The sequence below is a fragment of the Phlebotomus papatasi genome, chromosome 2, assembly GCF_024763615.1.
Source record: "Phlebotomus papatasi isolate M1 chromosome 2, Ppap_2.1, whole genome shotgun sequence".
NCBI lineage: Eukaryota > Metazoa > Arthropoda > Insecta > Diptera > Psychodidae > Phlebotomus > Phlebotomus papatasi.
The window spans coordinates 62855022-62915969 of NC_077223.1; the positions used below are offsets into that span (position 1 = coordinate 62855022).

Genomic DNA, 60948 nt, shown 5'->3' on the forward strand with positions numbered 1-60948 from the left:
GATTTTAAAATCTGTAAAATTGATCTTTTTACTACAAGAAAACAGAAAATAACACCTGATGAATTTATATTAAGGCACATTCACAAATTTTCAAAATCTACAAATCAAAACGAAAAACTGCTTTTAATTGAATAATTTGAGGTTATGTCGAAATACGTTCGAGGTTATCCTCATTTTCATTCAGGATACTATAAGAAAAATAAAGAGAGTCAAATTCTTGTATAGGGGTTCTAATAGAACCTAAAACAAACAGGATATAAGCCAGACAGCCCTGATGTGGCATTATAACTTTTATTGATAGTATCGATCGACTGTCGTTTCTGAAAAATTGAAATGATAGCTGCGTATTTTAAAGCTAATATAAATAAAAAATCTCATTATTTTATGAATAGTGCAATAAATGGTCTAATAGTGTTTAAAGTTAATAGTGTTTAATCTTAGGGCTTTGACAGACTTGAGGATTAGTCGAGAGACGGCTTAGCGTAATTATATCATACGAGCTTCAGACCTAAGGCTTAGCCATCTTACTCCTCTAATTCTTTATCAGGCATGATTTTTTGGGGAATTATTGTTTAGGATTAAATATTAAGGGCAAAAGATCCATTAGATTTTGATAGGTCAATAAAATTGCTTGTTATTTAGATTTTTGAGATGTTCGGGAATTGGGCTAAACCTCCAGTCTGAAGCCGGCATTAGAAATAATGTTTTAACCACATTTCTACCATTTTCTATTAGCCGTCTCTCGGTTTAAGTCCTAAGTGTGTCAAGGACCTTATACTAAAGACACTATCTTACATTATCCGTCAGCCACTCCTATATAATAGAAAAATTTATCTCTGAAATTTACGTTACTAATTTATGGCTGGTAAATCGCTGTTATACAAAGGCTTAAAAGTGTTATAAACTTTTGTTAAAGCTTCCATTACATTGGCATATTAAATTTTAACAGGAAAAAGTCTAAAAAAAAATATTTAGATCTCAAAAATAGCAATATTTTTGGCTTCAATGCACAATTTAAATTAGGGCAATTTTGTAAAAACAAAATTTCTTTCCTTCTCAAACATTTTGCATATGATTATCCTCTCTTTGGCACTCAAATTAAACTAAACTGTTTTTTTTTCACGTTCAAAAGAAGTAGAGTGCGAAAGATTGGGTATATGCAAAAAGTTTTAAGAAGGAAAGGGATGAGAATTTTTATTCCATGAAATTTTTCTGACCAGAAATGCTTTTTGGTTGCATTAGAATAAAATTTGGAATTACAGACAAATCAATTTCACAGTAGCTAGTAATTATGCTATTCTAGAGTTTTTTTAAGATTATTTAATAATTTTTCATTAACCTTTATGGCCTCTACGCACTAGAGAAATTTATGTCCATATTGAAGAGTTTCTCCTATACAAGCGTAGTTAGTATAGGTCCAAACTAGTAGTATAGATAGTTGTCCAAACTCTAAACCAGTTTGTATGGAATCCAAATCTAAAATCTCAAATCTAAGTTATGCGATTTCAGAAAAATCAAATTTTACCCTATAAATTTTTTAACAAAATTATTTGAGAGAGGATCTTATTAAAAAAGCAGATAAAGTATAGCTTTCTTTTAATTTTCACAGGTCCCTATCCCGAAACTAGTCAGTTTCTGTTTTTTCCTGGTTTCAGATGAGTTTGAAATTCGTTAATTCAATTAATAAATATAATGCAAATTGCATTTCAAATAGAAAAACTAAGCATCTGTTTAAACAATTTAAAGTGGTGCGAAAACGAAAACGAAGTTATAATATTGTAGATGGAATATTAACTGCATCTGATCCAAAAATCTAGGTATTCAAAAAAAAAGTTTCTAAATAGCTCACAATGGACTCAATCATTTTTCAAATACGAAAATAAATTAAAACAAACAAATAATCAAAAATGAATACTTCGGTATAAATAATAACACCGCTTTTGTGAGAAATTTCGGGTATTGCGTCCACCGCCATCTTATGTCCTCTGCACAAAAGAGAATTGTATGTATATATTGAAGCAATTTGCCTACGTTATGTATGAAAAACTGTCAAATATTGACATAAATTTTTCTATAAATTTATTTATAAAAGAGATTATTAGACGAGTTTCAAGCTGGTAGTTTAGCAATTACATTGATTTTTCAAAATTCAATTGATTTTAATAGACAATCTTTAATAGAATTTTTTTCAAACAACCTTTTTTCCTAAGAAAATTGAGAAGATAAACCACATACATAAATCTCACGTTTGCAGATAGTATACGCCAAAAGAAAGATCCAAAAGATTAAAACGAGTCGAGACTTTTTACCCTGAACTAAATACAGCATAGGGAAAATTTTGGCACCATAAAACACTACGATTTTTTAATCAGATATTCTACTTTAGAGGGCAATACTTATAGAAATTTATAGGCATTATAGGGAAGCTTTTGGACTGAAGAAATGGTGGAGATAGTCTAAGTAGTTTAGAAATAAAAATTAGTGTTTGGCGGTGCCCCAGTTTCCCGTAGTCCTTCAATTTCTGAATAATTTTGAGTTAATTTTCCGATTAAAATAGATTTTATCTTAGAGGTTCCATTTTCTTACAGCAACCCTTAAATGTTCCACTCAATAAACATTCTATAATGACATGTATGAATATGTTTTTATTGACTCAAAATATAATTAAAAGACTTTACTTCAGTGTAAATAATAATTATTTTTTAATTTTCATAATTAGTAGGAGAAGTTTTAGAAAATTTGCAGTCAGTATTTCTTTTCACTATTTTTTTGCGTAAATTATGAATGAATTTAACAGTCTGGTAAATAAACATCATTGCTTGAAACTCTCGAAAGAAAATAGCATAATCTTCTATTTTAAATAAGTGCAATGATTTATTCAAGACTTATCCTAATAGTCGGCAATAAAAGGTAGAACCAGGGGAGTGACATTAGCTTTGAAAAATGCGACCAGTTTTAGTGTAATTTTTTTCCTGTTTTCGTACACATTTCACGAGATATCTCCAAAACTACGTAGGTTGCCAATTTGGGGTTTTCGGTTGCCTTTTCGTTATAAAATTGGCTTTTATTTTGTATTTGTATTATTTCCTAATTCATTCTTCAATGACAGAAAATAGCTAATAAACTCAAAAGTTTTTTCGGCTCGCTAGAAACTTATGGGAAACATAGGAAATGTCATGCCCCTGGGTAGAACAGTTTCATGCATATGTTCAATTTTGCGATAAATCTGTGAGCCCTAATTTTTCCTCTTTTTAAACATGAAATTTTGAAATTGGTCTTTCACAGTTGAATCGTATTCTCCAATTAAGATTTTATTTTAAAGAGTAAAATTGATTTTAGTTTTTAAAGTAAAACGGAAGAAACTTCTCAAGATCTCAAATAAGAAATTTAGTCAATCTTTTTAAACTTTTTTTTTTATTTAAATCGGATCGCAAGAATCTACATAAAAATTAATAGTTAATGAAATACTCTATTTTAGTCAATAAATAATGTCAAATTGATAAGAAAATGGTTCAACTTTTAACTGTTTTTCTTTGTCAAGAATATTTGACTATTCTTTTCGTTAAAATTTAAAATTTTGGATTACAAAAATTGTTTCACTGAAATTTATACCAAAATACTGCCCAATTTGGTGTACCTGTATGACCAGATATTAGTAAATATACAATTTTAAAATTTTAACTTAAATCTTTAAGCGGTCTTAAACTTAAAATGAGCAAGAACGTCTTAGAAAATTAGAAGAAATAAATTATTTTTTCTGTTAAATCTGTCACGACTTTACTATCAAATATCGCCAAGGACTAGAGTTTGGTACGATTTTACAAAATATCGTCAGTTTTTAAAAAAAATCAAAAGATAATTATTAAGCAGATCATTAAAATACTAATGGAACTCCGAGATCCCAGAGGTATGAAGCATTTTGAAAAACAAATTTAATAATTTATTTTAACTTGGATAACCTATTTTAAGGAAGGTAAATAAAGCTTTACAAAAAATTTGATTTACTTTCGAAGCATTATTATAAATGTTAAACTCTAAATGCTTTGTTGAGTGAATTACTCATTTTTTCACAATATTAGAAGTCCATTGCAATTCATCTTGAGAGAAGGAGGAAAATATTTGTTTTATAATTTGCAAGACCAGTAATCAAATTAAATAACAATAATTTTTCTGTCAGTTTTAATGAGTCTGGAAAAGAAGGGTTCCTCCAAGCACGTTCTATGGGATGTTGCATGAAATTGTCATGTTTTTTACGAGTGTTACGATTTATGAATTATTTAATTCTGGGATAGAACATTTTGTGTAAACATCACGCGATACTGTTCTTATTTATTTCTTGCAAAAATTAAATCTCAGTGAGAGCAATATCGTGCACATGGAACTGTATTATAACTGCTTAGAACAAATTCTTAATTTCCGTTGAGTCTTAATTTTTTTTAAATAGCTTAAATCTTGGATTTTATAACATTAATATTTCTGGGAAAATCCTCAGAATCATCGAATCACTTTCATGTTCCACTTGGCAAATTTTCTTTCTCATTTTCTTCGCAATTTTTATGAGTCAGGAAAGACAAAAAGTTATCTTATCTCGGAGAGTGATTAAACTGTCTATATGAGTCTTTCAGAAGCACAAAGCAATTCACAAACTATTCGAGGCGATTTTCTTGAAAAAATTACTTTTTGTTAAATTCACAAATCACTCACCTTAGCTCCAATCTGATTTCCACACTGACCGGCCTGCAGATGCACAATTTCCCTCATATTGGCAGTTTTAAGCTTCGGACAAAATAAAAGCAAAGATCGAAGGCTGAAGATGGCAGGAAGATTTTTCCAGGAAAAAGCACTCAACACTTAACACAAATTCTGGGCAGATCACTGTTCCTCCAAGAAGATGGATCCCTTTGGTCTTCGAGACACGGCGGTGCAATTGCGACGACGCAACGGACTTAACTGAGCTGGTTCAGCCAGCCGCTCCAGCATTTTATATAGCGTGTACTGGGGCCACGAAGATGATGTTCGGAAGCCGGGAGGCACGAGAGAGAGGCCCGGTGTATTTTTAGACGCACGCACGATGCTCCAGTCCAGCAATTTTCACGCCACGACGACGCTCCGGGAAGGCGAGGATTTTCAGGAATGCCCATAGTGATGAGCATTGCATTAGGAAATGTTTGCATTTTCCTTTAAAAAAAATGACAACTAAGTTGTAAGTTAAAAAAAATTTTTTTTGATAGCTTATTAAGTTTTCCCAATATTTCGTAGACATAATTCTTACTTGTGTACTTTTGAGTAAAAAATTTGCAAAGGAAAAGCTCAGAAAAGAAGTTCAGTGTACCCAAATTGGTTTCCCATAGTATCCCAAGTAGCAAAATTTTACTATACAGTGTAAAAATTGAGATTTTAAAATTTTTGTATCCATTTTGTAAAAAATTAAGAGGATTTCAATACTCTCTCCCCTGAAATACAAAAATGCTTTTTTTTATACAGGATCTGTGAAGGACATATCAACAAAAATTCTTGCGAAAAATTGCAATAATATATTCTTAAAAGTTGCGAAACCAATTTAAATTACCCTAGATAATATTGACTTACGGAGGGGTCATCGAAGACCGGAAATTGATATATCTTACCGTTTGTCCACTAACCGTGTCACAAGTTGAAAAAAAGTGAATTATATAACTGCTATCTCTTTGAGTTCCGGCAGTAAAATTTAAAAGCCTAAAGAGAAAAAATTAGATCTTAAAGATTTATCACAGAATTGAACATATGCATGAAACTGTTATAGCCTTTATTGCTGACGGTAGGATACGCCTTTAATAAATCATTACATTTAAAGAAAAAAAATGTTACGCTTTTGCCAGAGTTTCAAGTTCAAGCAATGATGTTTATTTAACAGACTGTTAAATTCATTCATAAATTACGCAAAAAAATAGTAAAAACAAATACGGAATGCAATTTTTCTAAAACTTCTCCTACTAATTATGAAAATTAAAAAAATAATTTATTATTTATATTGAATGCTAAAATCTTGAAAAATATAATTATACTTTTAGTCATTAAATAATTTTTATTGAGTGGAAAATTTAACGGTTGCTGTAGGAAAATGTAAAACAATAAAACCTAGAAGAAAAAATCGATTTTAATCAGATAATTATCTCAAAAATCTTCAGAAATTAAAGGAAAATACTAATTATTTCTATTTTACATTTAGTTTGTTTAGAGTAAAAACATTTGACTCGTTTTAATCCTTTGGACCTTGGGAAAGCCTCTAGAGAGCGTAGTTTCGGTATTTTTCAACCGATTGGTATCATGCTTAGGCTCGTTTGAAAAGGTCTTCCTGAATCGATTCCAATCGGTTGTAAACCGATTCATAACCGATAACTAATTTTTAACCGAAAGTCGATTATATTACTCCCAAACTATTTTGGGCGAATTTTTGAGTGATTTATAAGCCGGTCCAAATCGGTTGTGAACGGCTAAACTTAAGAAAAAAATTGCTTAGTAGTCGGAAAAACTGTTAAATCCTTGGACTCGTAAACACTATTCTTTACCTCATGAATTAAACCAATAAAATTAATAACTTGATTAATAGGTAAATGATGCGAAACCTGAGACGTTTTGGCAGACCTTATTATTTTATTATTAGGGTAAGTGTACCAAATTCCGGCCAGCTTACAATTCTGGCCACCATTTTTGTTCCTCGAATTTCCATAAAATTTTAGGTTATGCATACTCTAGAGATTATACAAAGCAAAAACAAATAACAAAAAATGTAGCTTCGACAAACGAGATGATGTAATAAGACATTGGAAGAATTCCCGAAGAGCAAAGAACTATGAGAATGATGGTGGCCGAAATAGGCCACCAAAGCTAATTTGTACATTTTTATTCATTTTAAAATGTACTCCCTCTGTCCCGAAATAAGTCGTAAATTCTTTCATATAAAATGTACGTGAAATGGCTCGTCTCCAGACAGAATCTCAGAATGTTTTTTTTTCTCTTGCAATTTTTATTTTAAACGACGTTTCGGGAATCTATGTCCCCTTTATCAGGTCTACAAAACATTAATTAACAATTTTGGTTACACAGGATACTTTTTTTTCATTCAGCTGCAGAAACTTACATAAAATAATGGGGAAGAATCACGTAAGGTTTAAGTTCGTACACTAGGAAACACTAGGATACTAGAAAACGTACGACTTGTTTCGGGACAGAGGGAGTATTAAGAATGATTTTGGAGAAATGAAGGCAATAAACTGTCTAGAGCAGAGGTGTGCAAGAAACCGTTGAAACCGAATAAACGTCAAATGAAACATGTATGTCAATGGTCAAAACGCTACTATAACAAACTTATTTTGACGTTAATTCGGTTTCAACGGTTCTTGCACACCTCTGGTCTAGAGGGTCCCAAGAAACATTTCTTAAAATTGTTTGGCGCTTGCATGCAACTATGCCGAAATTTGGCACACTTACCCCATAAGGGAAGAGCACTAGCGATCGGCAGTGTTCCTCTGATCGTCAGGTTAATACCGTATCGTTGCTCCCAATAAAATTAATTTTTAAAAAAAATTATTAGCTACATTTTACCATTTAACTCTCATAAGAATGCACTGCATAACTCATTCAAATTTAATTTATAAATAAAACCGATTTTCAGTGAGACATCTGATTAAATTCGTGATGATCCGAGATACAGGGTGCAAGTTTGCAATAAAATCTATTTTTTATTACTTTATTGTAAATATTTAAATATGAAATGCACAGATATAAGGGAAAGTACTCTCCCTTCGAACGTTCGTATGAATTTTCTTTAAGTTTTCGTAAGAGAATTAAATATTTCTATTGAATCTCTCAGGAAAAGTAAAGGAAATTTAATTATTCGAAGCCATGAACGTTCGAAGGGAAAGTACTTTCCTCTAGTTAAATGGATAATTATTATACTAATTACCAAAAACAAAAATACCAAAATGTGTTTTGGGCCTTATATTTTCAACTAAATATGGAGCATGTCTCCTAACATTCTCATCCGTGTCCGTGATGCTCTTCCTTTATTAAGCAAAATTTTATTATTAAACTTAGTATTTAAATTTTTTAATAAGATGACATAAATCTAATTAGAAATGAGTTTTTTAAGTTTGCTCCAATTTTAAGAATTATATAACATGCTGTTACATTTCTATGTAGAAGTCTTTGAGTGGTCTCCTGCGTCAATTAAATATGTAGTTTTTCTGGTTTTCTGACACGTTAAACAATTAAAAAATGAATAAAGCTTTTTTTAAATAAAAAATGTTTATACACTATACAGTTTTATTAAATTTCAATTAAATAAAAAAAGCATGCTCTATCCTATAATAACTTTTAATTATTTTCGAGTGCCTGATTTTTTATTTTGCTTATTATTCTTCGAATGAAGTTAATTAAATAACTTCTCGATAAAATCAAGAGCTAGTTTTTCGAAAACAATAAAAATGTTAAGAATTGGGAGAAAAAAGTAAAGAGCATGAGCAGTAGGATTGATTGAGTTTGAATCGAAGCACTATTTAACTTGCACGATATTACCCAAATAGCAATTTGGAGTAAGATTACCGTTGGATGTATGTATTCTGGATTCCAAAAACGGGTCCTATGACGGTCATCAGAGAGTCGAATGACTGAAAGTGGGGAATAATATGACGGTAATTACGGAAGTCATTTGGCGTCATAATAACTCTGAAATTACGCACCTACGACTAAAATATGACGCCGACTTCCAGTGTACTAATAAAATTCTTCTCCTCACTGGATATATTTGAGGGGAAATTTCATTTGTCAAATGGCAAATAGAACTATTCAGAGCTGTGAATTCGCAAAGTAATTGATATTTTCGCGTGTTTTCTCATCAATATAATATTGTACATTAGGAAGAAAAGCTCCTTCAGTAGAGATGTGTGTTGTGATTCGAAAAAGTACAGTGCCGACAGAAGTTAAGTGAAAATTAGGCATTTTTTGGCATGATAAACACACAAACATTTTTTTTGCAAAATGAAATTTTGTGATTTAGGAGTTTGCTCCAGTCTCTGGAGTATCCTGTGATTAAAATTTTGTGTCGAAAAGACCTATTTAGTGAAAAATTTAAAAGAATTTTTTATGTTGTTGCCATCCAATGGGAAAATTTTCGACATGTCGGATGGCTCATTCAGCAATAGGCGAACGGCAAAAATCTTCGCAAATGTGTGTAGGGAAAAATTAGAGAAATTTACATAGAACGTAGTAGAAAACGATGGAAAATGTGAAGAATTGTTGAGAAAATATTGTCTACAGTCGTAATGCAATACAAAGTTGTGAAGTGCACTTAACGTTTTCATTCAAAGTGTGTACGTCGATTTCGTACCTATGCGCTAGAGAAGGACGCCAAATGCCTTGTTTTTGGCGCGTCATTTTTTGTACGGAAAAATACCGTCATTTGGAGTCGCTTTTGTTACTGCATGGTTAGGTAAATTTTAGAACCGTAAAATAACTGTTATATTACTAATTCAATCTTGAGTAATGCTGTGACCAAAATTCGACGCGAATATGACTAATTCTTAAGATTCCAATTAGGAGTAATTTTTTTGGCCATTTATTAACCAGTCATTTTTGAGTCAGAGTAATTTTTTGCGGATTGGGTAGGGTGAAAGAAACACTTACTAACACTTTAAGAACTCATGTCAAAACCTGTTGACACCTTATCCTATACCATTTAATAATAATAATGATGGTGACACAACATTCCATAGGGGAACTTAGGCCTTCCCACAAGAGAAATTCTGAACTTATACAGGGATAGGGTTGTTAATCCCACGCCCCGAGGAATCAAGTTCAGTCAAACGAAACTCACTTGACGCAATTGGAACACATTTAGTGCCAGAAAAATTCCTGACGACATAAATGGGATTCGAACACGGGACACTTGCATCATAAAGGTGCTCTATCACTTGACCCATTGATACCATTTGGGATATGAAGTTCCATAATCTTTCATAAAGAAAATAAATAAATTTCCATAAATTTGAACATTTCAGTAAAAGTGTTAATAGGGTTCCCGTGGAAGAGATGTTTCTTCGACCTCACAAAACCTTTCCATCAATCCAAATTGAACCAGTAATATTAGTGCTTTTTAATTTTATTTTCAATTTTCAGCTTTCTAAATAACCATAAACAAGTCTTCAATTCTTTAATAACTAAAATTATTGTTACACATTTTTATGGACTGTACTGTGCCAATGATAAAGTATAATTAAAAAGAGAACAAAACTTTGCTTTATCAATGAATTGCACATATTTTCCTTCGTGCTTTCAACTAGAAAGTATCAAAAGCAATCCATATAATTTAGCACCGACTAAGTATATAAAAATTAACCAACTTCTTGTATTTTATAAGTATTTACCTTTCTTTCTTTTCTTCAAATAATAAAACTAGAAGATATAGAGGTGTTTTATCAAAATAAAATCTAACAATTTAGATTTAAATCTCTGTTAAAATCACTGGCGTTTCAAATTGGAATAAGTAGAACAAACCCAGTCAAATTTTATTATCTCTACTGCCCCGTATTTTTCCAATAAAAAAAATTTTGATCTCTTGTATCTGTTTTTTTTAGCAAATGGCTGGATAGAAGACACTGGAATCCATACCAAACATTAAATTTTAAGTACATGAGAATCGCAAAATACAAATAAAAAGAACCTCCTTGAAATTGATGGTTCAAGAAACCCATCAATTGGCTGATTCATCTTAAATTAACAGAACAAGCATCAATTGCAGGTAATTTTACAATGTGTTAAGTAATTCAACGTGTTGCAATTTTTCCACACCATCAGAGAAAGACTTTCTTTGGCCACAATTAAAGCTGCTCTTCTATCAACCAAATCGCCCCAGAAGACGGCTCAAGATGATTTATTATCTTGCCTGAGAAATTATAAAACTTAACGGGATCAATTGATTTCTCATTGTTATTGCTTGAAGAAACAAAAACATTTGGTGGACTTACGTTGAGTTTCTATTTCCACCTTCCGATTATCTCTTCAGCAATTAATTACTGAAGATATTGAATTTAATTCATTTTGGCGCCAATTTCTGAGCTTTTCGTTAAGTTTGCAGAAGACTTTGTGAATGATTCAACTATTCAAGACACACTGAAATATTTAACGAAAAATCTTAACAATCCAACAATTCTCTTATAATAAGAGACTAAACTTTCAAAGTAGAGCTTTTCCCGAGAGAGTGAATTGAACTTCTGGATGAATGGATGGGAGTATCTTCCGGGAGAAAAAGCTCAACGGATCGATGCTAAGTACATTCAACAATTTTTCCTCCCTCCATCCCTCAGGGAATTGTGCCAAAAGACCCCCAAACACGGAACTCGTAAGTATTTTGCGTGTTCAGTGGTGACTCATTTTGCAGTGAAATAAAATTGTACATAACATCACCCCATTGGAGCCAAAGGGGTGTTCCTTTGGATAGAATTTTTGCTCTTTCTGAAATACTCATCAAGGCAAATTGAAATTTTGGAAGTTGTTGGATTTTAGAATTCAAAGAGATTTCCGTTTTAAGACTTATTTAATTGGAGATATTTTTGTGTTCTAAAAATACAGTAATTCATTTATTTATCATCACAATTTCTACCAGTTTTGCCTATATTTCTGAGTTCCGAAAGCTGACCCATTGAGAATAAGCTGTTAAATAATAATATTAGGAAAAATAAAGTAAAAGCTTTTTAAACCAAAAATATGTTTTTACAATAATTATAACAAAAAGTTTCGTAAAGAGCACCCATCTTTCCTTATTCACACACTTTATCAAAATCATTTTAAGGATTCCACAGATTATGATAAATTTAATTCAAAAGCTAGTGATAAGCCTAGATCAGTTTATTGTAGGTGAGATTCTCAACGTGAGCTAACTCGGAATGCATGCAAATTCGATTTAGAGCTGAAGTTGGGGGACGCCATTCAGTTATTTAAAATCAAATTCGTAAAATATATAATACTAATTTTATATTTAAACCAAAATATCAAGGATTTGGATGGAGTGACAGAAAAGTGATATACGGGTAAAATGTAGACCAGAATGTTCTCTATTATTTTGCTATAGAACTTGATCTCATTGATTAATCAGAAGCCGAGATAATTGAGGTTACTTGTTTCTGAACTCGTTTTTTCGCCCAGAGCACCCCAAGTGTTCATTTGATGAACTTCAACTATATGAAAGAATTGTTGTATTTTGTGAGACTTTTCATTTAAAACCCTTTTTTGAGTATCATGGTCGAGTAGAAGCAGTCAAATTGGCATCTGAGTGGTTTCAAAGCGTTATTATGCGAAAAATTAAGTTTTTCACACTTAAACGACAAATTGGGACAGATTGCATTGTCTGAACAAAAAATGAAGTTTGGACGAAATATAGATATAAATGTCCTCTACAATTATGCCGAAGTAATTATCAAGATCAGTTAAGCACGTGTCGAGATAATTGAGGTTATGTGTAATGAAAATTGTTCTTTCGACTGTGGCGCCCCTAGCGTTGGTCATATTGTAACCCTTCCGGAACTACTTACACTTACACTCAACAGGCGGTGACCCTCGTTTGGGACTCACAGGCTCAGCATCCGCACTCTGAGTGAGCCTTCCCATGACACACTGACTCCACCACTAATGGCGCCAGGGTGTCATACCACTCACTCTGAAGCAGGTCAGGGAGGAAACCCTGAGATTGCAGTAGGGGAAGGTTGCCAACGGCGAGGCGCTTAACGACACGATCGCTACTTTGCCGTTGAGTGGCAGAAAAATCTTCTACAATATATGAAGTGTAAATGTTCTAGAAAGTTATAGCGCTTTGCGAGGCCATTAATTTGTGCCCTTACTCATCAAATTCGGTCGAATAGAACCGGCGATATGATGTTTTGAATTTCGTGGAATTTGACCCCTCTTATTTCCGGTTCTATTATAACCACAGTGAATAAACTCCACTTTTTGTAAACTTGATAGTCTAGAATACAACATTCTAAAATTTGATTAACTTGCACAATGCATTTTTGAGGAAATTTAGTTTGAATTTTGACGTTATCGTAGTGCCACCTTTGGTGACTTTTTGAACTTTCATCTGAAAGTGCTCATCGAGACGAAACCAAAAACCCAAAATTTAGTTAAAAATGTTAATTAAAACCGGAGATAGAGGTCGGTCAATTTTCGAACTTTGGCCCCTTATAGCTCGGGTCAGGGGTTATCAATCAACTTAAGATTTTTTTTATTTGATAGGTATAATATGCAGCTACAAGATACTAAAATTTGAGCCCAATACACAATTGAGTTTGCGAGTTACTTAACTTAGAAATTTGAAAAATTTTCTTTTTAATAATGACGGCTCTATCGGTGGTTTTACGAACTTGCGATGTTAGAAGGGGAAGTGACATTTCACGAAAACTTTCCAAAATGCCCTCACTTTTTAAATTCTGACAATTAGAACCGGAGTTACAGCCATTTTAATATTTTTTGCACCCTTATAGGTCGAGTCAGGGGACCTTAAGTTTGGTACTGATCGAAAGCTCTAAAACATACTAAAAATTGGGGTATTCAAAATGGAATAAGGAGAGGTGGTGGCTCAATGCACCAAGTTGCAATTTTCATCCAATAACCTTTGCCGAAAACCACAAGTCGATATCTTTCTTAGTTCGGGAGCTGTTAAGCTTCAAAGAGCGGCCGGCCGGGAACGTAACTTAGGCACCCATACATTCGTGATCAGGAAGTGGCGAAACACATTTTGTCAAAGTTTGAGCCCGATCAGAGGACATGAAATTTTGGTAGGATTTTTAGTAGATGAGATTGTTAAGAATCTCACCTAATAAACATTTATCCCTATTCCTATAAGCTTTATGCCCAGGGCACAATAACTTTTGTTTTGTAAACATGTTCTTGACATTTCAATGAGAGTGAGTGAAATCTCGATCTAGTCATCTCGTTCACTCACATAGGCAATTTTAAAAACATATTTACAAAATAAAAGTTATTGTGCGTTGGGCATTAATCTCATTGTTTAATTAAATAACTTTTATGTATTGTGTATCTTGTTTTGTTTTGAATTAATGGCAGATAGGCACAGAGTATGTACGCATTTCTTCTTACAAATATTCAATTAAAATGATTTTTTTTTACATTATTCACACTGTCTTTGTATATTTGTAAAAGTATGTGAATATCGCTGAGAAATTGAAATATAACAATTTTGCTGTAAATTAAAAGTCAAATTAGTATGCTGAAGAAGTTATGGCAAATATTGTTAATTAAGGCCACTTACAATAATTAGTATTTAAAATATTTTTTTAGGATCATAAAATATCCCTTTTCTCAAACGAGCTTAATAAACAAAATTATACATATTTCACATATGTAAATATCTCAAAATCGCGAGAATTGCGTTACAACAAATCCTAATTTAACTAAAAATTTTCAGTCGAAAATTATGTTGATATCAACAACGCCTAATCATTTCTTTAGTTTTCTTCATTATAAAATAAATGTTGTCATCTTTTAAAACTATATCGTTAAGTTTATGACATTAAATTTAACGAAAGCTCAAATATCAATCTAAGGCTTCTGAAATTCAAGCATAAAGTTCATATTCTCCTGAAATGCATATCCTTTTGATGAAAAATCCACCCCAAAGCCGTAACAAAGGAAGTATATAAAGCCTCTGGAGAGTAAACGAGACAACCTTTGAATCATCCTGGATGAGTCATCGTCTGAGTCATGCCGTCAAGCTTTCCTTCCTGCCACAGTTTCGAGTTTCTGGCCTGGGGGGGAGGGAGGTTTGGGGGGTGAAAATTGCCACTGATTGATGAGATACAGCCTCAGGATAAATCACAAGAAATTGAATCTGATTCAGGAGAAGAACGAATTCAATCTAATTTCTTTTGGAGCCTTATGCCGCGGAAAATTATTTATTTACCTTTTTTGGAAAAGTTCTCTGCAATAACAATCGCGTGAAAGACATTCTTTTGTGTCACTTTTCAAGGAAATATCTTTTAAGTAATTCATGAAAATTGTCTTAATTGACTTTCCCGCAGGCAAGATTTTCTTTTAAGATAGTAAAACTTCATTTTAGCATGAAATTAGAGTGGTTTTTGTAATTTTTTTCCCAGCTTGTGCTCTTCGTCAAACAACACGGGGCCATTACATCCGTTGAAATTGTAAGCAAATGAGGTGATTAATGCGTGGGATGGAAAGTTATTTCAATTAGTTAAAGAGCGATTTGTACAGCAAGGCGTCGATTGAGATGAAAAATGAATAAAAATGCTACAATCGAAGAATAGAAACTAACAGGGTCAGTCATATCCAGGCCACACCCAGAAAATTGCTATTTCTTTCGTCCTGGCACTCTCTACAGGTGGATTTCCTCATTTCTAATTAATCATGAGACAATTGTGGAGTGGTTGCAGGGGCAAAAGATAATATTTTTTCAATGCCGCAAATCATTCAGGGCCATAAGGAAATTTATGAGGTTATTCGAACAGGGAAATAAGGCTAACATCTGCTTCAATTTCCATGGAAAATATAAAATATCAATAAGGCTATTGTCAACAATTCGTTCAATATGTCAATCTTGACAAATAATTGAACGAAAGTATTTGAATCTACCTCAAATTGTAATTTTTCTTTAACTCCAGGAAACTTGTGAAAATTGCCTCTTGAATATCACAACTTGTTTTCGTCAGTTACCACGGAGACCCCAAAAAAGACCTAAGATCTCTATCGCCGTAAATCAATTGCCAAGGGGCTCGATTAAGTCACGTGCCTGTGAGAGCAAAATCCACCCTCTCCGAAAAAAAAAAATTTGGGCAAGTGGGTGGATCGATAAGTTTGTCATTGAGGCCACCTTCATGTAAGCTTCTAACGTGTGACATCCGAAAAACGACGCCGCCGGTCGCCCTGGAGCCTTTTTCAGATAGATTTATGCACTAAATTTGAGCAAATTATTTGGACGCTTTTATAAAAGAGAGGAAATAAAATGAAAAGTAGTTTTTTGAACTTGCCATTTTTGGGTCAACAATCGCAAAGCCAATAAACACCTTCATAAAGTTCTTGTTTAGATTAATTGGCATAAAATTACGGAGCGTACGGAAACACCAATAAAAAAAAGATCTCAAAATGTGTTGGAAGAGAGAGAAAAATGGTTAGAAATTATCATTAGAGGTGGACGGCGCTTTTGGAATGCTTTTAACATTTGGGAAAAACTCATTTAGAATTTTTCATAATGTCACATATAAAAATTCTGAATTTATTGACACTTTTATGGATTCAAAATTTTCTAACAAATAAAAGTCTTTACTATTTTTTTTATCGATTTGTCATTCTCGCATTTTATATAATATTTTATAGATGAATTTTAAAATATCTTCCTTTTTTTGAAGATTCCCTTTCGCAAAGAAAGTAAATTATGTATGCACCTCACAGTTCACAAAAAAAACTACAGTAGACTCTCTCAAATTCGGGCATATGGGACCGAAATGTCAGCCGAATTAGACAGAAATTCGGGCGACAAAGTTTTTGAAATACAACGATTTTTTATTCATGTGCATATAGATATTGAGTTTACACACTCATTATAACGTAAATTGCATGAAAATCCCTCAATAATGCAAAATCACATCAAAACTAAGACAAACCATGCCAAATTTGAGCATATTTGATTCATTTGATAATCATAATCAAACCTGAAAAATAACAACAAACTTTTTTCAAATGTAACCGCTGCCCGAATTAAAAAGTAGCCCGGTCTTAAAAGAGCCGAATTTACGAGAGTCTACTGTAATACAGGAAACTTGAGTATACTTCCGATTTTACTTGACTTTCCAAATACAGTGCCAGCTCTCTAATCCGGATCGGTGCAATCGCGCAGGCCGGTTTAAATTTTGGGAGATCATTTTAGTCCAGCACTACCTTGTCGAGCAGCGTTTGTCTGGTTTTGTAAAGGCTGAGACAGTCTCATACATTATGTAGGACCACTTCCTCAACGTTGTTACAAACTCTATAGGTTGTGTTACACATGAGCACTACATCCAGGCTATTTTATGTGTTTGTTTAGAATTTAGACAGTGTCCGGTAAGCAGATAAGCAAACTGGACACACGATAGTGGCCTGTATTTTGAGAGAGACTTTTCGGTCTTCGCCAGTGAAAAAGGTCAGCCTAAGATGAAAACACTTTCTTCATTTTGCCCAGAGCTTTCGGTCCCGATGTGTTCAGTCTTCATTTATATACCATCGCGAGGCTGTCAGCTTCATATTCGTTTACCGCATTAAATATACCGCTTCTAACATTTTCCGAAACTCCAGCACCAGTGAAGAACGGTAGTTATTTCTTTACATCGTTTTCATCCCGGAGGTTGGAATCGACGCTAAGACGGCGATGGCCGCATGGGTGCGTGGGAAAAAAAGCAGAGATGACAATAAAATTCAATTCAATTCAATTCATTAAAAATAAAGAAACAGTGTTGTTACTGAATATGTTTATTTTCGTAATAGAAACACTGAGATAAAAACGGGGGTGAGATTAACTTTTTTTCCTCATACCTTTAACACTTTTTAGGTGTGAAAATATATCAACATTTTTTTAATGTTAATTTTACACCTTTTTAAGGGTAAAATTAACATGGAAAAGGGTAACTTTAACCCACAATACACCTAAAAAGGGTAATATTTACACCGATTTCGGATCAATACTGCAGGGTAAAATAAACATTTCCGGAATGTTATTTTAACTTTTTCGGATTTTTCTCAGTGAATGCCAGGCTCAGTCAAGCTCCGAACCCCAGTTAGGATTGTTCTGAAATCGGTCTGGAATACATTGGTATGGTGGCCGAATGGCACCGACCCGCCAAGTACAGCATCCGTACAGCAGTACCTGACCCCGGACCGGAGTAGCCCTCCACTTGTGAGCCGTCGTCGGTTAAGAGCGACACCGTATCGGGAAGAAGACTTTAGGTCCAATGGAATCTAACAGGAAATGGACGTAAACACTGAACCCCTCTTGATTATCACAACTTTATTCTCTAGGACGTTTCGAAGATGGATGTACTCTTCACCAGGTATTGAATATGGCAGGGAAAATCACGTACAGGCGAGAATTGTTACACTGCACTTGGACTTGGATCACAACTTTTGCCGTAATGTCCGCCATTCCACTGAGCAAACAGAGCTTTTGTATCCAAGTTCAGTGCAACGATTTCTGCCTGTAGATCATTTCTTTGCCACATTCGATAACTGACGAAGAGGACATCCATCCTCGAAGCGTCGTTATAGAGAATAAAAATTGTAAAAAACAAGAGTTTACCTAATCTTTTACTGCTAAGTTTTACAGATTAAATATTCTGAGGATCATCCTTAATATTTTTTGGTTCCTTTTGGGTATGGGTTAGACATCAAGACAAATTAGCATCAGCTGATTAGGATCATCTAGATCAGCTTATTGTAGGCGAAATTCGTAACGTAAACTAACTCGAATAGCGTTTGAAATCAATTCGGAGCTGAAGTTAAGAAATCTTATGCAATGATTTTGACTAAAATTTGATAAACTAGCAGAAGCATGAAATATGAATGAAATGTAGACCAGAATACCCTCTATCAATTGCTCTAGAACTCCTAGAACCGGGATAATTCCTTTGTTTTTAAGTCATTCTTTGGCAAAAGCGCCTCTTTTATCCACCTGAAGAATTTCAACTATGTCAGGTAATTGTTGAATTTTGTGAGACCTACAAAAGAAACGGGTAAAGGAAACGCCTATTGACACACTTTAAGAACTCGTGTCAGGACAGGACCTATTGACACCCTACTCTATACCATTTGGAATACGAAATTCGAACACTTATTCTACTCAAAAAACGTAAATTAATGAAAAAACGCCATACTAATTATATTTTGTTAGATACATTAAATAAATTTTAATATTTTGACAAAAGTGTCAATAGGGGTTCTCTGTCGAAGAGGTGTTCATTCGACCCTACGATGGGGCACTGGTGACCCAAAAACAAAAATTTTACTACGGTCATCTAAATTTATGTTTTACTCTAGTCACAAAAAAAAATTTTCTGACTTCCAATTTTTGGCCATCTCGTCCTTAAAAGGGTTAAGTACCGTATGTGTAGCTGACTTTGATAGCTCCCTTTTCGTAAGCTTGTCTTTATTTTTAGAACAAGGATGGTCTTTATTATCGATCGGACATGGTAGATCGGATCGGTAAAGACCGTTCTTAAGTTATAGAAAGAAAAGCTTACGAACAGGGGGGGGGCAGTCACCCGCATTTACGGTAACATGGTAGAGCAAAAGCGATCATATTCGTACTAGTTTACTTTCAGAACGTTCAAAATCTTACAGATGGAATAATCTGAGTAAAAAATATTTGGACGCAATTGTACATATAAATGTCCTCTGCAATTATGCCGAAGTCATCATCAAAATTGATTAAGTGGGTACCGAGATGATGGAGGTTATGTGTTATAGAAATTGATTTTTCAACTGTGGCGCCTCTAGGGTTAAACCTATATAGTTCAAATATTTTAGAAAGTTGTAATGTTTTGTGAGACCATCCATTTGCGCCTTTACTCATCAACATCGGTCAAATAGGACAAAAGATATGGCGTTTTGAGAAAAAAAGTATTTTGAATTTTTAACCATCGCAGCGCCACTAGTGGTGAATTTTCGAACTCTCATTTGAAAATGCTCGAGACGTAAATAAAAAAGTAGGTCAAAATGATAATCAGAACTGGAGATGTAGGGGAATGTAGGCATTGTCGCACACAATGAACTTTCAAACGATTTGCAAAGAACTGGGGTGACATAACTATTATAATCGTGTCGGAATACTTGTTACAATGTAATCATATTATATTGCTGTTGCATTCCGTGGTGGAAGAATCCGATAAGTCCATGCGTAGACCGCCCAGGAAGGAGCGCCTTCCCCGTGATGTGGATGCTTCTTCCATGCTCCCGGAGTTTTTGGGGCAGAGGCGGTGCATTTTTATTACGTTATATCACAGTGAAAATGTCTTAGCAACAGTCAAATTTTCTTAAGAATGTCACAATAAATGGCCTAACAATGCGTAAAAAGTCGTCATAAATCGATAGATTTATCGATACTATCGATTCGACAGTATCGAAAAGTTATACCACCCCTGGTTTATCATTTCTCATCTCGCCTCATTATGCTATGAAATGATGAACCAGTTCCTTGCGGAATAAATTTTGCAACGTTTGAAGGTTAACTGTGTGCGAACCATGCCTACATTTCCCTAGGCCGCCCAATTTTTCAATTTTGATCTCGTAATTGCTCGATATGATTTAATGATATTATATACAAAGTGCTTTCTACTTAATGCAATGGAGTCCTATTAATTTAAAAAATAGTATATGTAAATGTAAAATGATAAAGTTTTTAAATTAAATCTTACCGTGTTCTAAATGAAAGATCCAACATCTCTTTCTTCAAATCTCACCTTTTCTTTTGTAGATCATTCAAATTCTCAAATACAGAGTATTTTCGAAAATCATCTTTCCAAATTCAAGGATTAAATTGTAAACAACTCTCATTGTTGAGGTAGTTTTCCAACCAAGAAACCAAGATTCAAGAAGTCAAAAACGAACCATCTAACAGTTATTCCGAATCATTATTTTTAAAACAGAATTTCTGATAATTGCAAAACAGAAACCTGAGAATACTTCTAACCTTCTTTGTTGTACTTAAAGACCAATTCGTCAAGAGACTTGAAGAAGTCATCAATTGACTTGAATTCCACAACATTCCACACCCCAGAAACCCATAAATCAGAGCAGAAAGAAAACATTAATTTTGACTTTGAGACGTTTATTTTTCACATTCTGTTACATCAATTCGACTCGGAAGCGGTTCATCAGCTAAATGCCTTAAAATCTACATTTTGAAAGATTTGAAACAAACCAAATCCAGCCAAGGGGACTTCACGGGGGAGAGGATGGGATTGTAACAAAATTGAAATGGGAAAACTATCTCGAAGGGATGTAACAGAAAGCTCACGAATCTTTCACTTGGATGTGAGAGGGGGAACGTACAAAAAAGAAACAAATTCAAGTGAGGGAATGGGAAGTTTCAAAAGCTCTCTCTCTTTTTCTTCTTAATGCTAAAAATTTTCGTGGGCAGTGAAGTTGATTTTCTTTCCATTGATGGCTTTTACATTACTTTTTTTTATCTCTTTTAAGAAACAAAAACGAGAGACAAGTTTTATTTGCAAGGAATTATTTTGTTTTTCTTTTTTTTTTGAAAAAAAAAATGAATCTCTTACATTCCCACAAAAAAATTTAGTTCTCCTCAACTTCAGCCTCCTGCTCTTCATCGAATTCGGCATCTTCATCAGCTGTGGCCTCCTGGTATTGTTGGTACTCAGAAACCAAATCGTTCATGTTACTCTCAGCTTCAGTGAATTCCATCTCATCCATGCCTTCGCCAGTGTACCAATGCAAGAAAGCCTTACGCCTGAACATAGCTGTGAATTGTTCTGAGATACGCTTGAAGAGCTCCTGGATGGCCGTGGAGTTTCCAATGAATGTAGCCGACATCTTAAGTCCTCGTGGTGGAATATCACACACGGCTGTCTTTACGTTGTTGGGAATCCATTCAACGAAGTAGCTGCTGTTCTTGTTCTGGATGTTCAACATCTGCTCATCCACCTCCTTCATGGACATGCGTCCACGGAAGACGGCAGCAACTGTAAGGTAACGTCCGTGGCGTGGGTCGCAGGCTGCCATCATATTCTTAGCATCGAACATCTGCTGCGTGAGTTCGGGCACCGTGAGGGCACGGTACTGCTGTGAACCACGTGACGTGAGCGGAGCGAAACCGGGCATGAAGAAGTGGAGTCGCGGGAACGGCACCATGTTGACGGCCAGTTTGCGCAGATCAGCATTCAGCTGACCAGGGAAACGCAGGCACGTCGTCACTCCGCTCATTGTCAGGGACACGAGGTGGTTGAGGTCACCATATGTGGGGGTGGTAAGCTTAAGGGTACGGAAGCAGATGTCATAGAGGGCTTCATTGTCGATGCAGTAGGTCTCGTCGGTATTTTCGACAAGCTGGTGAACTGACAGGGTGGCATTGTAGGGTTCCACAACGGTGTCTGATACTTTGGGGGATGGGACAACTGAGTAGGTGTTCATGATTCTGTCTGGATATTCCTCCCTGAAACAGAGAACGCAAAGGATTCCTGAATTGGTCGTCCATCAAAACAAGGCGAGGCGGGACCATCAAACCGTTTACGAGAAGTCAGTTACCGATCTGGCACTAGATTTTCGCGTTCGCGTATTATCGGTCGCACGAATTGCAGGGAAATAAATCGATGAGATACAGAGGACGCATACTACTGTAGTTCACTTGATCGGTATCTTGTAGTCGAACGGCAACTACCTTCATCTTTTCTACTACACGGGGACCTCGGAAAAAAGATGAAAAAGCCAACAACTACTAAGAAAGTGAGATCAACCGATCCTTCCTTTTGATAAACCGATGGTATGACTCCTGTCTGTCTAGAAGGTGTCATATAGAGGGTCTATGAGATCTAAACCTGCTGCCCGTTCTCACCGTTGAATCACTTCAACGTGTCTACGTTGTTTTTGTTTCATCAATATTCAAAGACTAAACACTCCCTTGCATCACTTCGAATTTCTTCTTCCCTCATGATAACCGCATGAGTTCAAGAATGGGAAACCTTAATATGCGTAAGGTTTCCAAAAGGAAGGAATGTGGTGTTGTCGTGTACCCTGGGATAACCAATTAATCACTTCAAAGAGTCCAGAACACGGAGCTCCATGTTCCTGTTCGCTCGATCGAATAAAGACTTATTCCTCTGTCCACGAACATATTCTTTGTGGTCTCGTTCCAACGAGGGGAAATGATTCGCAGCTTTCAAATAATGACCGTTGTAATTTTAATAGAAGAACGAACTTCTACAGTAGTACCAAGATGTTATTCGATTACAATACAAAAGGATAGATCATATTCAAGGATGGGAATACTTCGTGTAATGTCAAAAGGGAAGGCACCTAGAAAAACCCATGTTCATCATATCCATTGGAATTGTCAAACTTCAGGATCCTAAAACTTATATAGGATTATTCTCCATCAAAGGCGCGAAGTAGGCGAATTTCACAGGGAGAGTTGACCAGAACCTTTATCCCTGAGATAGAACAAGTTTGATTTCGTCAGTCAACTGCGCCTATCAAGTTTACCAATTCCTGGTCCCTGCAAGTCATTTAGTAGGTATCTTCATCAAAACTCAATGAAGATTCCAACCAATACCGCAATTTTGAGGAACCACGAGTTGGATAATTCCACTTGATGAGTTGACATCTTCCATGAAATAAAACACTCCTATCTCAGGGATACTCAGATCCTAGAATTAAGACCAGGAGTTTTCGAAATTACAGGGGCACGACTTTTCAAAGGCAGGATCAGTATCTTCAAGATGAACAACTAAAGGCATCAAAATCAAATATTCAGAGAACAGTAAGTTATCAAATCGATCCGACATCCGATCCACGAAGTCACTTTCGAACGCAAAATTCACTTTCCTAATAAAACAGATCCCTGCTATCGTATAAAACAATGAAATCAAGAACTTACCTAATTTTTGAGATCAACAGTGTCCCCATACCAGACCCAGTACCACCTCCAAGAGAGTGGGTGAGCTGGAATCCCTGGAGACAGTCGCAGGATTCAGCCTCCTTTCGCACCACATCCAAAACTGAGTCTACTAACTCAGCACCCTCCGTATAATGTCCCTTGGCCCAGTTATTACCGGCACCAGATTGTCCAAAGACAAAATTGTCTGGCCTGAAGATTTGGCCAAAGGGACCTGAACGCACAGAATCCATCGTACCGGGCTCGAGATCAACGAGTACGGCACGTGGCACATATTTTCCACCAGAAGCCTCATTGTAGTACACATTAATGCGCTCAAGCTGAAGATCACTGTCTCCATGGTAAGCTCCGGTGGCATCAATTCCATGCTCATCTGAGATAATTTCCCAGAACTACAAATGCAAGAGAGAAAAAAATATTGCCAATAACGAAAAAGAAAAACTATCGCAGAATTGCGTGATAAAAATCTATTCATGTCTTTCTTTTTAAATATTAAACTCTCAGTTTTATACGGAAAATTATTAGCGTTTTCTTCCATAAATATGTAGAGTAGTTAGTCAATAAAACGTATTTCAGTCAGTTTTATCCTCAACCTTCAAACAAAATCCATGTTTGGTTTGATATAACCAATAGCGCGATTGATTTAAAATTCACCCTCGCAAAGTTTTGCATGACTCACACAACAGGGGTTCACCCTCCTCCCACAAGAAAGTAGAGGGAAAAAATCATACCACACGAATGTGAAATTTCAAACGTATCTTTTTTTTTTTGAACGATTGGTAGAAAGAAAACAAAAATTGTAATCACGACAAGTTGATTAATCAACTAAGTACTCAATAATTGTTGCCACACAATCATAAATCACAGACCGAAGCAAAAGTCTTCACTCTTTGAACTTGGCGCTAATAAAAATTGAAGAAATCGCCAAGAGAGAAATTAAACCTGACATTCACTCCTCACACATACCACGGCCCGCGCTCTTTACTTCTCTCACAAAGAAATTCATTGAGAAAACACTCGCCATCGTGGCAAGTACAACAACATTACAAGAAATATAATAAAACAGTGACTTCATAGACCAATTCCATTGAAAATCCCACCTGAGTTTTGAGAAGAGTTTTGAGAAGAGAAAAGAAATGATTGCTTATCTCATGAATATTCCTTCTTCTCCTCAACAGCAGCAGCTGCTCTCGACAACAAAAAAAACATCATCATCGCCCACACTCACTTAGAGATCGTCAAAAACTTTATGGAGCATAAGGTTGAAACGAAGGCTATATTAGGTTCAATAGAGCCCCCCCTATGTGTGTTAGTAAAAAATTTCTCTTTACCATCACGATTGTGACTTTTCTCTCTACCATCTTTTACTTGAAACCTCCATTCTAAAACCTATCTATTTTTATGTGAATTTCATGTTAGAGAATGTTCAGAGAAGCAAAATTGGATTGACGAAGATTTTCTGCAAAAGCTTCGGAAAGCAAGTATAACGCTATACGATGTGTTGTAAAAATGTTGAAAGACACTTAACATTGACTTGATATTTGGAGTATTTATTGACTGCTTATATCAAATGAGATAACAATCATTAAACCTCTGATTAATCACGGGAACTTCAACCCAAATTTAAAATCAAGATCTATATGAAATGAAGAAAAAGCATTATGCCGTCTTTATCATTTCAGTTGAAATCTTTTGCTTGGAACTTAAACGGTTCGGAAACGGTATATCCATATGGCTTAACCGAAGACCATTTTAGGATATCTAGATTTGCTGTGCGATAAAAACTTGTAGGGTTTATCTTTTCTTAGATTTTGAGACCTTGAAAACTCAAGTCGGGATATCATTCAACTAGATTTGGGTACGATTTAGAAAGAAGGCTCTATTAAGAAAACTACCCGGTACACCTGTTAGAATCCAGTTAGACTATCAAAAGGGTCCTTTATTCGCTCGTCTTTCGTCTTTGCCGTTTTAAATTAGACTGATTATCCGCTATCTAAATCAGGTATACGATACCAAGGATGAATACCAGAGCCACAGAACCCAGTGATTTCTAGTGATTCCGTAGATTCCGACCGTATGGAATAAGTATCAAGGCGGTAATTCCAGTAAGGTCACTATTCTTCAATTATTCTTGGTTGGTAGCCCTGAAGAAGGGCCCGTCTCTTACCAAAACGTTATGAAAAATAATTGAATAACAGAAATTAGACCGAGATTTACGTCTTGACTTTAATTATTATGATATACATTGACCTGAATAATGAAAGTACGATCAAGGACAACTTCAAGATTTGAATACAATAAAATCGTAAAAAAGCTATAACATTATATATTTATGACATTAATGGGCTATTTCCATTGAGAAAATTTTTAAATTTTTGTAATTCCCAATTCACATGAAAGCTCGCAAAAAAGACCAGTTTTGAATACGAATAACTCGTTGACATTTGTTTTGATTCAGTTCCTGGGTGAAAATGCATAAAAACCATCGAAACCTTCATGAAATCACTGCTAAAGGATATTTAATCCTTTGATACGTAAATTGAAGTAGGGAAAGAGATAATGAAAGGTAATTGAAACCATTACCACTTTAAAACAGCAAGGTTACTGTTTTTCAACGCAATTCTAACACTTTGCCCGCCTTTACCGTAAATCAGAGTTCTGGGCATACCGTATCCCCAATAAAGGGACATTTTCTCACTGCACGCACTAAATATCAGAAGAAAACGATCCATTGATGGCACTGTTCCCCATAGAAACAGTCTGGAAAACTGTTCCCAATTTTTATTTTTAAGCTTTCATGCGAAAAAGTTCAACCAGATTGAACTTTTTCTTATAAAAGCACTCCTTTTTCCACAGAAGAACCACAGTTTTTTTGAAAAATCTAGGGGAATTGCTCCGTTCTTCGTACAACCCCAAGCTTCGTAATGACTAGATTTTTCCTTTTCCTATGTTTCTGAAAAAATATGACTCCGCAATATACAATATATTAAAAACTTGTCACTTTCCTCTAGTTTTTAAACATAGAAAAAATATAGTCATTACGAAGCTCGGGGTCGTACGAAGCAAGGGCAATTTTCTCTATATCTCATACAAATATTTTAAGATTCTCGGAATTTGTTACTTTTCTCCCCATTTCGTGTACCTGTGATATATCACCATCTTCTTTTCGAATTATTTTATTACATGACTTGCTAAAAAGTACACCTAAACCGTGTTATTTGACGCAATTATCGATCAACGAAAGGTTATTTTTACAATTATTTCTCACGTTATTACCTCAAAACTATCACGCAAATTACAAATGATTCTCTTTCATTTCCATTCTGATGAGTTTGAGGAAAGTTCAGTGGACAGATGATGGCCCATTTGTTAGCAAAAATGTCATTTAATTAAACTGTGGAGTATAGCAAAACTGTCCCATGGACAGGAGAGTCGTTCATTGACATTCTTCTTCTTTGGGTTTTATGGAAGTGGTTTGGTGGCTTTCTGCAAATGAGACTTTTCACGCAGAGGAAGGTTCTCTTGAAAATTAAAAAAAAGAAAAAACATTCCATCGAGTTCCCATCAAATAAGATTATTGGGTGTTGGAGAAAAGAGAAGGTTTTGCTGTTTGGGAGTCGTCGCAAGAGCGCGATTTTCTCAATGCTCTTCACCTTATTTGGCTCGAAACATTTTTACGAGAGCTCCACTGGAATTGTATTTTGCGATGTTTTTTTTTTTAACTGAAGTTTCTTGGGTGTTGAGACGCCACATACGGAGGAGGAGGCTTTTCTGACGAACTGCACACACGCGCTTAAAGTCCAAGAGTTTATACTTCATGGAGGATTGGATTGCTCACTCAACACACCAACTTGTGAGGTTCAATTGTGGGTCTTTGCCTTCGAAGTTTCGCGAAGGAGAGGGAGAAAAAAGTCGTCTTCTAAAATTGGTCACGGTTTAGTGGGTTTATATATATATATATATTTTTTTATTTAAACTGTTAGAGACACTTCAATCTCTTTCCATGAATTCTCTATGTGTAAATACAACCGAGAGTTTTTATCTCAAACTCAAAAAAAAATGTCTCTTGAAATGCGAATGATGAGTTTTTGGTTTCGGATTATTAAACTTCAAATATCCGTTCTTTCAAATGCAAAGAAGATAGTTTAATAAGTTTTAATAGATTCTACATTGAAATAAAATAATGGAAAATCGCGAAGGTAAAATGAATCATAGATATTGTCAAGTAACAAGAAGACAGACAAATCTTAATGAGAAAAGTGTGTGTGAGTGATTTGAATTCTCAATAAATATAAGTCTCTTATGCAAATTTCAAGAGGTGAACGCAGAAAATGACATCATCTGCCACAAATACCAGTCCAAAAAACATCTCAAAAACTTTTACATTGACTAATCCGCCTTCGTTTCAGAGAGTGAGACTGGAATATTGGCTTAGAACACATCACGTGAAACCAAGAGAACCGCGAATGGGTGCAAATTAATTCATTTCTTGGGTGAATGTTTTTCTTCTTTCTATTTTTGGCCAGCAAAATCAGAAGTCTGAAAGAAGTTTACCTTTAAAGATCTTTTTTTTTTTGCTTAACCCACTTGATGATGAGGTTATTCTTGCCACGACGACAACAGAAGACAAGACAGGATTTTCTTATATGGTTCTCCATTTAACTCTTCGAGAAATTGCGGTCTTTTTATTGTTTAATCAACTCCATTGCATAATGCCACGATAAATATTAATTTGAGTGCTTTTGAGAGCTTGTGTTAGAAAATGTTTTGATTGGATGAAGATTTTCCTGTTCTGAAGACTCTCAAAAGGTCAGTGATGCAATTTAACTATAAAAAAATATTAGCCGTATTCACTATGGCGTTGTTATCTCGTAATCTTCGTAATCTGTTATCTTGTTATAATTTTTCATTTATAAAATACATTACGAGGACATAACGAGATAACGAGATAACGATATTACAAGATAACAGCGCCATAGTGAGTACGGCTATTGTAAATATTGAAAAAATATCAGGTTGTCGTATTCCTTGCGTAGATCCAGTATAATCGGATAATGAGAGAGATTCAATACATCGGAAACATGAATTTTGAGGTAAATGATTACTTGATATCCTTTCTCTGACATCTTGTCCAAATGACATTATACTTAAAGTCTGACAGATCTTCCACCCTTATACGGGCTTCAGGCCTACGGCTTAGTCATATGGCTTAACTGCTCTAATTTCTTATCAATCACGATTTTTGGAGAAATTTAACTTAGGATTAGATTATTAAAGATAAATGACTTGTTAGGTTCTCTAAAACTAATAAAAGTTTTCGCTATTTAAGATTTTGAGACCTTTGGGAACTGGGCTAAACCTCTAGTCTGAAGATCGCTTTAGCGATGCCAGCGCACTCTAGCTAGCGACTTAGATCCCCGATAAGACTTGGTCAACGCCAACAACGGCTTAGTAATCAGGTATTCAGTATGTAACAAGGATCGCCATCGATGTTCAATACTTCCAGATACAAAACTTCAATTTTAGGAATAAAGCTGATCTTATAAATTTATGAAGTCTACTGAACTTATGGGGCTACTGATAAAAATAATAAGCTTTCCTTAGATGTCTGGATAATTTTCGAAATATCAAATGTGAAGTCACGTCGAGTGCGATCATGAACAAAGAGACGCATTGATGCAAAATCTACAAATGAGAAAAATGATTGGAGTGTTGTGTACCGTACCGTCTTAGTCATTTCTGGAGTTAAGTCGTAGGTGTGTCCACAGTATCTTATACGGGTTTCAGACCTAAAACTAAGCCATATGGCTCAACTGCTCTAATTGCTTATCAATCACAATTCTTCGGAAAAATTTAACTTAGGAGTGGATTATTACAGATCAGTCACCTATATCAAAAAGCATTAAAATTGCTCGCTATTTAGGATTTTGAAACCTTCGGGAACTGGTCTAAACCTCTAGTCCGAAGCCGGCCTTATAGTTTAGGCTGATTCTTAACCGTCAAGTTTTTCGGACTACACCTTCTTGAGGATCAACCACTATTTTCAAAATAAGGCAAGTGACTTTAAATGATTTTTTGGACATTTATCCCGGAATACAGAATATATTCAAAAACTATCTCATTCAAAGCTAGGATTACTCTTATGGATTCTAGGATTCTTATGGCTCTTCAGTAAAAACTACTGTAAATGCGAATGACTTAGGCCTTCGGAAATGACTTTTCCCCTCCCCCTCTGCTATTTGCACTTATAGATGATTTCGTCCGATCGAACATGGTAAATCGTATCGGTGAGGACCATTTTAAGTGCTCCGATTAAAGAAAAGTTTACGAAGAACAGGGGGCAAAATAGTCCCTAGAGGGCAAAGTCACCCGCATCTACAGTAAGAGGAATTTAAGGTTTTGATAATGTAATTCAGAGGTGTGCAAGAACCGTTTGAAACCGAACAAACGTCAAATGAAACTTGTGCGTCAATGGTCAAAACGCTATCTGAACAAACTTATTTTGACGTTTATTCGATTTCAACGGTTCTTACATACCTTTGCTGTAATTAGTAACTTAGGAACCTATAGGGTAAAGTTCTTCCATGAAGTTCATGAACGTTCTGCCTTCAAAGTTCGAACGTCCAAGCCTTCGAATAATGTGAATTTCTTTTACGTTTCCTAAGAGATTTACACATGATTATCACATAATTATCAATAATCGACGACAAGCTAACTAAAAGTAAATAGAAATGTGTGTCTTAGGAAAAATAAAAGAATATTCACATTATTCGAAGGCATGAACGTTCGAAGGGAGAGTACTTTCCTCTACTTTATAATTGAAGTCTTTTGAATATGTGTTGAACTTGGTTTATAAGCCCAAGAGTACTTTGTTATTGATTTCAAGTCAAAACGAGTAAAGACCCTCGCTTCTCATCTGAAACAGGACAAATTCCTGCCTCTGTTCGGATTTAAACAGAGGACCTTTCGTTGTCTACGCGACTGCTCTACCACTCAGCTATGGGGGCACCTGCTCTGACTGAGTATTCTGCCTGACTCTTACTATAACTCAGTGGTCTAGCAGACGCCTAGATAGCGAATGATCCTTAGTTCAAACCCGAGTGGATACTATTCCATTCCATACTATGCTATCTCAGAACGACAACTTTTAAGGAGATCCATTCGAATTTGGCAAATCCCTATACTGCCCGTGTAAATTTTTCCGAAAAGATTGAACATCTCGTCATCTGAACGTCGGTCGATTGATCACCAAATAATCTCATCAATAATATATCTCTTGTTGTGAAAAAGGCCTGAAATGACTTAGCGCTTAGTGTAATGGACACATCGATTTCTGGATCACAGCAATAACTCTATTCCATACTATTCTAAAACGACTTGACATACTTTTGCTAAGACATTATGCTAGCTATTCCTGACAACGAGTTCTACTGCCAGTGAAATTTTGATGATCATCAAGCGTCTAGGTAAAAATTAACTCTTTCCGGACCACAACATATCCAGCGAACGAATTTCAGTAAAACTCACTTTATTGTAAGTCTTACTGGTCAAATATGATACTTTTGTAGAGAAAGAATTTTCTCCGCCTCTGGGAAATTGGAAAACTCATGGGAACTCTCGTCCCCTAAAGAACGCAAAAGATAGAAACTTGGACAAACTTCAATTTTCCAAAAGCCAATAATATCAATTTTGTGAATTATTTTTGCATGTCAAATGACTCCTTTACAATGTTGATCACTAAAACAAGAAGAATTATTGACCAGTATCTTGTGGGATGTCCAGGAAGTGCTGAAAAGGACACTCAGCTCCTGCTTGCCAACAGATTCCTCAAAATATTTCACAGAATAGCACTTTAACACACATTTCTCTCAACAGGATGTTATTGCAGACACATTAAGCTTTCTCAAGAGCCAAAAAAACACTTCCTGGACAATCAGAATTCACCAAAATCTGGAAGAATAGGAAAAACTTCCCCGAAAGCAATCTCCTTCGCTGCCAAATGTCAAAATTATCGGCCATATTGACAAAAATTTCGCTCCCGCTTGAATTTTCTTACAAGGTTGGTGTCAAAAACCAAATGGCGGGCACTGGCGGGATAACCTTACATTTGACCTCAAGATTCTTGGGGACGAGAATTCCCATCAACTTTGAACAAGTTTTTTGAAAATTTATGAAAAAATTGTTTTTTAAATTTATGTAATCTGTAATTGATAGTTATCATACTTATTGGCCCCGAGAGGTTTTTCCTTATTCGGGTCTAGAAATATGAAAAAAGTCACAATATGTGCAAGGAAGCAGAAAATCGAAAATTCACGATTTTTGACCAAGAATATCTTAGCTCAGGAGTTAATTAGGATCCTGCAAAAAATATCCTAGATTTGGACATCCTTATAGTTTGTAATTATCCAGAAGAATCGGATTTTTATCGATTCTAGATAGTCTAAAAAAATTGTTGTTTCCATGGGTACCCAGTGTCCCAAAGGAGACGAAAGAGTTAAACGGCTACCATAAGATTCTGCTACTATGGACATTCAATGTATCTGGTAACAGAGTTCTCGCCCTATGATGCAAGTGTCGTAGGATCAATGCCTTATAGATCACCAAGAATTTTTCTTATTTCTTTTCGATTCCTTGTGGAATCAGACTGACAACTATTTTACTGTATAAGAAAAAATAATAATGCATGTTCCGAATTCCAGCTAGTGGGAAGGCCTAGTTCTTCTATTGAATGCTGTGCCAGCAGTATTACTATTTTTATTATTACTGTAATAATGTGCCAACTTTTAAATGACTTCCTGAAATATTACCATTCTGAGATAGTTTTAATATGGAATAGAACGGTCAATTTGCAAGCATTTAAAAGTCCATCATAAAAAGAAAACTGCCCTACTTGAGGTAATCCCAGATGACAATTAGTATCCATTTAAAACGACTGTAAATTTAATATACCTTCAATTTTCAGGTAGTTAAAGGTACACGTCAAGAGCACCCTTCATTACCATAAATCATAATCCAAAAAGGTGTCTTCAAAAGCTAATCTAAAAGTCAATGTAATCTTGGGAAAACAATTAACACCTAGTTTATGGGCTTGGGATATATGGGGATAGAAATTTCCGTGTCAAATATTTGATCATCCGCTAATTCCGAGCCATCTGCAATCTTTGGTGTGTCAATTAAACAAGCAAAAGGCACCGGTGAAAAGGTACAAAACTCTTCGTTATAGTGAAAGAAGTTTGCCTGTGTTTGGAGGTCGATAAACCATCATGGACTTTCTTTTCTTCCATTTTCTGCATTTCTTCTTCTTCAAAAGTACCTTTTTCTTCACTTTATTTATTCCAGCAAATTTCTTCCACAAAAATCTTATGGATTTTGTGATTCTTTTTATTTTATTCGTGCTAACATCTCTCACCTTCCTAGGAATGCATCAAAAATCTAGGTAATTAATTTCAAGTGGAACAATGTTGAGAGATTTTTTTTAACAGTATTCTTCTGGCAACAATCTCTCTTCAATTGAGTGATTTTTCTCGTTGCGACAGGCATAAAAAAATGAGGAAAAATGCTTAATAAATGATGAATTTAAGTATTGAATTAACTGTAAAATCCATGTTTCTTTCTCCATCTCAATTGCTCTCGCTCTCTCGAAAATTATTCAACATGTTCTCTCAATTATCTCACTTTCTCGCTCTATCATGTACGACTGCCCAAAGGATGGAAAGAGATAGGGCAAAGAGTGAATCATCAGAGCGCGAGATCAATTATGAGGCACTCAATTAAGATGGAAATTGATGGAAGAACGAGAGAATTTGTGGAATTACGCACAACAATATCTTTCTCTTTCTAGCGCATGGGCAGATGGAACGTATCCACTGACCATCTGCTACTTCCTCTGGGATGGAATTGCTTCTCTTTCTCTCTTCCAGAGCCGTTCTTGGAAAACCATTTCTCGTAGTTGCGCAAGCAACAAGAGAAAGAGAAAGCAAACCGAGGACTCAATGGAAAGAGCGAGACAAGCAAGAATAATCTATTTTTAGAGGGTGACTTCTGAAGAATACACAGCTAGTGTAATTGATTGAAATATGAAAAAAATTAATAGACCTTAACTTAAGATTTATAGATCTAAAGTTGTCTTGTACAATAAATTAGAAAGATTAATATATCATTTAAAAAATTATTAAGCGATGAAAATGATTGAAAAATAATGACATTTTTAAAATCGAATAGATTCCGTAAACTATATTTTTGGTTTTAAAATTAAAACCGAAAGTTCTATTAAAGATTTTAAATTATAAATCGTAAAGTTTCTTTAACTTGGTTTTAGCTGGTTTGCCTTAAATTTTTAAAAACGATCGCAAGAACCCTCTATAGCCCTTAAATACTTTAAGACTTTATTTGTTTGATAATTGAAGACATAGGTACATAACAGTCTTATGATATGACATAAAGATAAGTCTTTGATGCGAAAAAATAAACATAAATGTCCTACAAGAAGAGCCTGAAGTTTAAATCTATAATCTTATAACTTCGAACAGCATTATTTAATATTAATAAAATAATAGTTACGCTCTTAGACTGAGATAAAACTTTAATACTAAATGGGACATTTTCACATCGAACAGACTGGGCTTTTTTACATGGTCATTGCTTTTTTACTCCTTCATTGCTTTTTTACACGTGGAAAAAATATTCAAAAAACTGCGGCATCAAACCAATTTTTGCATCAATTTGATCTTTTTCCGTTCTCTGAGACAATATTATGTAAAAAGAAAATGATATTTTAGTAAAATTAGCCAAATTTAAATACCTTGAACAAAAAGCAAAAAGCAATTGCCCGGTCAATTGCTCTTTTCTTGACAATAGTCCGTTAACATTCTCTATTTGAATTCACTGTTCGAAATTTCATCGACCACCATCGAAATCAGCTGATGCCAGGAAAAATCAAAACAAAGGATATTTTACTCATAAAACTCTTGAGAAAACTTTTGAAATACATTTAAAATGAGTCTAGGCTTAGTAAAATTAAAGTTTAGTATAAAATACATGTGAATAATGTGAACTACATTGTTATGAACAATTGAAAATATTTCCCGCCTTGGACATTTTACTTACACTGGATGGCGCTGTTCTCAGTGAGTTATCTAATCGAAACCAATGAAGGTGTCATATCACTTCTCCATTGCTTCTTTGAAAATCGATTAAAAGAGCAATGGCCCAGTCTGTTCGATGCTTTTAAGTCACTTCATATTTTTAATTTTAAAGATTTTATCTTCGGGTATGATTTTGTCCATGGTTACAGGTATAGGGGAAATGCTTCTAATTTTGTCCAGTTTCTTATTTTGGACACTTTGAGGATAACATTGGACACTAAAAATAAATTGATTAAAATGATGGATTTTTATTCCAATATTTGATGAATAATGAATTCTATCTAAATATTTGTTCTTATTGGAAGATTTTGACACTAAATACGTTAAAATTTGAATATGATTTGAGTTGAAATTGCTTTGTTGAAAATGCAGTGTGAGCAATTGCTTACGAGAAATATGACAGAACTTCGTGGCTTACTTCAGTCTTATTTAGTTTTGGTGAAGTACTAACAAAGTTTGTTCGCTGTTTTTGAGTGATATTATTGAATATTCATTGAATATTGTGTTGATTCACGTTACTGATGATTTGTACATTTGACCTGAAGTGAGATTTGCCTTGTGAATTATATTTTTCGTGTGAAAAATGGGAAATTTTTTAAGACATTCACCAGTGAGGTGATGATTCTTATTTTGGACAGGTGTTTTTCTCACGAAATTTCGTGAAGTTTTAGCTTTTGTGATGACTAGGTTGGACAAATGCCTGGAGAAATGAAGGAGCATCATCTCTACGAAAGAGATGCAGTGAGAAATGCCTTGAAAGGCTCCCGGAAAGGGCAGGGAATGAGCGAATCCGCACGTACTTGGAGTACCGAAGTCAACTCACTTTAATGAATGATATGGAAAGTTTCTGGGCTTCTTGTGACATTCCACGTTTCCCTTACATGACCAGGAAGAGGACTTGGTAAGATTGGTTCATAAAATGAAGAACAATGGGCTTCCTGTTGAAGCGGATTATCTGTCCAAATTTACAGACAAGTTGTAAAAATTAATAACCAAGTTGTCCAAAATAAGAGTCAAATTCACCTCTACATATCAATTCATTTTTAAACGTATTAAAACTAATTTTAGTAAAAATGAGATGATAAATAGCTTGCCAAGTTTCTAAACAATCCTTTTGAAAAGAGAGTAACAAGAAAAGTCAATTAGTATTGAAAATATGGCACTTCAAACTTAGGATATCGATGCTTATATGCAGACTGTCCAAAATTATAAGCACTTCCCCTAAGATTAATAATAATATAAAGATGGAAACACAGTATAACATGCTTCATTTGGAATGAAAAAATACGTCTGTTAGAAAGTGTCCATTGTAATAGTGGATTAATACGATCTCTAAGATATCTAGGATGTATCGACAGTTGTCATATCTGCACTTGTTTTGTGTCTGTATTTGATGCAAGCTACGATACTGACGTCGCCTCTTGCATGAAAAGCTGATACAAAAGAAATGCAGATATGACAAAGTGTCGATGCAACCGACCGCATCGCTTTCTTAACCACCTGAAAAGCAATTCTAACTAACAATTTTTCATGAGTGGCAACAGTGTTTCGGGCAGTTTTCAGTAATGTCTATGCCTATCATTTTCGTACTCTAGTGTTTGTAGTTGGCAAGTGCGAGTAGAAGGCAAAATCAAACACTTGTTATCTTTTATCTTCACCATGACACCACGGTGAAGTGCTTAATTGAAGAAAATCATAGAAAATCTTGTTACAAAAAAAACTTTACTGTATTAAAATGACATAAGTTTGCTTCGAAATTAGAGCTAATACCCTAGGGTATTTAATAAAAAGAAATATGAAAAAGAGCTTGTAAAAAATGAAATGTCACTTGATTATTCACAAGGTATGACGTTCTCAATTGAGTGCGCCGTAGATGTGGGTGCTGACTTTACTCCCTGATACTCCTGAGCTTTTCTTGTATTCTAGCACTTAAGGATACTCTTAACCGATCGAACAAGATAGGATCAGTGAAGACATCCTTAATTGGTAGAATTAAAAAAAAAACCTACGGACAGCAGGGGGCAGTCATCCGCATCGACGGTATATATTAAATGTGAAAGCATAACTCCTCTAAATATTGTGAAGTTTTTTTTCCAAATGAAACATTTTGACGCAATTAACGTGCACATGTACATATGGGAGCTGTTTTGTTTAAAATGCCTTTTTTTATATTCTTCAAAATGTGTTGAAGAAATAAAAAAGACCAAAATCTAATGCCTCTGGCACACTTTCTAGACTATAGATTTTATTAAATCAAATTTGCTATCCCTTTTTTAAGCTAATAGCACAGGACTATTCAACAATTTTGCACTCAAATCCAAATTGAATTTGTTGCGATGTTTTTGAAAAGAAAAGTGCAACTGTGGGGGACATACATTTGAGAAAAGCTTGAAAAAGAAATTGAAGTTTTAATTGGAAAAAGGTATAAGGATTTAATTAATCATTCTAATTAATCAATGCATTTTTATGTAAAGTAAAAAAAAGTATCCAGACAATTGGCCAAAGCGATGCTAACACGAAAGTCGTCAAACAACGGAAAATAAACAAATAAATTTGAATATTCTAGAAGGCAAGCTTCAAAGGGTCAACATAAGAATCACTCTCACCACAGGCTACTTCAGCCTTTCTTTTTTTTCCAGCTTAATAAATCGATACCAAACCACCCGCAAACCCGCCCCATACCTTGGGTGCCCCAATTGAGGACAAGGCGAATGCCCCTCGGGGAAATGCTTGAAGAAAATTTGGCTTTGGCATCATTTCCAACGGAAAAAATGTATTAACGGTCGATTCAAAAGATGACGCCTCGAGGGTTAATCAGGCAGATGTCGCTTCAATCAATAATCACATTTTTCTGCAATTTTCAACACGCCTTTTCTCACAGAAATTCAGCAAATTTTACCAAAAAAGCAACAAATTGCGACTTATCTTGCTGCGGGGAATAAATTTTGATGCGAATATTGGAAAATTCTAGAGAAACGTTTGAAAAAATTGAGGTTGAACATCTGCTTCAATTCACAATGAAAGACAGTATGATGCGACCAAAATGCCGGTGATTTCAATCGCCAACGCTTATCGCTCGAAAATTCCTTTACAATCACAATTTACACGCCATTTGAGACCCGAATATATTTATAGCCATATCACGTAATTACCAGGGAATAAAATAGGTGATTTTACACGTAGACTTATCACTTGAAAATCGCCCAGAAAAAATAGAGTAAGCGATGAGAAAATATCGATGTCGTCACCATTTTTTCCGCGAGTCTCTCAAATTGGCTAATTTTCTCAATTAATTCAGCACTCACCTTAGCTCCAATCTGGTTTCCACACTGTCCAGCCTGAATGTGAACAATTTCCCTCATTTTTGGATGATTTTTCTGGGACTTTTTGTATTAATTAAGAAGAGAACAGTTGAACACACGATAATTCCTACCGCACAGCACAACGACTCACTGAAAACTGTGCCGCGTCTCGCTCGATAGCGGCTTTTTACACGATGGCAAATCGGCTACCCCCACCACTGGGACGTGGTGGGAAGAATTTCCCCTCACTGAACAACTGGCACTTTTCAGTTGGATTTTCTCAATAAATTTCAATCAAAAGCCACCCGGTAAGTCAACAAATCACCCCTATGTAAATCTTTACTGCAATTTCCCAGCTGGGTTTTTCTGCAAAAAAGGCATTTTCACGTGTTTTCTGGGTGTTTTCTCTTCTTCGGCATTTCCCCTTAAAACTGTCTGACACACCCAGCGCCACTCACAGCGCATGCGCAAAGCGGAGAGAACTGGCAGTAGCATGCTGTGAGTGTGCTGTGAGTTTGAGGAGAATTATGGCAACGCTTTTTCTTTGCGCTTGAGGCTCGTGGGGCTCGTGGGTGGCTGCGAAAAGTGGCAACATGTGGGCGCACAGATGGCCAAAAAAGGGCGCAAAATATTATAAACATTCCAATTATTCTAAACTGGCGCCCTTAACTGCTTTGAAAATTTTCAAACTGACAAAATACCTAAAATTACCATCAGGAGATCATTAAATTCTGCAAATGATTGCATACAGAGCAGAGAAATTGACGAAGTTGAGCGTGTGAATCAATTAATTATATTTTCCACTCTATATTTTTTTTACCGCGAAGGCGGTTGAATGAGTCAAGCAAATAAAGAAGTTTTACACGTTTTTGTTGATTATTTTTTTGGGGGGCAACCTCTGCAAAAATCTCCAGAGGAAGTTGCATTAAAATGGTCAGAGAGGATTCTCTCACGAGGTACAATAGTTTTTTCTAAGTGATTTATTGATTAATAAATGTTATATTTCTTAAATTGAAATCCGAGAATTACTGTCAAGAATTTTGTTTGTTGCAGAAAAAATCCATAAATGTCCAGGGAAGCCAAATGAAATCACCAACTCTTTTAAGGATTGCAGATAAAATAGCGAGAAAGTTAATCAATTTTTTATGGTCAGATTGCAAAGAAGAATAACACATTTTGCATTTAAATTATAAATGATTTATTAGTCTTCAATCAGATTTAGAGATGTTCTCTGAGAGATCTGAAAAACTTTAATTAATAAATAATTCAATTTATTTTGACCTAATTTAAAAGTTCATATTCAAATTCTAATGCATAATGAATGAAATGCAATAAAAAAATCTTTTTAGCGGACTGTATGGAAGTCAATAATCGGAAATCTTTAGCAACTTTGCCATTTTAGAATCGAATACTTGTTATTCAACTATTAAAATTCATAAAGCAAAGAGGAAACATTGTATTAATTTTATGAATAAATTATGCTGCGAAAATCTTGAATTTAAATTTATTCTCTAGTCCAGTTCTTGCAGAATCTATCTCCATACTGTTTTAAAAACATAGAAATAGAAACTTTGTCTTTGTCATCAGGTGTTAAGCTGTGCTTTTCTTGTTGAAAAATAAAAGCAATAAAACTTTGCTAAAAGTTAATTGAACTTTTTGAAAAAAGTAAAACTCAAAATGCCTTATTTTTTATCTTAATTTTAATCAATTGAAACATTTGTGAATCAGTTGAGAATAAAAAAATAAGGGAACTGTACCAAATTTCGACCAGCTTGGAATTTCGGCCATTTCTTTTGTTCCTCAAATTTCCATGAATTTTTAAGTTTTACACACTTTAGAGATTATAAAATGTAAAAACCAAGAACAAAAACGTATTTTTTACTAACGAGATGATGTAAAAAAATTGGAAAAATTAAAGAAAGGCAAGGAACAATGAGTATCAAGGTTGTAGAAATATTACCCAAAGCTGTCTATATTTTTATTCATTTTGAAATATATTAAAAATGATTTTAGAGAAAAACCAATAAACTACAGAGTTAGGTGTAATTCAAAACTCTGAATTAAGAATAAAATAAGGATGAAGTACAGGGAGTTCCGGTTTGAGAGAAAACGGACTGAAAGAATTTGATATGAATTGCCTATACTTTTGGAACCTCATTTATTAAACAATTTTTAAAATACCCCTAAATGTATGCAAATATTTTTCACGTGGTAAATTTGAGATACATTTCTTATGAACCGTTGCCACTGAAAATAGGCTGGAAAATTGGTGCCGAAAATGTCTTGCATACATCATGGCGTTTCCATACTTATCCCAAAGATACATCCTGCAGATATGCAATTTTATTGTGTCACTGTAGTTAAATCGCTGACGTTTTCCGGTCCCGAAAATTTTTTTCAAAGCGGAACTCCCTGTACTCCTGAATATTTTAAATAGCGAGTATATATTGGTTTTCTGATAACAAAATTTACTGTATACTATATATTTCGAAAATTTTATAACAAGGATCACAAGAGTATTCAATAAGTCTATAGAATAAGTAATAAAAAAATATTTTTTATTTACAAAAGAGCGCCGATAAAAATCGATATAGCGTTTTTAACGATTATATCCAATTTTTTTACGCCCGTTGAAAAAGACGTCTCTAGAAAACACTCTAAAATTGGTCAAAATTTCAGAGATTTTCGTAATTTGAGTTAAATCGCCAGTCGGTTATTATTATTAATCGTATCGAGACAGTTTATTTGGTATTACAATGTAATCACTACAATGTGCTTCGTGTTAGAATCTGCTGATCGTAGATCGCCCAGGAACGCCTTCCCCATGCTTCTTCTGTGCAATGTCGTGAATGCTTCTTCCGTGCTCCTGAAGGTTTGTGGGCAAAGGCGGTGCATTTTATTACGTTTTGTCACAGTAAAAATGTCTTTTTCTCGACATTCATTTGCTTGCACCGGGCGTGACTCGAACTCACAACTGTGATAATCGAATCAGAGATATCACCGCCCAAGAGCCAACGGTCTTGCCTATTGCGCCACTATGATCCCCGCCAGTCGGTACACAACCATCTCATCAGGCACAATTCTTTTGAATCTGGTTTTGAGAATATGATGGATGAAGGACAAGTTCAATCGCAATTTCGTGAATTTTGTTTCGTTTTTGGTTTTTCGGTTTTGGTCGAAAGTGAGTAAATGCGCCAGCCATTGTACTAAAGAGCTTTTTCATGCCGAAAATAAATGTAAGATGTTGAACATACGATCATACGACATCCTTATGATTTTAGCTAACTCACTTACTTTCACTTTAAAATCGTTCAATACAACATCTTTGATTTTTCGATGTTTTCTGAAATATTGACAATTTTTGGGCGTCCAGATCATTAATTATCATTTTTTTGTAATGCCACACCGGTTTTGTAATGCCACCGGTTAGTCCGGTTAATACCTATCTAGCTTGGAATTGGTTTGGATCGTCATGGTATTGCATATACATTAGTGTTTCATTTAAAAAACTAAATAAACTTAGAATTTCCCATTAAAAAAACACTACGGTTGGAAACTTTTTATAGCTGTAACTGGAAAATCACCTAGTTCGATTGCTGACAAATTTTGACACATTTCATTTTAAAGATGGCTGATTTAAGTTGCATTATTCAAGATTTTTTGATAGTGGTGCCATTTATGTGTCCTGTTGAATGACCTATTATTGCGTATCATCTTAATCATCTTAATAAGTGCGTAAGTGAACAAAATTTCGAGAATAAGCAAAATAACACGATCAATTGTTTTTTTCAAGAGTTATAATATTAACTTAACGCAAGAGTTTTCCAATTACGTAGAACAAAATCATTTATAATGGCTCAGGCACATCTATTAGATGAGGAAAATTTCATGAAATCAAAATTCACATCCCTTTCTTTTTCACACAATTTGCATGTCTAGTATGTCTATCTCATTCTTTTGCATATCAAATTCGATAGAACTAAACTTAATTTGGTGTGATGTTTAAAAGAAGAAGAAGAGTGCGAAAGAATGAGATAGATATATGAACTGGTTGTGAGAAAGAAAGGTATTCGAATTTCGACTAATTTTCCTGATTTAAAAAGTGTGCCAGAGCCATAGTCCTAAAAATCCAAAGAAGTACATAGAAAAAGTCTCGTTATAGGATTAAATGCTTAAGAGTTGCTGGTTACTTAGGTAACAAGATGAGGTTATGTCAAAAAAGGCTTATGAAATAATAAACGAAACAAAAATCAAAATTTCCTAAATATGGTTGCATTTATTTTGATGTATTTGCCTGATATAATTATTATATTTTGTTATTTTTATTTTATTTATTGACGCCTTTTTTTTAAAGTAAAAAAGAAATCTAACATTAACCTCAGACTATTCTGATATTTTATCAAATTATTCAGTAAAATAATTTTTTTGTCCTTTTATTCGCAAACGTTATTGTCTAGTCAGTGTATCCGACTCTTTTAGACACTCTTCCTCTTCTCGTAAGTATCATAACAATTTCTAAATCTAATTTTAAATAAATTTCTATTTATTTAAACCCAAGTGCGAAGGAGTAAGGATAGCCATATACATTATAAATTTGGAAAAAGGATGAAAATAATTTGCAAGTAGGGTAAAATCAGGTAATTTGGAACCATTTACAATTTGGGACAGTTCAGATTTTCTCACTGTTTCAGATTAGAAAAGAGAAAACAAAGACCGCAAAATAGAAGAAAAAGACGATTAAGAAAAAAAGGAACAGATTTTTTCCTTTTGAATCTCTAAAACAGTGAGAAAATCTCATTGTAAATGAGATTGTAAATGGTTCCAAATTGTAAATGTTTCCAAATTACCTCATTTTACCCTAATAGACATACAAAAAAACTTTAATTTCCGGATTATTAGTAAACGAAAACCTCTGGTTCCGCAGATTAATTTCAGATTAAATTGAAAAAACGAGGCAACCGACAAAATTTAAACAGTGAACTTAGGGTAAGTGTGCTAAATTTCGGCATAGTTGCATATAAGCACCGAAGTCCTAAGTTTGAAATGCAATATTTTTAATTCATATTGATATTTTTTTTCCTTCTTTTTCAGAAGGGTTTTGTGGAACCTTGAAAACTAGTTTATCATCTTTGTTTTCTTTAAATCACTTCCTAAAATATTGAAAAAATTAATAAAAATCTGGACATTGCTTTGGGTAGTATTCCGGCCACTTTGTGTGAAATTCCGGCCACCTTTTTTTCTGACCACCTTTTGTGACGCAACGGATGGAAAATTTCAAAACGTCAAACGGAACGAGTTTAATATTTAGTTTAATACGTTTATATGACCCACAAGCCCTGAGATCTTCCGTGTAATTTGTCCTGAAGACCTGAAGAGTAGCATCTCAAATTTACGCGCAGATTCCCGTACCAATTTGCCCTTCCTGAACTCTTCCAATGCCTTTTCCACATCATCTTTTTCGTAAAAGCGATGGTTTTTTTTTCTGTGGACATTGTAGAACTCAGAAATTGAAAAAAACATAAAATGAATAAGAAATTTAGGAAAGGAAAAGATGTTGCCGGAATAGGCAACACTACATCACCGGAGAGACGCTCACAAAGTATATACTTTTTTACGCGAAATACAGGATCCAGCTGGGAAATATTACCCGAAATTTAAAGATTGATTCACTATTAACATAAACAGAAACAAACTTAAATGAAAACTAATCATTTTTCATGAAAAAACATCGAAGGAAAACCTTCTGTCTGCACTTCACCAGAAATCACAAGACTGTTAGAAACACAATCGATCTGCCACATTTTTTATAAGACTCTTTCCACACTGAGTTTTTACAACGCAATTTAAATTCAAATTATAACCTAAAATTTAACGGTCTTTGTGTTAATACATCCTAAAATGAATAAATATTTAAAAGCAAAATGAATTCATTGACTATTCGAAGAGTACATACATAATTTTAATTAATTTATTTGCATGACCGAAATTACACTCAAAGTGTCCGAAATTAGAATCTGGCCGAAATTTGGCACACTTCCCCTATATCATGCCTCTGTCACATCTTTTAGATCAGGAAAATGTAATAAAATCAAAATTCACAGCCCATTCTTTTTCGCACGTTCTGCATTTGTCTATCTCTCTCTTTCGGACTCTTCTTTTTCTTCTTCTTTTTTAGATCATCATATCAAATTGAATTTAGTTCAATCCCAATTCGATGTCGAAAAAATTGGGATAAACAATATACAAAACTTTTGAGAAGGAAAGGTGTATGGGGGGGGGGGGGTATGTGAATGAAATTTATGGTATGATGAAGGCTTTAAAAAATCTTGTCCATCTGTTAATAAATTTGCACAAAAATCTATAACTCGACTAAGTCGGATAATCAATTCAAAATAGATAAAATCGTAAATTAGCATCATATTTTAATAGGTTTACGTAAGTCTTACTTTTCATTAATTTGTAGGGAGAAAATTGATTGTAATCAATATTTTCCTGACAAAACAAAAAAAATTAACGTTTATGTACCAATTTGTTGTGAATTAAACATATTTAATTAGAAAGCTAATGTTATTGAAAATAAGAAATTCATTAATAATAATTCTAACATTATATACTCTAAACTCTGCAAAATTCTTCCGCAATCTTCAATCAATAGTTATACTTATTAGACTACCACGTTGTTTAAGTTTTTCTAGAAAAATTTGCGCATTAAATTTCTTCATGGCCAAGAGAAAGTACATTATACTTTTCCTCTGCATTTTCTTGGTGCATCGCGTGATGGTTCTTTGGGGCGATATTGATTCACGTCACTGTCGCTCTTCAACTTGAGTCTCATAGTTCAACAAACTCATTTTATTTCCTCTCTCGCTATTTGCTTCTTTTTCCGACTCTCAATATAGTATTCGCCTTAATTTAGGAGTCTATCGATGGACATTATTGCATTTACAGACAATCCCAAATTTAGTCGATAGTCAAAAATAGATGATTTTACCATTTACGAATGAGTCTTTTATTGCAACCTTCAACTTGATCTCATCTTCCTCAGCTGCATCCAGTGAAATTTTCTGGGCATACCTCTTCTTGGAGATTGTGCCGGATTCGAGGTCAGTTTTTGGTGTGTCGGGAGGGAAGGTTTCGTCATTTGTGTCAAACGATTGGAATATGTATAAATGGTAAAATGTTGCCAAAAAAGAACGGTGTACAAAAAATGTTGGTTCATTTTGGTCACAGAAAGACTCAGTTAAGCAACGTGAGATGTTCTTGTTTCCGTCCATTAGTTTGTGGTCAATTTTGGTCATCAGCTTGATGGTCCAGTCAGTTGAGAGCAATGTGAATCGTTGTGTAGAAAATTCCGCCCTCAGAGGTTCAGAATATGCTTCCAACATCTTCTTTAAGTACTATGATAGGTAAAATTGTGATATAGTTCAAAATCAATTAAAGTTTAGTTTGTGCAATAACCAAAATCGTCTTGCAGTCGAGGCAACCTCTATCGCATTACCACAATTCAAAACCATGAATCCCGATTCCTACTTCGGGATCTTCATCGAAATCAAAAATACGCCATTATTGTCCCAGGCTGGAGGGAGACCTGTGAACTAGAATGGGTCTTTGACCTAGTTCGAAATCTTATTGCTCACCGTGGAGGCACAATTTTGTGTATGGATTACACAATTTACAGTGCAGAATCATACTTTCGCCTTGTGCGGCATTTCGACGCCATTGCCGAGGTCCTTACGAGGAAGCTATGTGATTTAGAATTGATAGGCCTACCTCCAGCAGTTGGATTTCTTTTCGGGTTCAGCTATGGGGGGCAGTTGGTATCAGAAGCTGGAAGAAGAGTCGGCCCTGGAAGGATTAAAGAGATTGATAGTAGGTTTTCAATACCCTTGCGAAGACCTAGTCTCATTTTTTTTCCTTTTTTTTAGTCTGCGATATGGCTGGCCCAGGCTTTGAAAGCAAAACCCCTCCCAATCATTCCTTAGCGGCTGAGAATGTTCAGTGTATCCACACGAGCAGGGATAAAGGTATCCGGTATAGTACTTGTCATCAGGATTGGAAAATGGGAAACTGTGGTTTGACCCAGGACGCTGCTGGAAAACCTCCTTTGGGTTCTCACGGACTTTGTCCCTATTTCTACAACATTGCCTTCAAGTATGACTTTTTTGCCATACCTCGACCTACAGTTTGTGCATCAAAGTCCTCTGGGATAGCAGGGGCTTATCCGACTGGGTATAAAATGGGATACCTGGAGAACAGAAAAGGGTAGGTCTAGCATTTATTATTTTTCAATTACCAAACATAACTTGTTTTTAAGTAATTTGGTAAGATTCAGATTCTTTGCTTTAAGTACCTGCCCGTAACTATAAGGTTATAGGTTTCTTAAGAGGCTACGTGGGTCAAGAAGGCTAAAGAAATCATAATATTTTCTCTATTTTTTCAGCATAATTAAAAAAATATATTTAATTGAAGCTTTATATGATTTTTTAATTTTTTTAAAGTAAACGACATAAAAAAGATTTGATAATATGTGTTCAAATTTTTTTTTTATTTTCTTGAAATTGAAAAATGTTAACCTGAATTTAATGATTTTTCTAGATCTTGGAAAAATGCTTTTGGCTTTTACTAATCGTTTTTGAAATAGGTTAAAACTTCTTGTCGAATGTATTCCTTAGTTGAATAATGTAATTTTACCTGCACTAATACTTTGGTAGAGATTATTTTACCCTAATATATTTCAAAGAACATCTATAAATATAAAATGGGAGATATAGAATTTTGAACTGTACATAAGGCTTTATTTAATTCAACTTTGAAAAACAGAAAATATAATGTAAAAATAATTAGCTAATTTTGATAATTGTTTTTCAAACTAAAGCTAAATAATTTTTTTTAGCATTGATCGCTTGTAACCGATAATATTGAAATTGGATTTTTTGTGTACTTGTAAAATTTGATTAAATATTTGTAACTCCAACTACTGATGATTTTCTAAAATCTTAACACAGTTATCCAAAAATTTAAAAATTTTTAAATAAGTTTTTTTTAAATAAATTTTAAAATATGATCTCAAAGTGAAGCAAAATGTGATAAAACAGATTTCTTTCACAAACTTTTGAAAGATCTAAAATAGTTTCAATCTCCACGATCTTAAGGCTTCCATACATTATAAGGAATTTTTGTCAATTTATAGAGCATTTTGAAGAAAGTCGCATTTTGACAAAAATGTCTCATAGTATTTAAAGGTCATTATGATAACTTAACAGCTTCGCATTTAATTGAAATCAATTTTTCTGTACTTTGAAAGAGAAATGAACCATTTGATCTTTTTTCTTAAAGTCGTTCTTGTAGATGATCCTAAAAATATCGAGATTTTCGAGATCCCGGGATTTTCGGAATTTATAGTACAAAAGATTTTCGGAACTCTTGAAATTTGCAATGCCTCTGAATGTTTGATATCCTAGGTTACTTGAGGTTTCGAAATTAACAGAATTTTAAGGTTTACGGAGTCCTAAGATTTTCGGTGTCTCACGATCTTCGAAATCCGAGGACATTTGAGGGCCTGAGATATTCGAGATTATAGCATATTTAGGTTCATTATATTTTTTTTCAACAAGTGAATACTTTTTACCACATTATAACTAGTAAAATATATATTTTTTTTATTAAAGAATTTCTGAAGCGAAAACTATTTCAAAAACCTATAAACGGACAATGGATTTGTGTTAAGATATTCCAAATAATTTCGAAAACAGTTACTTTTGTAAAATAAATTTATATAAGGGAATATAGGAATGATTCGCACAGAGTGAACCTTCAAACAATGTGAATTTTCCCATTGTTTGCAAAGAGCTGACTTAATACTTCTCATCGCGTCTCATGGAGAGAAAATTTGCGTTGTTTGAAGGTCCACTCTGTGCAAACCATTCCAACATTCCCCTATAAATATGTCTTGAAAGAAAGATATTTTAAAAGAAAGGCTTAAGATTTAAATACTTACTAATTCTTGCTTGAAGCACTTAAAAATTAAACGTTTAATAAAATTTATCCAGGTTATTATGGTAAAACTTTCAAGTGTAGAAGTTTTTGTCATGGATTGGTGAGAATTTTAAAATTTTCGACTTTTGTCACAATTTGCCCCACGCTTCCCTATAACATATTAATCGAATCAACTAAGGTTTTCTTTCTTTTAACCAAAATTTTTATGTTTCATCTTTCAGAACTGTCCGTGGAGAATTATTTGCAACAACCACAAAGCATTATCCCTACACAATTGTCCCTCGAACAGGTAGCCTCCTGTCCAATCTTCTGGCTGAGTACCAAAGCTCTTTCAACGGTACTGAAAGCTTTCATATGGCAAGCTTACAATTTGTAGACAAAAATTGAGAAATAGAGACAAAGGTGAATTTTGAATAAAACCAATTATTGTCTGATGGATTTTCTCTTTAAATCAATTACATAAAATTATATGTATAGTCTTTGGATGTGCCCATGCCCAATTCGATCAATTTTAAAATGTATATTCCACTTGAGCAATGCAAATTTTTCATGAATGAGAACATTTGGCAATAGAACATCGAGTTTCACTTCTTATAAATAACTCTTCCCGATTTCAGTAAGAATGGAAATGTGGAAAAAAAATAGTCTGAGGAAAGCTTATTGAAGTTTTCTCTATATATCTTGAGAGACTCTCGCGGAATTAAGCAAGATACTATATTTGTTATTTAATACCCGAAGCTTTTCCTTCTTGAATGTCCAAAGACTTGCATGTGGTTTTTCGCAATGGAACCGGCTTGGTGGCCTCTAAGGCTGCAATTCTCAAAACAAATCGCTACCAACGATAAACACGTTCCACACGTTGGTGAATTGTGGGGCAGAATTTTTAATTTTCTGCAAGAGCCGCAAACTCTGAGGGAAAAATCTGAAAATATAAGACGACGCGTCATTTCACAATATGCGCTCTAAACTACATGGACCTGAAGCTGAGAAAGGCACTTGAAGTTGAGTGGCTCAAATAAGCACCATTAATTCACATTGCAATTGATCTCATGTTGATCGCCTTTTCGACTCTTAAATCGTCATGAATTTTTTCCACTACTTGATGAGAGTGAAGAAGATCGCTGAATTGCGAGCATTATGTAAGGAACATTTTTAAAGAGACATCTTTGGGTTATCTAATCACCAATTTTTGCTAAATCCATGAACAAATTGTGAGGTGTGAGCCAAGGAGGATATTAAATTGAATTGAATTGGTTTATTGTGATCTTTGTTTTTTTGAATTCCGCTGGTAGCCATCGCCGTCTTATTATAAATTCGAACCTACAGGCCAAAACGACAGACAAGCATTTTCCTGGTATTTTACCAAAAATTGAAAAAATTTTTCGTTAAATTTTTTTCTTCTTTATTTTAATTTAGTATCCTTGATGATTATGTATTTTATAAATGTATAAAACATTCGTTAAAATTTACGAATAAACTAACGTATCTCAACCAAATAACGCTAATGGCATGAGTTCAAAGACTTTCGTTAAGAATTTTCTTCATGTTCATTTTAATATTATTAAGCTAAATTTTATGACACATTCGCCTACATAGCCTCGTTAAATATCCTTGACTATCTTTGCTTCGTCAACCTTCATTACTAATCGTTAAAATTTCAAACATTCGCCGTTATTAAACTCTCACCTCTTCTTACACTGTTTTTTTCTTTGACACCCATAGATCATCTCAAAATACAAAAATAGCACATGTTAGAGACCTTTTGAGCACCTGAAAAAATCTTCAATGGCTTTGCTTTCACAGTCAATAGGCAAATAAATGGCTCTTTGCAAGATTCCCCCAAAAAAGTCTCTCATCTAATGGTCAAAACTGATTTTGGGGTGGGAAAGGAGTTGAAGAATTGTGGCAAGAAATGAGGCTTTTCGTGATTCGTATAAATTGCTTAAAGCTCCCTGGGCACGCGATCAGTGAACTTCCACCTGAATACAATTTCCATGGTTTATTTGGATCTCCTATTGGGTGGCATTTTCCCCCCTATTGCCAAGTATCTCGCAATTCACCTGCATTTTTCCGCGCCGTGGGCAATTTTCCAGCATTTGGCAAACCTCTCCTTCCTAACTCAACTCACTCTCGCGCGATGGTCAGTTTGTAGTAGACGCCACACGCACTAGAATATAATCCGAGGAGGTGAGAGAGGATCAATTATTTTTATTTGCACCTCCGCCAGGTGTGGGCAGAATCTGTGGATTACCAGTGAATAAATTTCTCATCTGGCCACTTATCCCATTCCCAAATTATACCCCAATATCCCCTTAGAAGTACTTTCGTTAAGTTTCCTGTTTAAGAGCATCATGCCCCAATGGCGGCTAATCGCGAGTGTTTTTGTGCTTTTCATTTTTATAATGGACATTTCGGCAAGGAGAAGTCGACACAGAAGCTACCTAATGCCAGGACCTTTCTCAAATGTGATGGATTGGCGAAGGACCACCATGGAATATGCCAAAAATATACACTTCAAATACTATGATAGGTAATGAGGGTGGTTAAAATTGCCATGCTAAAATGCTTCCCTAAACAAACTGCAAATTGTTTTCAAAGTCAATGAAAATCCAAGTGAATTAACATAAATTTTTTTGTGCGAAGTGATTTATTATCTGATGATAGTTTTTTTTTAAATAGAGGCTTTTAAGTGCGATATTATAGGTCATTGCTCAACTATTTATATGCATTTAAAAGAGGACTGAAAAAATAGTACAAAAGTGTATGCAGTAGAAATAATGGATAAAATAAATTTAAATTTGAATATAAAATTCAGTAACACCCGAAGTGCTTTAGGGGAAAGTGGGGCATCTTTGAAATGAGGCCGCTTTAAAATTTGGCATTTTCTCCTATTTTTAAATGAAACTAAACATTTATGATATAATTTAGCTCAACAAATCAAATACGAAGATAAATTACATCGTGATAAGGCTTAATTCCATTTAAAATAGGAGTAAAAAGTCCAATTTCAAAGCTGCCCCACTTCCCTGTACTTCTAAAAAATTTAACAAATATGTATTAAGGGTGAGGCATAGCGGAAAGCGGGGCACTCAATGGGTCAAGTGATAGAGCACTCGCTCTATGATGCAAGTGTTCCGGGTTCGAATCCCCTTTAGGTCACCAGGAATTTTTCTGGCGCTAAAGATGTTCGGATTGCATCCAGTGAGCTTCACTGCACTTGATTCTACGGGCGTAGGACTGACAACTTCATCCCGTACAAGAAAAAATAATATTGCATTTCTAGAAATCCCCTTGCGGGAAGGCCTAGTTCCTTCATGGAAAGTTGTGCCAGCATTATTATTATAGCGGAAAGCGCGCTACCTTTGGACGGGATCGGGAATCTTCGTTTTTTTTTCCATTTTGTTTTTTACACTTTTGTTATTCCCAGTTTGTCTTTGGAATCTTTGTCTTCGGTAATTTTTGTTTTTTGGAAACTTTGTCTTTGAAAATTTTGTCTTTCATACATTTTGCACAATTATTGGAAATTTTGTCTGTCACACATTTTGCACAAGTATATTTTTTAACTTTCCAAGAATTTCCTTTTTCTCAGAAAATTTCCCTTTGCCCCAAAGGACGAAACTAAAAACCTTCCAAAAACAGAAAATTTCCCTTTGTCCCGACAGATGATACTGATAACTTTCCAAAACACAGAAAATTTCCCATTGTCCTGAATGACGAAACTAAAAACTTCAAAAAACACCATTGTAATATCATTATTTTATTTAATAAAATATACTTGTTCAAAATATATGAAAGACGAGATTTCCAAAGACAAAGTTTCCAAAAAACAAAAATTACCGAAGACAAAGATTCCAAAGACAAACTGGGAAAAACAAAATGGAAAAAACAAATATTCCGCAAACCCCTTCGGACGACTCAAACTTCGGACAACTCATTTTTTTAATGGATTTGACCGATTCAATGATTGCATTTTAATGGATTTAACCGATTTGAGCCACAGCTCTTCTCAAGAAATTTGAAGCGTTGGATTAGCTCATAAAATTTAATATTATAATGGGCCAGAGTAACTAAATCATATTAAAAAATGAGTTGTTTGAAGCTTGAGTCATCCGAAGGTTGCACTCAAATTTTTTCAAATTTTTTTTTTCAAAAAGAAAAAGATAAATTACTTCTTAATTCAAACAATAAATTCAATATATATTTTTATTACATTAAATTTTTAAATTAAATATGGGAGACTGAGGCACAATTAATGAAAACTTTTATTGCGTATAATTTGTAAAAAAAATAATATTTTTGTATCGGGCTAATAAATATTTCAATGAATAGAAAGAAAGTTATTTACGTCTATTAAGTAATGGTTTCCTTAATATTCCTTTTTTTTATAAACTATAACAAGCCACTGCTGCTTAATTCTATCCGTGGCTAACTCTACCCCGGTCTTCCCTAATAAGACAAAAAATCAAACCCAAATATCTCTTAAGTTTATTTAGTATGTCAATAATTAAATATTAATATATGCTGAATATATTTCAAAATTAAGAATTTGATTTTGACATTTGCAAATAAAACCAAATAGTTCAAATTCTAAATAAGGTAATAATTCTAATTCCAATTCAAGTTAATATAAAAAGCTTTATCAAAATTTAATAATAATTTTTTAGACTTTAGATCTGAACTTAGAGGCCATCAATGACCTAAAAATAAGCAAAGAAATTTTAAATTTAATCTTAAAATATATCGTTCAATAAAATTTTGCAAAAAAGGATGCTCAACAACAATGTGTTTTTAAAGGATGTTCAAAAGAAGCTATTGGTCAAAATAGGCCATAAGGCCTCAGACCCTAGATAGGGGGTAGGTAACAAAACAGAAATCATTACAAAATGCTCCCTAGATTACAAATAATAAATCGTAAGATTAGTTCATAAGTTTCCGCCGTTTACCAACTTTACCTCACGCATTTGAAAAGTTAAATTGACAATGACTTGAATTTTCTAATTTCTTATTAGTCAATATATTTCGAATATGATTTAATATTAAATATTAAGGGCTAATGCTTCATTAGATTCTGAGAAATCAATAAAATTGGTTGTTATTCAGGAGAACTGGACTAAACCGAATAAACCTTTATGTACTGAACACACTTACGACTTAAGCCTAAAGACGGCTAAACGTAATAATAATCAAAATAATAGCCTCAATAGTGAAACCAAGATCAAGATCAAAAATTCAAGCTGTTAAATGTGTTAAATATTTCCAAGATCAAGATTTCATATTCTGTTGCGAAGCAATTATGAAACTTAAAATGTCTTAGCTAAGAACTAAGATTTTTAGATTTTCCACATTTGACGAAACGTCAATTCTGACAAATATCTTCATTTTTCTGCTGAATTTGTTGAAATTTCATCATGCAAATTAGGAAAATATTTATAGTTTGTTTTAAATGAGATGCCATAATCGGGAGTAAAGGAATGCAAACAATACTTACGCGTCGTATGATAAACCCTGAAATGCTTATGCAAAATATGATTCTTTTGCAGGTATTCTCAGTATGTTGTACATCGATACGTACATATAAAAATACGTACCATTTCGGTTAAATTACAAAATCAAATAAACTCTTCAAATTGTTAGTTATCTTTAAAATTCCAAGCACCTCCGAGAGGTTCTTGGGATTATTTCAAGAAAACAAGAAATTAGACGCCTTGTAATCTCGCAATATTGGTTCCAGAATTGCTAAAATCTTGATATCCATACGGTTTGGTCTTGAATTTCAAGATTCCAAGACGTTTGACGCGTTTGACAGATTTGACATTTTGATTTTGATTTCTTGATATCATAAAATCAAATTTTTGAATTTTTCTTGATCTTGATCTTGGTATCAAAATTGTGGTTAATGATTAGACTAAATTCCCATCAGCCATCGGCTTTTATGCTTAGGGATGAATTAATTAGAAGATGGAAATATAATCTAATCATTGTTTTGATTAGAATTACATTAAGCCATCTCTCGGCTTAAGTCGTTAGTGTGCCCAGTACATTAGTCTGAAAGCCGCTCTATAGTAGCCTTTAAAATTCTCCCAAGAATTCTGTAATATTTCTAGACATTTTCCTTTGAATTATCCAAGAACTTATCACACCTTATGCTGTATTCTACTATTCAAATCGTTCTTATTGGGTTAATGAGCCTTTATGAGTTTCACATTATAAATTATATTAAATAATATGTATCTTCTAATAGATATTCTCTCTAATCGAAACAATTACCCGCCCCTTTCAATTTAAATAAACTTTATATCATGACCCCAATTCACTATTAGACTCTTTTTCCCATTCGATATATAATATTGTCTATAATAATTTAATACAGCAATTAAATTGTAACAAGAGCATGTGTTGCCGCTCTTTCCCGTCTAAGACTTTTGGAATTGCGCGCGCGAAAATACTGCACTTGCAACTAGGTTGGGTGGTAAATTGCAATATGCGAAAAGTTGCGCATATAAATACATTTCCTAACTTCCAACGACACTGCACTATCGAATCATACCTGTTTCTCTATGATTTAAGATTTTTGGCTGGATTTTTCTTAGTCTTCTTGCGCGGAGTACTTAACCTAGTTTTTTTTTCTAAATTCATTTCGGGCTGTTAAAAACAGCATAAAGTTTGTAATTAAGAAATGCCGGTGATCTTGTTTAAAACACTTTCCTCCGAGTGATTGCTTTTTGTAGGTTAAAAAAGTTTAATAGGTGTTTTATTTTAATTGATGGTTTGTCACTTTGCAGAGTGCAAAGAACTCATGGAGAGGTATTTCAGATATGGAATTCTGTGCATTTTACAGAAGCAAGATTTGAATGAATGGCCAGTTAACGGATCCCAACACATTGACTTGTCAGTCTTTTCCCCTTCTTCGGAAAAACCTGCTTCAAATCAGAGGTGAAATCAGTTATGAGGAGGTATCATAGAATTATAATTAAGCTTGCAGGTTACAGTCACAATTACTTAGATTTTCCAACAGGCCTCAGCCTTGAATAGTACGATGACAAAAGGTGCAATTTTCCCACAAAATAAAAGCTCATGGTGCATGAAGTGAAGAGTGCAGTTGATTATGTATGCCGCAGGAAAATGCCGGATAGGGGAGCATACTAGCATAACTATTAACCTTGAACGCCTTTTTTCTCTTCATGTTTTTCACTTTTATTTTCTTTGAGCGTGATCTGAGGGAGTTGCGCAACTTTCTCAGGCAAAATTGCCGCTGGAAGCACGCATCAATTTTGCAAGTGGTAATTTTTCACGTTGACTTTTCCTTTGCAGTGACACCCAACTTGTATCTATTTCTAATTTACTAATGGAAGAAGCGAGTGGCTTCAGCCTTTGCAATCCAGAGGACAAATTTGCCATTGTTGTGCACGGATGGAAGGAAAGCTGCGATACGGAGTGGGTGCCTCAAATGGTATCAAGTAAGTAAAAAGCAAAAAATATGTTACTCTTCGGCACATTATTAATGCTTGACTTGATGTTTGAACTTAACAAAGAAAACTATACTAAGCTATAATATACGGTAATTACTATCAGGGACACGAATAAATTTTTTTTAATTTTTACTCGCAAGTCAAACGATAGGGGAGACTGGGGCAAAAAGTCACAAATCGAAAAATTCAAAATTCAATATCTTCCAAGGTAAAAAAGATAGCAGCTCAAATTGCTTTTTTAGATAGCCTCCATAGACCTTCTTCAATGTCGTAAGTTTCTTAGAATTCGAACAAGGAATTTAGAAAATAAAAAATATCGAAATTTTTAGCCCTATTTTTGAAATATTTTCCCTGCAGAAGATAACAATTATTTATGAATTTATAAACTTTACAATTATTACCTACTTATTTTCCAAGATTGATGCACTGGTGAATATTTTCTAAATAATTTGGATTTTTTGAATACGAATCCACTATCTATTTCAGAATTTCACAAAAGTTCTTTTCTCCAGAAATCCTTTTATTAAAAATGGCCACTTGGGGTAAAAAGTAACAAAAGGTATAGAGCAAAAAGTAACAAAAAAGCGAAGCAATTTCTTATGTCCCACGATGAAAAGAAACGTAATTATCATGTCTCGCCACTTGTTGTTTGCATTGGTCAAACGATTTGCAGTCTTTTGTGTGTTTTTTCTAAAATATCTTGAAATGCGCTTTTCTCGTTTTCTCACTTTTCTCACAGAGAAAATGTGTTTTACAAAGGTATGAATAAATTTTCTATGAAAATATGTCCTCTAGGTATTTTTTCAAATTTACGGAAGCCTGTAATGAAGCGAATCAAAATATGATAATACCCAATGTCTGGTACTATTTTCCCCAGCATTTTCGAGAATAGTCACAAAATTACCTTTTAGAAATTGGCTCGATAAACGTATTTCCTTACAAAATAGAGGAAAATTACTTTCACAAAGTTGTAGAGCGGTAAATTTCCGATAAAACTGCGCTAATTAGAAATTTTTGAAGCGCTCGAGTAGCTTGTAAAAAAAATAAAATATCCGTTTTATGACTTTTTGCCCCAGTCTCCCCTATCTAAAAAATGCTATAGCGGGAGGTGCTACAGTGTTGAATTGGAACTCGATTGGAATAGGACCTTTTTTTCCTATTTTTAAATGGACTTAGCCTTATCTTAATGTAATTTAGCTTCCCAATATTATTTTGTGAAGCTAAATTATATCATGGTAAGGTCGATTTCTATTCAAAATTAGAAGAAGAAAACGCTATTTAAGAGGTGCCCTATTTTCCCCTAATGATATTTATTGAGCCGCCTATCCATAAGTCTTTCTGTATGTCTCGTCTATCCCCTTACTTCTCTGCAAGCAGAGTTACAGGCCGAACAGTTAGAGATAGGGATATGAAATCTTTAGGGGATCTCCCATCCATACTTCCTGTTTAGCATGACTAAATTACCTTTAATATTGGCGGATATTTCGAGGATAATAACCATGAATTAACCTTCTTACGAATTTTTAATTTGATAATATTGACATATCTACAGGATAAATTTATCACCCGATTTGATCTTGTCTATATTTATTGATAATGCCATTGAATCTTCAAGAAAAACTGGTGATATATACATTGTAACCACATTATAATTTTTTGTCCAAAAGTGTACATCTTTTATTTGGCAATATCTAGGTGTATTAAGGGATTAGGTGGGTCAATAAAACAAAAAGAAAAAAACAGAACAATTAATAAAATCTTCATCATATAAAATGAATCAAGCCCTTAGGCATATGAAAATAAAACGTTTAAACTATATTTTTTGTAAATCTCGTTTAAAAATTTTTAAAAAGGCAGCCATTGAGGTGTAAATTTTGGATTTTTTTTGAAAAAAAAAACATTTCGGTGGAGAAGATTTATCAGAGTAGGGTCATATGATATTAAAAATGCAAATATTTTCTGTAAACTGATGAGCTAAACTCGTCTTTGAACGCAGGATTTTATATTTACTTGATCACAACTTATTCTGCAAGACGACATTTAGTGTAAAATAAAAAAAAATCTCCCAAAAATTTAAATTCCCTTCTTAAAAATATTTCGTTCAAGGACTAGTTTAACTCTTAAAGCTAACATGAAATATTTGGTTTTTGAAATTCGGATGAACTTACTCCGAGAAATCCTATCCACCCACGTGACCACTAAAACAAAGAAAATCTTGGATTACGAAATACTAAACATATTAAAAAGTACTCAATTCATTTAAGTTAATGTTGCCGTCATTTCTAATAAAATTATATTCATTATAAAATAATTTAGGAGTAATTAAAGGGACAAAGTTATTTCGTTGCTGTATTTCCTTTAAAATAATTGAAAATTCCTTGAAGTTTTTTTTATTATTTTACCACACTTAATGAACTAAAAAATCAACTTGTTTCTTATTAATGCTAGAATCATTTTTACTGTAATAAAGTGGATATTTTTATTTATTTAATTTTTTTTTTAAAAATCCTGATTAAAACTTAGACAAATGAACTTTGAATTAAGAAATTAAGGAATATTTCATTTAATTGATCTCAATTGGATTGGAACCGGTTCAGTTTTGTAGGAAATTCCAAGACCTTTCCAACAAGCCCAAACATGACCCCATTCGCTTGTTAAATGCACTCTCTATTGTCTTTCTAACATTTGACCTTAAAAAAACCGTTATTAGGAATGATTCAACGGTATTGTCGTCTAAGGACGAAATGTCTACCTGGGTAATCACTAAAACATATCCAAAAATGAAAAAAAACCGCACGACGCGTTTTCAAGTAATTCCAAAAAAACATGGTTTTGAAAGAAAAGTGGTGGGGTGGGGGGTAATGAGGGGCATGTTAACGATCGTTGGGTCGACTTATGGGGAGATTCCCCGAAGGTACCAAGTCGCTATCTCTTAGTGTTTGGCCTTTAGAGCTGGCGGAGATGGAAATTTTGGGGGGTGAAAATATCGAGGGATTATATCTCTCTGTGGAGTTCGAGCAGTAAAAGAACATAGGTATACGAACTAATATCGTAATACAGTGCGACTTTAATATTGTCCGGTAACAAGTTAAAAAAAAAACTCCTTACATACTGCTCTCTCTTTGAGTTTGACCAGTAATATTCCTGTCTTTAAAAATTTAATAAAGTGCGGCATTTCCAGTTTACTTATTTATTAAAAGTAGCAAATAAGCAATTATACCTATAATTTAACGATATATTTTTCGTAAGGGATATTTGTACCATGTACGGTGCCAAGGTCTTATTTTCGACTTTTTTCTGGACTCTAAAGTTTCTTCATATAAATGTTTTACTGTAGCAAAATTACAAGAAATAAATCCAAAAGAGCATCTCAATGAAATCCCGCTTCGGCAATTGCACAATCCCATGAAGAATAGATCTAAAATAACAGCAGACGGAGGAATTTCCCCCACGATTCTGGTCCCAGAAATAGCATCTTCTGACTCTTCCTTTTGCCTTCTGCAGATCTCACTGTCTTCCGAGGCGGCTGCATCATCTGCATGGACTACGGCGTCTACGCCAGCGCTGAACGCTACCTTCGGCTCTTTCGTCAATTTGACCCCATAACGGAGGTCTTAGCTGGAAAGTTACGGCTCATGGAGTCCATGGGTTTTGACCTTGGTCAGGGTTTCATTTTTGGTTTCAGCTATGGAGGCCACGTGGCTGTGGAGGCGTCGAAGAGGGTGGGGGTCCGACGTCTGGAGGCCATAGACATTTGTGACATTGCTGGCCCTGCCTTTGACTTTCGAAGGGCTCACATTGACCATCGGTCGGCAGCTAAGAATGTCCAGTGTGTCCATACGAGTAGGGACAAGGGCTCCAGGCACACAACGACCTGTCATCAAAATTGGAAGATGGGTACCTGTGGATGGTTTCAGACCGCAGCGGCGGATCCTCCTAAGGGATCTCATGGGCTATGTCCCTACTTCTACCTCAGTGCCTTTACCAATGACTTTTTGGCTGTTCCTAAGCCCATGGGATGCATGGCGCGAAAATTGGCAACCCATTGGCCTTCTGGATTCAAGATGGGCTACAATGAATATAGGAAGTGGAAGGTTCAAGGTGAACTATTCGCTCTGACCACAAAGGAGTATCCATATACGAGCAATGCAACAGAGATGAATGCCTTGGACTTCTTTCCGATGCTGGCGTCGGAATCGGAGCAGACCGAAATGGACATTGACTTCTTTGTGGAAACCACCAAAAAGCCATAAGTGTAGGGGAATAAGTGAGACTTTCCTGCGCAGCCCTAAGTTATAAATCGTTTCAAATGAGATTAAAATGGGTTTTTGAGCGAGACTGCCAATTAGCCCATCAGATATTTTATTAATTTTCGTCGTGGTTTGAGGTTTCAAGGGGTTCATAATGTTGATTTAGAGCGTACTGAAGAAAGCTTTGAATAAATGTTTTAAGATAAAGACCTCTATTCTGCCATTAAAGATAATGATACAATGTAAAAAAAAATGCATCCTAAAAGTAAATCGAGAAAAATCTCTAAAATACTTACCAAACATTTCTTGACTATTATTATTTCTTTATCTTAATTCGCAGAATAGAGGCTAATATTTGTTGAATCAACAAAAGAAAGTGTTTTATCTGATTTTAACTGACCCCCTGCAGGCTGTAAATATTTAGAAAATTCTTGGTATTTTCCAACGGGAGTGTTAAATTTAAAATTCTGTTTGAGTACACATTTTTTAAATTCTTTTAACCCTCTGAATTTGTGTGAGATGAACTTAATGTTGTGTGATCTTTTTATGAGATACTATTTCACGTTTGAATTCACATTTGAAAAAAACTCGTTAATTGTCTAATTAGAAAAATATTACTAAGGCATACTTATTGGTAAGAAATAAAAAGAGACTTTGTGCAGAATTTAATTAAATAATTGACCAATTCTAATTGACCCAAATAATTTCCGAATGGTTTTCATGCAGAAAACTATCCGCACAAGTTTTTGATAAGTATCGAGGAGGAGAGAAGAAATATTTCTGCAGAGCATAATTTCAACATAAGTATTCTCCAATATGGAGCTGACTTCGTGAAATCTGGGCGATACAGAAGAATTGAGAAGACTTGAGAGATGAAAAAGTGTTTCGTTGAGCTAGATCACCAAATGTTAGAATTGCAAATGATTGTTTTGGGTCAGTCAACCGAATCCGGAGATGATTGTGAATATGTTGCCAATGCAAATTCCCAAAGAAAAAGATAGAACGTGGCAGGAAATTGTCACAACATAATATTTTTGTTGAAGGAAAAAAAAGATGCTCCAGGAAAGATCAAAATATATTTGCGATCAATGATCTTCGAATGATTTCTCGGTGCTAGAGCCT

At 34.4% G+C, this 60948-nt stretch overlaps 4 protein-coding genes across 4 annotated transcripts in view; 2 read left to right on the forward strand and 2 right to left on the reverse strand.

The window, feature by feature from the left end:
• Nucleotides 1-5114, reverse strand: part of LOC129800313 (tubulin beta-3 chain) — a 20669-nt gene extending 15555 nt beyond the window's left edge. Inside the window, exon 1 of the mRNA XM_055844602.1 lies at nt 4705-5114. Coding sequence (XP_055700577.1) covers nt 4705-4761 — 57 coding nt within the window. The 5' untranslated portion in view covers nt 4762-5114. The remainder of the gene's footprint in view (nt 1-4704) is intronic.
• Nucleotides 5115-20843: 15729 nt separating this feature from the next.
• On the reverse strand, nt 20844-38485 carry LOC129804168 (tubulin beta-1 chain). The gene is made up of 3 exons (XM_055851244.1): nt 38115-38485; nt 23648-24057; nt 20844-22207 (listed from the first exon to the last, which is right to left on the reverse strand). The coding sequence occupies exons 1-3, from the start codon at nt 38169-38171 to the stop codon at nt 21331-21333; spliced, it is 1344 nt and encodes a 447-aa protein (XP_055707219.1). The 5' UTR covers nt 38172-38485; the 3' UTR covers nt 20844-21330.
• A 7106-nt stretch (nt 38486-45591) lies between these two features.
• On the forward strand, nt 45592-48545 carry LOC129805004 (uncharacterized). Its single transcript, XM_055852805.1, has 3 exons — nt 45592-45980; nt 46037-46373; nt 48329-48545. Exons 1-3 carry the CDS (start codon nt 45770-45772, stop codon nt 48492-48494), a joined length of 714 nt encoding a protein of 237 aa, XP_055708780.1. The 5' UTR covers nt 45592-45769; the 3' UTR covers nt 48495-48545.
• Nucleotides 48546-55226: 6681 nt separating this feature from the next.
• On the forward strand, nt 55227-60202 carry LOC129804167 (uncharacterized). Its single transcript, XM_055851243.1, has 2 exons — nt 55227-55564; nt 59081-60202. Exons 1-2 carry the CDS (start codon nt 55453-55455, stop codon nt 59827-59829), a joined length of 861 nt encoding a protein of 286 aa, XP_055707218.1. The 5' UTR covers nt 55227-55452; the 3' UTR covers nt 59830-60202.
• Nucleotides 60203-60948: the final 746 nt, after the last annotated feature.

What these genes read in the sequence shown, in the direction of transcription:
- LOC129804168 (XM_055851244.1), bottom strand. Translation starts at nt 38,171, where the DNA reads ATGAGGGAAATTGTTCACATTCAGGCTGGACAGTGTGGAAACCAGATT. An exon ending in GAAACCAGATTGGAGCTAAG is followed by an intron (nt 24,058 to 38,114) that starts GTGAGTGCTGAA and finishes TTGCATTTGTAG; the next exon opens with TTCTGGGAAATTATCTCAGA. An exon ending in CTGTTGATCTCAAAAATTAG is followed by an intron (nt 22,208 to 23,647) that starts GTAAGTTCTTGA and finishes TCTCTGTTTCAG; the next exon opens with GGAGGAATATCCAGACAGAA.
- LOC129805004 (XM_055852805.1), top strand. Translation starts at nt 45,770, where the DNA reads ATGGATTACACAATTTACAGTGCAGAATCATACTTTCGCCTTGTGCGG. An exon ending in AAGGATTAAAGAGATTGATA is followed by an intron (nt 45,981 to 46,036) that starts GTAGGTTTTCAA and finishes CCTTTTTTTTAG; the next exon opens with TCTGCGATATGGCTGGCCCA. An exon ending in TACCTGGAGAACAGAAAAGG is followed by an intron (nt 46,374 to 48,328) that starts GTAGGTCTAGCA and finishes TTCATCTTTCAG; the next exon opens with AACTGTCCGTGGAGAATTAT.
- LOC129804167 (XM_055851243.1), top strand. Translation starts at nt 55,453, where the DNA reads ATGGAAGAAGCGAGTGGCTTCAGCCTTTGCAATCCAGAGGACAAATTT. An exon ending in GGTGCCTCAAATGGTATCAA is followed by an intron (nt 55,565 to 59,080) that starts GTAAGTAAAAAG and finishes TGCCTTCTGCAG; the next exon opens with ATCTCACTGTCTTCCGAGGC.